The sequence below is a fragment of the Marmota flaviventris genome, chromosome 2 (assembly GCF_047511675.1).
Source record: "Marmota flaviventris isolate mMarFla1 chromosome 2, mMarFla1.hap1, whole genome shotgun sequence".
Classification (NCBI taxonomy): Eukaryota; Metazoa; Chordata; class Mammalia; order Rodentia; family Sciuridae; genus Marmota; species Marmota flaviventris.
In genome coordinates this window covers 50,307,987-50,380,075 of record NC_092499.1, presented here as the reverse complement: position 1 = coordinate 50,380,075, position 72,089 = coordinate 50,307,987, and the positions used below count along the sequence as shown (strand labels likewise).

The following is a 72,089-nucleotide window of genomic DNA, read 5'->3' as shown; positions in this document are numbered from 1 at the left end:
ATTATACTTTAAACATTTCTTCTTAAGATAGGCAACAATTTTAATTACCGAAACACACTAAGAATTATTCTTAAGATAGGCAACAATTTTAATTACCTAAAATACACTAATAATTATTCCTAAGAAAACCAAAAGTCTCTGTGTTTGTTCAAGTATCTTATAGCTAATAATTTAATTCTGAAATAAACCTTTATCTGTATAATAGTTTAAAAGATTGTATTAGCCATTTTCCTAGCAAAAATGAAATAAAATAACAGAGAAATAGCAGAAATAACACATTTCTTAGAACTCTATTTTTTTTCTTCTTCTTCACTCTTTTTCCTTGCTTTTGCTGGGTGGTAGAGAGAATATTAAAACACATAATAACACCAACTGTTATTTACCTGAAAACTTTTAGTATCTTCCTGCTAATCTGTGAATAGGATTCTGAAGTCAATTTTTTTTTATATGTTACTAGAGCTATTAGTAAGGATTTGAGTCCCTGAAGGGACCACTCTGTCTTCTGAAAATCGAAAACATGTTTACAGATTTGCTTTTCAAACTCTAATATCCAGAATTGTGCCTGGTCCACAGTAGTTGCCCATTAATTATTTCATTATTGACTTATGATAAATGAATATATAAAGCAACTCTTAGAACTTAATAATTTAAATATTAAATATATCAGGAGTTGCAAGTCTAGTTTAGGTTTCCTTATGTAGTTTATTAAAGTCTTACAAGAAACTCTATTTTCTATTAATCCCTTTTCATTTATTAGAGAAATAACCTTTTTGAATTATATATAAGAAGTGATCGTGTTTTATTTGCTGACAATGGATATTACAGAAACATATGTTACTAGGAGTTACTTGGATTGTTACATAGTCCTGCCCTGTATACCACCCTATAAAATCCTAGATATTGGCATGGAGTACTTTCCAAAAGTGAAAGTTTTAAAAACTATTAAAAAATGTTGGAAGAACCATCATCTACCTTTGCCAGTTGGTATAGACATTATGACTTTTCATCCCTAAATTTATTAGAAAGCATTTCTTGGTAATAGTGTTATTATTCTACAGAAGTACAATATTATTATCACAGCTAAGACAAATAACAATATGCCAATAATATCATCTAATATGTTCATTATATGAAATTTCTCCAGTGGAAAATGGTCCCCCAAAACATCTTTTGTGGCTCTTTTTCCCCAATCTAATATGCAGTCAAGTTTCATGCCTTCTATGTGGTTATTAAAAAGTTTTAGTATCTTTTAATTCAGCATAATCTTTTAGCCTCTTAGGTTTGTTTGTTTTATATGACATTTATTATTTATACAGAGTCCAGGACAACTGACTTATAGAATGTTCTATTCTGGTTGTGTCTGACGATTCCTTTATGTTTAAATTTGGGTTCAATATTTTTAGCAAGAGAACTTCATGTTCTGAACAGTTTTTTTAATATTTATTTTTTAGTTGGACACAATACCTTTATTTTATTTATTTATTTTTATGTGGTGCTGAGGATTGAACCCAGGGCCTTGCACATGCTAGGAGAGCGCTCCACCACTGAGCCATAATCCCAGCCCTGAACAGTTTTTATACTATGAAGTTTACCTATGTTGAGTTACCCACACCAGTGCTCAAAGTCACAAATTTGAGCACTTGGTCACCAGGCATCTCCACTGTGAAAGAACATTTTTGTTTTCTGTTGGTAAGTAATTTGTTAGAATGACATCCTGAGGCTTGTGGATATGCTGAATTCTAACAAACTTTGGCCCAAAGGACTTGGTACCTACTGTGATCCTTGCCTGTGTTTGTTAGTAACATTTTCAAACTAGTGATTTTTCTCATTGTTATTCATTCTACAATGTGATAAAATTAGCTTTTGGACCTCTTGCTTTTAAACATCTTAACTGCAGAACTGCATTGTGGATAATCATCTACATAATTATAAGCTGGTAGGTGTGAAGGTTTTACTCTTGTCAGACAGATTTCAATTTTAAGCTAGCATTCCTAAAAGACTAAAAGGGATTTTCCTCTGTGTGTGTGTGTGTGTGTGTGTGTGTGTGTGTGTGTGTGATATTAATAAACCTACCTTTAGAGCTACTAAATTTGTCTTTGCGGGTTGGGCTTTGTAATCTCGCTTTATAGATATGTTTTAACCTCCACCCCCAGGTAATTCTGACCATAAACAAAATTTCACAATCATTTCATGCAATTACATATACCTAAAGACAAAAGTCTGATATTCTCTCTGTTCTCTAGATCCGCAGTGTCTGTAGCACAGCATTGCTTACTCAATGTGTAGAAACAGTTCCATTTTAGCAAGTCTAGGAGTGTTGAGCGTCCTTACCATAGCCATGTACTTTAGCAATGTGACTGTAGTCTTTTATTTTTCCACTCCTTTAACACTTTCGTTTAAGCTAATCAAGAGTAGGATGAGGAAGTATGACAATTTTGGGGTTTTCTAATGCCTATTAATCCTATAAAGCTATGTAAACTGGTGGTCAGAGAGGTGATAATGACATGGGACTCAGTAAAAAGCATATTGCACTGGTTAAGCTCTCTCTCTGCTGGGAGAAATTTTGAGATATTAACAGGAGTTTTCTCTTTACTACCCATTTCTCTGGGGACCTCTTTCCTTCACTGAGTCAATTATATTTATATCCCCCAAAGAGTCTATTTATGTAAGAGCAAAGAGTCAAATTGTTGGTCTTGAATTACAAAATATGTTTTTTATATTCATAGTATAAGATAAAATCCTGAAAGCCAAGGCCCATTTTTTTCTGATTTTTTTTCTTTCTCCATAAAATAAAACACAGATACAGAAAGTTGCACAGAACAAATACATAGCTTAGTGAATTATTGTCAAGGAATATCTTTATAATCATCATCTGAGTCAAGAAATGAACCTTTGCCAGCTGCCCCTGAAGCCTTTCCCTGAATCCCATCCTAATCATAGACCCTTCCATCTCTCCAAAAGTAGATTCCATCTTGATATTTGTAAGGGTTATTCTCTTGTATTATTTATAGTTATATATCCCAAGCACACACTGCCTTATACTACAGTTCAATCTTATAAAATTTTTGCTCTTTTTATTTTTAATTTTAAAATTTTGATTTTGAAATCATTTCAAACATATAAAAATGTTTAAGAAAGTAGAAAGATGCCTAAATGCCCAATACCTACAAGCTTCATAAATGTTAACATAGTACCAGATAACCACAGTACTATTATCAAATCAGGAAGTTAACATGTATATAACACTATAACCAAATACATAATATGTAAATTTTCTCAATTTCCCATTAAGGGCAGTTCCACAAGGGTGCCAAGATCATACAATGGGAAAGGGTAGCTTATTCAATTTATGGTGTTTGGATATTCATTTTCACAACCAAAAGAATGAAATTGGAGCCTTTTGTCCCACCATATATAAAGAATAACTCAAAATGGATTTAAAAACTGAAAATAAGATCTGAAGCCATATAATTCCTAGAACAAAACATATGGGAAAGGATTCTTGATCTCAGTCTTGGCAGTGTTCTTGGACATAACACCAAAAACACAATAAATGGCTAAGTGGGACTATATCAAACTAGCAATTTGTACAGAGCAAAGAAAACCATCAGAGTGAAAAGGCAACCTACAGAATAGGAAAAAATTGCAAACCATATATCTGGAAGGCATTAATTTCATATATATATATATATATATATATATATATATATATATATATATATATACACATACACACACACACACACACACACACTCACACACAATGGAACTCTTAAAACTCAACAAATACACAGATTAAAAACTGAACAAAGGATGAGAATAGACATTTCTCTAATGAAGATATATAAATGATCAACAAGGATATGAAAAATAAATATTTACCATCACTATTCAATAAAACAATGCCAAGGAAATCCACAATAAAATATCACCCACATCTGTTATGATGGCTGTTATTGAAAAAAAGGTAAATGTTGGTAAGGTTGTGGAAAAACTGGAACTCTTTGTACACTGTTGATGGGAATGTAAAGTGTTGCAACCATTATGGAAAACAATGTGGGAATTCCTCAAAAAAAAATTTTTTAAAAATGTGAACCTATCTCACTTCTGGGTATACACCCAACAGAATTAAAAACAGGACCTTCAGTTATCTGAACTATCATGTTAATTGCAGCATTATTCACTTGAGTCAAAATATAGAAACAACCCAAATGCTTATATACATGCAATGGAATATTATTGTGCTTTAACAAAGAAGGAAATTCCACAATTTGAGATAATGTGGATGGACTTATAAAACATGATAAGTGAAATAACTTAGAAACAGAAAGACAAATACTGAATGTTTACTCTTAGAAGTGGCATCTGAAAGAATCCAAGGTATAGAAGACAATACAATGGTGGCTTCCAAGGAATAGGGGTGTTGTTCAATAGGTATAGAATTATAGTTATACAAGATGAGTAAGTTTCAGAGATTTGCTGTATGCTTTTATAGTTAACAATAAGATATTATATGCTTCAAAATTTATTAACAGAGTAGATCTCATGCTAATTGTTCTTACCACACACCAAAACAAACAAACAAAAAAGCCCAATAAACAAACAAAAAACCTATAAAGAATCACAAAGAAACTTTAGTGGAGTGATAGATATATGTATTACCTGGATGGTGAGGATTGTAACATGAGTACCTTCATACATACAAGCTCACCAAATTGTATACATTAGTTATATGTGACTTTCATACCAATCATTCCTTATTAAAACTGGTAGGGAAATCTGGGAGCAATGACATATGCCTGTAATCCCAGCAATTTAGGATGCTGAGGTAGGAGGATTGCAAATTCAAGGCCAACCTCAGCAATTTAGCAAGACCTTGTCTCAAAATAAAAAATAAAAGAGGACTAGGAAGGTAGATCAGAGATAAAGCACTCCTGGGTTAATTCCCAGTACCCCAAAGAAAACTAGGGGGAAAGAGAAGAGTTTCTATTTTATATCATTATTTCTATGTTAGTTACTTGGATTTCTATGTAAAAAAAAATCTTTCCTTATATTTCATTTACTCCTTTATTAATTTCTATCACTATGGATTTATAGATTCCTATTTTGTGGGCTCTACCCACAACAAACATATTAACTCATTTTCTGCTGCTGTGTTCAATTATTTGAGGCTTTATAAAGAAGATTATTCAGTTCAGTTTTAGAGGTTAAAATTCTGAAATCATGTGGCCTTATCAGTTCAGCCTCTGATGAAGACCCCCTTGACTGACATATTGAGACAATATGGCAAATGGCATCATGGCAGGTGCATATGTAAGAGGGAGAGATTATGTGCAAGACAGGAATCCAGAGAGTGATTCAGGGACCGGGTTTTCTCCTTTAAAATAACCCACTCTTGTGAGAAACAACTCATGTCACAAAATGAGACCAACATTCATCCCTTTAAAAGGCAGAACCACAGTGATCTGACTCCTTCCAGTAGTCACCTCCTCTTAAAAGTTTCATCACTTCTGGCATTGACACACTGGGAATAAGACTCCAAAGCAGGAGTCTTGAGGGACAGATCACAACCAGAGCATAGCAATGATTATTTATTTTATTGCTCAGAGAGTTTCAGATTTGTCTAATGGAAGTTCTTGTCATCTCCTATTTCCTTCTGAAATATCCACATAATTTTTTGAGCACTCTTTCCTTTTTGGTGCAAGATATCCCAAACTCATATTGCACGTTCCCTGTCCCTATAGAGCATAAGCTGTTCTTCTAAGGATCCCCAGGAATTTTAGTAGGAGAATGATATTTAAAAACCAGTATCTGTGTATTGGATGTGCTCAGTAGCATTAGGATGTCATTACTTCTAGGCATTTTCAGTTGACAGAGATGAAGATATAGACATATATGGTATATTATAACATAATAATATATATTACTCTTAACTTTCTGTGTATTTAGAACTGAGCAAACAAGTAAATCTAGAATATCATTTTATATATGCATGCATTCATAAATACCTTGTTTTTAATTGTTGGAAAAGAGTTGCAAATAAGAAGTGGAGAGGAAGGCTGTAATGAATTCTGACTGCAGGTTTGAGATTGTGAATATTAATATGAACTCATGAAATATGTAGAGATAGATATATATGTACATATGTATATGTTTGTGTGTGTATATATGCCATTTCTGCAGACAAGTTGAAATGTGTGTGTATATACATATATATATGATTATATATAAGTAAGATAGATTGAATAAATAATTATGCACATAATATCATATAATTATCATAATATATGATACATAATATAATTTTAACATGTTACATATTACATGCTAACACACATCCATATCAATCTCTACATATTCCATGAATTCACACTGAGAGTCACAATCTAAATCTTACATTTAGAATTCATTCCAGCCCTTTCCCCTCTTTCCTTATGTGTAACTCCTTCTTCCAACAATAAAAACATGCCATGCACGTATAATGTTATGTGTGTGTGTGTGTGTGTGTGTGTGGTGCATATATATATAATGAATTGTATACTATATATTTACTTATTTGTTAAATTCTAGAATTCATAAAAAGTAGTTTCAGACTTCACATTTGTAGAGTTTGTACAATTCTTTTGAATTTTAGCCATAAATATGGCAACATACCATATCCCGAAGTTACTTCGGTAATTCTTCCCCTCTGCTGCTTCATTATTTTCATTTCATCTGTAGTGAAGTTAGCTTCACTTGATTATATTCCATTTTGGCACCTCCATCCTTATTGGTTTTAATTATCTATTTTTTAGCATATAAAGCATTGACAGTTAATTATACAAAAAAAATATGTAGGAGGAAGTGTCACTTGCTCCTCCTTTCCTCTGCCTCATTCCCATTCCCACATACTTCCAACCTAAACAATTTCATTGATTTCTAGTTTATCAGTCATGTGGAGTATTTTTCCCCCAAATAAGACTCATAAGTATTTTCTTATTCACTCCTTGTTTCTTTTATGAAATGTGGCATACTGTGGATGCTTTCCTGTTCTTTGCTTGTTTACTTAAAGATACATTTGGAAAACTTTTTAGAGCATTAGTTCATAGAGATACTCCTCATTTTTCTCTACAGCTACAGGATATTTCAATAGTCCAGATGTATTGTGTCTTAAGTACACTCAATATATTTTTTAACTTGATGTTAACTTGATGTTATCTCTTAGTCTATAAATACAGCTGCTTTCATATGTTTGGTTTTCTTACAGTTTGTATATTGAAGAACTTGGGGGCATGTTTCATGAAGAGATTTCCACAGTATGTATTTTTCCAATTTCATACTCTTGGTGCAGCTCAATATTTTTCTCCATTTCCTTTATATTTTACAAACTGGCAATTATAGTCAGAAGTATAAACTGGGTTATTTACTATCTCTCTGACAAGTATATAAGTGGTGGTAAGTTTTTCATTGGTAGGCATTAAATTTTTCCTTCCTTCCTTTTTCCCTGACTGTGAGATACAATTGATGTTACATAGTTTAAATATTATATATTAGTTCACTGGGGCCATAAAATTGTCATTTTCTCATACTACTTTGTTTTTATTTGTTAACTGGAAAATTTTATAAAGAGACACTTCTCTTCATCTACTAGTTTGTTATCAAACTGTACATTTCATTTATAGTATATATGCTTGATTATTCTCTTACATTTTTCCTATTTTCATAGTAATGAATTTGTACTCCATCATCCTTATATGGTAATAAATTATCTTCTTAAAACATAAATATGAATTCATAAAATTAAGCATATTTGATCAGTTTCACTCCATTGCCAGTTTTGATCCTGTTGAGTCTCAAACTATCCCACCTTTGGCCAGTGGGACCTTCCTAAGTAGACCCTGTGAGTCTTTTTGATGTGACTTTAGTGTTCTTTGATAATTTCCTTGCATCTGGCATTACGAAATGTTTCAGGCTTGTTACAATTCTTAACTGCCCCAGATCTATAGTTAGCAGCTCTCCAAGTAGCCTTGGTTTATTTTAATAGAAGATGGTATTTCAAGGCTGCAGGGTAGACTCAAAGAATTCTATTACCATAAGAATGGAAATGGTTTCTAGGCCTTTTCCAAGGACACCCTTGAAAAATATAATAATTCCTAAAATAAAATATAATTCTATTAACGAGAGAAAAATGTGTAGAAGTGCAATAGAGGGAAACATTTAGTGTTCCTAAGAGGGCACTTACCCTTGCTTGCCTTCTCCCTGAGCCTGATCCCTTCATAGGGTGGAGAAAATGGTAATAAAACTATTTTCAGATTAGGGGATGATGAACATAAAGGGGATTGACATGTTGCTTCTCCAGGCATGGCTCAGGAAGACTGTAAATTTCTTAGAGCAACTGTAGCATAACATGGCACTGATAGTATAGAGTGGTGGTGTGTGAGGGATGCCTCTAGGTGGATGAAACTGAGGGGAGCTTTACCAATTAGTGTGGAAGCGAGGCTAAAATTTCTTTTGAAGGTGGCTTTGGGATTTAGAAAACCCTTAGCGTTGGACTTATCATGCTACAGAATTACCTGAATGGAGACCCAACATACAGAAATCAAAAGGGAACTCATCTCCTGAAGCCACTGATGTAGATAGTCAAAAGATGCTGGAGATCAGATTTTCTAAGCCAGGTTGGACCACGGATCATGGGACTTGACATCTATCCCCCAGGTAAATAAATTTCCTAGAACTTAATTATCCCTATGGATAATTGAAGAATTGAGAGGAAGAGAATCCCAGAGACCTATCAACTAGGCAGCATTAGGAAAAATCAGAAGGAAATGAGTTTACCTTGATATGGCAAGATTGAATTTTCTGTCATCAGCAGGACATAATCAGAATGCAAGACCTGAGACCTATTGCTGAAAAATAAAGAAATTTCTGTTTGTGCATACTTGGGTTGTATTAGTGGCTCACTGTAATGGTTAATCTGAATTGAAAACATGATTGGATTAAGAGATGCCTTAAATTAAGAGGCTTCTGGGTATGTCAATGAGGGTGTTGCTACGAATAATTGGCATGTGGGACCGTGAATGGAAGCAGAGAATGACCCTAAATATGGACAGAACTGTCCAACAGGTTCAAGGCTTGGGTAGAACAAAAGTTGTAAGAACAAGGAAGTAACAGCAGACATAGGCTCATTTTTTGAGCCCCATTCTTGATTGCTACTGTGATCACCTGAGGACATCAGACTTCAGCAGCTCTTTCACTCTTCTAAAGAAGACTTTGCCCAATAAGAGAGCTGGACTGTGCTTCTGCTTCTTGGACTGAGCAGTTCTTGGTTACTCCACACTCTCCAGCTTCTGGTTGTGTAAGCCAATCTAATAAATTCTCTTTTTATAGTCATGGTTCTTTTCCTCTAGAGAACCTTGAGTGACATACTCACTTAGAAAATACTATGTGTGCTTTTAGTTTCATCTGTAAAATACTAACTCATAAGAATGCTATGAGAAAATGAATATAGAGACTTATTCCAGTATTCTGGAGTAGAAATAACCACTCACCAACAATTTCAGTGGCAAATTGAGGGAGGAAGCTATGGAATGTCTGATTATGGTACCACTCAGACCACACTCGTTTCCAGTTTTAGGAAGTCTTGTTAATGTCATAAACTAATGAACATAATTCACTGTTATGTTGTAAGAAAATAAATCTACTAGCTTACAACTTTGAAGAACAGAGCATTTAAATGAATCCAGGGATAGCAAACGTTTCTAAACTGAACACATTTTTATTTTTACCTCCAAGCCCACTAACCTGTCATGTGATATAAGGTGAGATGGGAGTTGGTAGTGTTATTCATTATTTGAAAAAGCCATCCCTTCCAATTTCCACATTTCTTCCTTTTTCAAATGGCAGGACTAAGTGCATATAGTATAGAGTCAAAGGATACAAGATTGATGGATACTTAAATGTGGCCAGAAAGCCTCTTTCTCAAAATCTGTGATAGGAGCATGTCCTCTAAATGATCTACCTGGATAGGAACAATCTCCCAGAATTACTATGTCCTAGGGGTCAGTGATTGAGGTCTATTCCCTGGACAAGCCCCAGAGCTGTAATTGTGGGTACATCACCAGTGTAAGGAGTGTCACTTTGGCAGATGCCATTATTTCCAGTGCACCTGATTGGTTTAAAGTATCCTCTTTACCACTACTCCCTTCATCAACATATGTAGGGAGTTCTTAGAAATATTAAACCACATGAATCGCTTTAAATTCTTTTTGTAACCTGGCTGAATACAAATTACAAACAACAAAACAACCACAGATTATTCTGACATGTTATAATAACCACATAGCCCTATTTTATAGACCTATAATATTCACATAGCAACTTTTTATAGACAAAATATTTTACATGTATTATCTTGTTTTATTTATCTTCACAAAATCCCTGTGAAATTTGGAGAGGGATAGATTATAGATAGTTACAATACCGATGACAGTTCTTCCCAAGCTGGGGCCTTCAGAATTATTAAGGCTGTAGTCATAGGCATAGGCAGATCAGCAAGGTTTTTCTTCATTTTAACAAGATGTCCTCCTCCTTGAAAAGGTATGAAACTAATAAGTTTTATAAGGATTAAAATTTCCATTTCCTATGGCTGAGCCACATTTGACTGAACTTTTCAAGTTTATGTGAAAGCCACGTCAGAGTAAAAACTATATTCACATTTCTACTATATTAGACCAGTGACTCAGGAGATATGGACCAATGCCAACAAATTGCTATCAGACATTAAAGCCTTCATTTGTACACTATCACACCACCTTTTAAAATTTTAATCAGTGAATTTATTTTTAACTGACAAATAATAAGTGTGTATGTTTATGGTTTAAAATGTTATGTTTTGATATATGAATACATTATAGAATGATTAAATCAAACTAAGTAACATACCCATCATCTCATTTATGCCTTTGTGATGAGAATGTTTAAGTTCTACTTCTTTAGAAATTTTGAAATACAGTTTATATTTCTTCTTTCCCCCTATTTTAGTTCTCAGAGTGGGCAGGGGGGTGTTGGCTAACACGTCCATTTATGGTCTTCCCACTTACTTCAGGCATTTGAGACATCTTATTTTTACCTTCAGTTTTCCTCTCTGCTCTGGTCTTTCCTTTGGATTATACACCCATGAAGTTTTTCCTACCCTAAACCACAAGTACAGAGAGAAATCTCATTACCTCCCTCCTTCCATATATTCTCCACCTCTCTTCCCCAGTCTGGTATCAGGTTAACTTTCCTAATGCACCACTTGAATGTTCAACCTTGCAGCCCAAAAGGTTCCCAGGCCTCCCCAGGATATGAATCCCAGCTTCCTGAGCATGGCTTATGCCTTCTTTCCTGCAAGGTTCTACCAGCTTAGTCCATACTCCTGTCATCTTACTCTGTCTTTTTGCCAACAACTACCCACTATTTGGGTTTATGGGAGTTTCATGGTTTTATCACATATTCCTTATACCTGAAATACCAGTCATAACCAGCTTGCATACTATAATTTGCCCACACTACAAATTCCAACTCAGCCAGGCTTGGTGGCACACACCTGCAATCCCAGCAACTCTGGAGACTGAGGCAGGAGGATCACTGGTTCAAAACCAGCCTCAGCAACAGCAAGGCACTAAGCAACTCAGTGAGACCCTGTCTTTAAATAAAATACAAAATAGGACTGGGAGTGTGGCTCATGGCTGAGTGCTCCTGAGTTTAATCCCTAGTACCCCCTCCCCCCGAAAAATATCTCAGTTTAAAGGCTACTGCTTTCAGGACATTGTTCCTAGTTAACTTAAACCCAAACCAATTCTTCAAAATCCATTTAAACTTTATTTAATTCTCTCTACCACATTTGTGCTGTTGAAGTCAGGGACTATGCCATACACATTTTGTAAAAAATAAATTACTTTCATATCACATGCTATCAACAGATGTTTTCCAACTAAATTATAATTAGAAATGAAAATTAATTTGTTGAAATGCCCATTAATATTTACACTGAAAAAAAAGTTTCAATAGTTTTAAATCTTTAAAATAATGTAGTAACTATATTATATATTATTACTAAAAGTTCTCTTGGATACGCTATGTGGTTTTTCCCTTCATAATATACATATATATGTGTGTGTATATGTATATATATACATATATATATATATATATATATATATATATATATATCAGATATTAAAGCCTTCATTTGTACACCATCACATCACCTTTAAAAATTTTAATCAGTGAATTTATTTTTAATTGACAAATAAGTGTTAATATGTATACATATAATATACGTATATGTATATATATATAGTATGAAAAAGTATGAAACAAAGTTATTTCTCTATATTCCTGAATGTCTAACTTTCTGTGCACCCACACCTACCCTCCCACATGGTTAAAAACTGAGATATCTTTCTCCTCAGATCATCTTTTTTCTTATAAAGACATTTATAAAAAAAGAAATCCAGATGGATTCTTTTTCTCCCAATATCCTTCCCACACCACCCCCTCCACCCGCCCTGCCCCACATCCTCCCCTCTAAAGACCAGTGTCATATATACTCACAACTCAAAGCAGCAAAAATTCTACAATAAAAAAAGGATTTGTTGAGGAGCCATTGTTTGGGAAAGTAAAGGTGGGATAAATACAAAGCTGGTAGTGAATGAGCCCTAAACAGAAGGACACGTGGAAGTAGACTCTGTTTGGGGGATAAAATTGTTCCTAATAGTGCTTATCCCACAGGAAGATCTCAATCCTATAACAATCTTAAGGAGAACAAGGATCCCTGGGCACACTGGCTTCTCTACTTGAGAATCTATGGAACTAGGATTCTGCAACACCAATCCTGTCTCTACCACTGGATTAAGTTTTAATCCAATGAATAGGAAAAAGAAAAAAAATACAAATTGAATAAAAACAATTTACTTATGCATCATCTTTTGCCCTTACCCCAAACTTCCACTATCATTTTCTTCTTGACATCCCACTTGTAGCATCTTTCTGCCATCCTTATTTCCCACATTTCTTAAACCCAAGGACAGACCTACAGACCAACATTGAAAGTAAATGAGAATGCAGGCTGGGTAATTCCAAGTCTCCAAAGCTGAAAATAGTCATCTATTCCCATCCAGTTTGACATTTGAACTAGGTGACAGAACTGGGTGGCAGGTGAAATGGAAATTACTATGAACATTTGTCATTCATGGTCAGGCCATCAGGCTAGTATCTTCCCAAATGAGCTACTGTCAAAGTACAACTGATCTAAAATACTTCTTGTTCTGCAGATCTCTACCTAAACCCTCTTACTTTGGGGAGAACCCAAAGCACATAGTTCTACACATTATACTTCACATAATTTGATAATTACTTTGTATGTATCTACTTTAAAACATGGATCCTGTGAGGGCAGAGACCATGGTCACCCTAGGACTTTTCCTGTGTCTGACACATAAGTGGTACTCAGAAAGTCCTTATTAAATAAATACAGGAATAGCAGGTGATTTGAAACTTAAGGGGCAGAGCTGGTTGAGGAAAAACATGTTTTGCTCTTTTTCTGAATTTATATGCATTTGACTGTGTATAAACACATGTGTACACAAAGATACACACACACATTCATCTTTTACTTCCTTATCGCTAAAGAAGTTGCCTGTGTGCCTCTGCTCTAGGACTCTATGCCTCCCAGCCATGCCATTTTTCCTGGGATGCACTCTTTCTATCACTCTCTATCTCTCAGCCACTGTCTACCCTATTCTTCCTCCAGATGATCTGGTGTCTTCCTCTTCCTTTGTTGGTGGTCCAGGAGCTCTGCCAACAAAGAGCACACAAAAGGTAAAAACCTTTCACAATTGTATTGAGGACTGGTTGTATTTACTTTTGCATTGCTGGAAAACATTAAAGTTGAGCAGAGGTTTGTGGAGGGCTTGCATGTCCATAGAATGTGACTTCCAAGGCTCTATCTTCATATCTGCTTCATATCTTCAGTATCAACTCTCCAGGGCTTAGCTGCCTGCTCAGGCATCCTCCTGCCTGGCAAATAGGACATGTCTCAAACTTGTCACAGGTTCTTCTTGTAAAGCATGCTTATCACTTTATTGGTACAACTCTCATCTCACAATTCCAAGCTGGATTCCACAATTGCTCTTTTCCAACCAAATTTTCCCTTTAATCTTTATACTCTACATCACTAAATTCCTATTGATCCTCTTTTGGAAATGTTCATTAGATTGTCCCTTTTCAACCCAGGTGCACCATTACAACCCCTTCTAGGCTTTCATTGCCATCATATTCACTTAGTAATTTTCTATACTTCAATATTTATACCCCAATCTACTTGAAAAACTGTTTTAATCTCAGTACCACCATTTTTTTTTCAGAGTAGCTTTACACTTCTCCTTTTCAGAAAACGAAGACCTGGAAATCTATGAAAAATTGAATCCCACCCCATATATTTGTTCAAACTTATGTTCCAAGATTCCTTGTAGTACACTATCCCTTCTGTCCAGTTCTCCACCTCATGGTTCTTTAACCTAGAAGTCCTCTGTCTTCTCTTGCCTATTCAGATCTTTTATGAGGACTTCCCTGGTTAATCTGACCATCCTCAGCCAAACAGCAAATATTGTTAAGCATATACTTTGTGCCATGCTCAAAGATCAGTACAGGAGATAAGACAGGGCCAAAGACAAATATGATCCTTGCCCTCATACATTTATAATATATCTTCAGATTTTTCCCTACCCTTATCTGCCAATAGTGCCTTGCCACTTAATATTTAATTATCTGCTGACACATTGCTGACTTCCATATATCCAATCAAGCATTTTTCATCAGCTAGGTAATCTGGGTAGGACATTATGTTAGGCAGATGGAAGCTGCAAGGTGTAGAGGTTGGAAATCATGTCATTGCTGTATACATGCTGTCTAGCACAATGCCTGCAGGTGAGTGGGTAGTCTATAACCCTTTCAAATGAATACACATAATAAATAGTTATAAATATTGAACAATCAGAACTTAGGAGTGAGTTAAGGAGTTTGCAAAAGGCTGTACTTCAAAGGATGAATGGAATGTGCACAGACTGAAAAGTGGATAAGAGCAAGCAAGTGCAACACTGAGCAAGGAAGTGGGGCAGGTTCCCCAGCTGCCGCTATCTGACCTCCTCTGTTTCCATTGTAATGGAATAGAAACAGCCCAGCAAGCCCTTGAATCAGGAGTATCCAGATGATTGTTCTTGGGGCTAAAACATGGGTAGAACTAATGTTTAGAACTTTCACATTTGTTTGCTGTAATAAGGTAGGCTAGCTTATGTTGTGGAATAAACAGAAAAAAAAATGTATTTCTCGCTCACAAAAGTCTCCTGCAAGCCTAGGTGACTTTCTGTGGTAGCTGTCTTCTATGTATTGTTAGATGTAGTTTAGATCTTGTAGCACCTCACTGTCAACCTGTGTTTTGTAGTTACCATGGCAAGGAAAGCAAGAACTGGAAAGTCAAGTCCCAGCAACTAAAACTTCAGCACAGAAGTGAATCAAGGGCCACTGGCTCAAAATTCATCACATAGCCATGCCTAACCATGAGAACGATGAAGCATAACCCTCTGTGTGCTCATCAATGGGAAATAACTGGATATTGGTAAATATCATTATATAAAATGGAATTGCATATCATAGATGCAATCACTACTTTATGAAGGCCAAAATATATGAGCTGCTTTGATCCAACTTTGACTATAAAAATGAGACTGCTCCACCCACTGGGGACAGTAGAAGCATGAGATGAAAGGAGTCTGAGTCCCTGAATGATTTTTGTGGAGCACAGCCAAGGCATGAGCCTGCAACTCCCACCTCCAGGTTATTGGGTGTCAAAGAAACAAACTTTTATTTGGGCCCTGTGCCTAGATGTCTCCTTCAGTAGCTTAGCCTATGCTCCAACAAAGAGAGGAAGAATCAACAGAGACAATGATCTTGACTGGAGTTAGGGCTTAGGTGAGGGAATAGTGCTGTGGCACAAACCAGACTAAATAGATAGATAGATAGATAGATAGATAGATAGATAGATAGATAAAAAGACAGATCGGTTCATCTCCAATACACTGATAGAATTTGAACTAGTAAAAAGTAAGACAGAAACCATTTTTTTTGTAGTTTCTTTAAGATTTAGCATATTCCTACATCTCAAGGGTGTTCTTTGTATATTCTTATTGGCTGGTTGATAATAGAAAAAACAAAAATATAAGAAATCAAATTCTATGTCTGACTCTACCAGAGACTCAAGAACCTCTATAATATAGCACACAGTCTCAAGCCTGAGTTCATACACCACTTCACATACACACACACACACACACACACACACACACACACACACACATTTAGAAGCCCAGTCTCCAAATGGAAGAGGAGATGATACTTCAGTTAAAATGTCCATTGATCCACTGTTCTTCCAAATGTAGGACATCACAGAGAAAAAGAGCATGTCTACAGAAGAGACATTTTTGTTTGCTTGCTCCTTAAGTTTATTTGTATTTTTATTATTATTTTTTTGCTCTTAAGTTGTAACAAGAGCTGTCAAGCTTATTGATAAAGAAATGTGTTTATTACTTTTTCATTATTAAATGATTTTCTCCTCCTGTTTCCAGAGCAACCAGGAAAGGCATTGGTTCCAACGAGCAAGGTCATATTCATACCCGATAATTTTTTTAAATGTTTTACTTAAACATAGAAAAGCCCACTTACTAGTTCATTCCAAATATTATAAGAATTAAGTTGTAGCAATAATATAGCAGAATATAATTCTTACCTATGTCAATAATTAACTGAAATATGTATCAACTAGAAGAAGGTTAATATTCTAATCTCATGTTCAGATAAATATCAAATGAAATAATAGCTTAAAGGGGCTGCATAAGGCAAAGTAATATAAAACAAAAAATATAGAATTGACAAAATAATTTTGGAAAAGCAAAATTAAACATGTTGATGATAAAATATATATTCATAACCTGACTAACTTATGATGAGACATCTACATTTATCTCATTGGTCTGATCATTATACAAGTTTTCCTATTAAATTGACTCTATAAACATTTACCTCATTAGCTTCAAGACATGTTCATGGTGAAATCATTACAAATATGTCTTTAACTAAAATCAGCCTGGGAAAAGCATGGATTGGGGCAGTCTTTTCCTTTGAGGGCTGGGTTGTGGGGTGCCGAGTGTAGTGGAGACTTCATGGGATGCTGAGAAGGGAGCTGTCATGGATCTGCCTGAGGTATGAGTATCACTCACTGGACATCAGAGCTAGAGCTTGGGAAAACGTGCATCCTACTCCCTAACTCTGCCATGGATCAACTGTGGGGCTTTGGTGTTGGGATACAGGAGAACTAACTTCAACAGGTTAAGAACCAATGAACACAGGCAAAGGAATTAGAAAATTATTTCCTTTTAAACTGGTAAAAGCTGAATTTAAGAGCAAAACATGTGTGCAGACATCCTGGCCCAGCATGTACCTGAATCCAGATGTGGAAACCTACCACACTCCCCCAGTTGGACAATCAGACAGCCTAACATGGTAAGGCTTAGGGCAAGAAAGAGCAATGCCAAATGTATATGGGGCCTATGGCAGACCCCACATACAAAGAGTAACTGAGAGCAGAACCCTCATACCTAGCTCATCTCCCTGACTCATTAATCATCTCACTCATTCTAACTCCAAGGGATACATAAAGGAGAAAAGCCCTTGATGGCTCTGAGAACATTCTGTCATCAGGGAACTCAGAGGAGGAGGGAAGAAGCCATCTTTCCAGATATAAGCCACTTAAGCTTCATGAGCCTTGGGATCTCCCATCTGTAAACTTGTATCTCCAGTGTACATGCTAGCCCTAATATTTATTATTTTTAAAGAGCTTTTTTTTGGGGGGGGGGGGCTTCTGAATATCCAGTGCCCAGGACTGGTGAAGAGAGGATGCCACTCTTGAGGGTCACATGACAGTCACTGGAAATAGGGAAAGTGGTCTTCAGTGAAGTGAGGTGTGAACTCAGTGCCATCCATAGGATTCTTTTCTATCTCCACAAATATTTATTCAGTACCACCCCTGTGACAGGGGTCAGAGTGGTCTATGGTATAGATCATATCCCCACCTTTCTTCCTATATCTTGCACTCTACTGAGGAGATATACAATAAACAAGTGCACTAATCTGCTGTTACCAAATGCTTTAGAGCAAGAAAATTGTATAGGGAAGTTGGGTGGAGGAGGGAATAGCCCTTTAGACAAAGGAATAACATGTGCCAATGCCCTGAGGTTGAAATAAACACAGAATATCTGAGACCTTAAAAAAAAACTAGCTGGAATTGAGGATAAGGTTAATATGAGCTGAATATAGAGGAACCAGACAGGGCATTATAGAATGTGCCACAAGTATGAAATTTTTTTTCTTAATTTTGTTTTACATACTGTGGTAATAACTTGTAAACATGAGCTCGATCCTCTTAATTCATTTTAAAGTGCACAATATATTATTGTTGACCGTATGTACAATGTTGTACAGCAGATCCCTAGAACATATTTATCTTTTTAACTGAAACTTTAAGCCCATTAACTTTCTACCCCTGGTCCCTTCACTCTTTGTTTCTATGAATTTGACTTTCTCAGATATATCATATAAGTAGTATCAAGCAGTTATCTATCCTTCTGTGACTAGCTAATTTCACTTGGCATAATGTTTCCAGGTTCACCCGTGTCACATATTGCAGAACTTCTTTTATATGGCTGAATGGTATTCTACTGTATGTATCTGCCACATATTTAAGTGTATTCATCTGACATGGACATTCAGCTTGTTGTCACATCTTAGCTATTATGAACAGTTCTACAATGAACATAGGAATGCTAATATATCTTGGAGATTGTGATTTCAATTCTTTTAAATAAATATGCAAAGTTATTGTCATTGGATCTGATGGTAGTTCTATTTAAAGTTTTTGTTGTATTTTAAGTTAATGAAAATCCAGTAAGGAATTTTAACCTAGGGAATTACATGGTCTAATTTATGATGTTAAAAATTACTCAGCTACACAGAGAATAGGTCTGTGGAATAGAGAATCAATACTCTATGAAGTAAGTTAAGCTATTCAGGTGGAAGAAGGGGGAAGAAGAGTCCTTAAGTCCTGTGGAATGTGATTCCTGAGATATGCCAAAGTGGGTCCAATTACTCATTAAATAATGGGTGGTTGGGTGGGATAATATTAAACTATCATTTTATATATTAATTAATGTTAATACCATTTACTATTTAGTTCAGGGGAATAGAAAATGTAAATTTTAATCAAATTCCCCAAATACAATGATTCCAAACATATACTTGTTTCATCAAAATTGCATTCTTTATGCTCCACTCCCTCCCTGCCTTCAAAAGAATACTTTGAAATCTATACTCTTAAGTCATTTTGGCAGGAAGTTCCACTCCATCTCATTTCTCCCAGAATCTAGAGTGGAATGATGGACTAATAAGTGAACAGATTTGTGCTCCCCCAGGTATTAAGCACAGCAAGGCCTCTTTGGTGAGATTTTATCCCAGGCAGGGACTATTAGTAATTATGACAATATCTACCCCTCCCTAACCTAAAAGTGTTTCATAGGCTTTGGTGTCTGAGACCCCTAAAATATTTTTTTCTTTCTGCATATGTTTATAGAAGAACTCTTAGAGGAAATAGTTATTGGGTAATTTAGATCTAATTTGCAGTGTAAATTGCTTGTTGGTCTCAGTCCCTTAGAGTCAAAGTCCCTCTATCTTGGTAAGGGGAAGTGAACAAGATGGCTTTTGTCCAGATGGCACATTTCACACTTCCAATAACTTCTGTAGGCATCAGTTGAAAGTAACACCTCCTATTACCTCACTAGCTTTTCATAAATTACCACCCAGTCACTAACAAGAAATAGAAAAGCCAAGAAGCAAATGGAGACCAGGACCTGTGCCGATTGCCCCAGCAGCTCCCCTTGAAGGAAACCAGTGATAGGGCAGAGCATTCTTGAGTGACTGCAGGCAACTTGGACATGGGCTTTAGAGAATTGCGGGTGGGAGAGCTACTGCCATCATCCACAGACCTTAGGCTTCTCAGGGGTAACTTCTTGCTCCATTGACTTAACTTTTTCGACCAGTCTTTATCCAGTAACTTCTGTGACCCAGGACTCATCAGCCAGGATATTATTTTCTTGTAAAGGAAAGAAACACAACTCAAACTGACCTTGCGAAAAACATAATTTTTGAGTTCATGCACCTCAGAAATGCACAGTTTTTTTTTAAAAAAAGGTCTCGATACAGGCAAGTGGGGTGGGTGAGAGGGTGGGAGTGGATTCCGGTGACCTTTTGGTGTTTCCATGTCTTGGCTCTGTATTTTTCAATACAGAACATCTCTTCTTGGAGGTGAGAGGTTCCCTGGCAGTTTCAGGTTTACAGTATAGCAACTAAAATTAAAACTGGGCTCTTCCTCCATGGTTTGAACAAAATCCACAAGATTGGCTGTGGTTAAACCAACATGTGCAGATTTGAACCAAGGATTTGGCCAAGGAATTGTGGTGCTTTGACCAGTGGAACCTGAGTCGTACTTAAATCAGATAAAAGGGAGTAGATTTAGTTCCATCCAGAACACATGCGCAGAGATTTGAAACAATGAGCAAAGTAGGGTGATTCCCTGAATAAACCTTTAGGAGAAGGCAGGAAAAGCAAAGCGGAAACTGTAAACTAAATATTTAGATACCAATGGCCACTTCATGAGCTACAAAACTCAGTCTTGTTCCTCCCAGCCTGGTTGCAGGAGGGGGATGCTTCTGAAATGTGATCCAATAAATATTATAATTAGAATGACCATACATCTTGGTTAGCTAGAACTGTCATTGTTTATGTCTGGTGTCTGAGCATAATTATTAACATTGTACCTCTTTAGCCTCAAAAATGCCCTGATTGGAACAGTACATTGTATGGCCATCTGAACAGTAATAAATGTATATTCAAACACACAGAGAAAGAAAGGAGAGATAATGACTAACTGTGGGGGAAAAATAGGGTGGAGTAAAAAAATTTCACAAAGAAGCCAATGCTTTAGATAATCTTGAAGGAGGCCTTGGAAGGTTCCAGGTGACTGAAGAAGGTAAAATTAGAAGCATCAGGAACAGTGTAGAAGTGTGCACAGGAATTGCTCCCACACGGCTAGAATATGGTAGAATCAATGGTATGCTGAGAAAAGGGAAGGGACCCAGGGTGAGAAAGATGGGCTCCAATCAAAAGAAAAACACCACATTGAAAGGTATAACCAAGCTTGTAGAGTCTAAAACTAAGCTGAAGACTTACATGATTTAAAGATTTATTTTAGAAAATAGAAAAGCAAACTTGCCCCCTTTATTTCTGGTCCCATGAAACACACTGCCCTATGTCTGAGCTGAGCAGTGAGTTTAGGAGCTTGTTTTGCTTCACTGAGATTCACAGCACCTGCTGCTAAAGCTGCAACCCAGACTCCCAAGATGAAAAATGCCCTCTGTCAGGTACAGACATATATCACCGGTTTGGATCATATGTCATCTGTGACTCAAGTCATCATGAACGCAAAATGAAAAAACAAACAGTTGTGTTGTATAATATGTTTTCTGCTCATCCTGCTTATGAGATACACTATTAAAAAAGACAGATGGAGACAGATCTATCATGGATGTCAACAGAGCCAACATGTTTGTCAAAAGACTTGGAAGAAGTGTGTCTTATGAGTTGCTCCTATAAATTGTACCCGAGAAATGCTGATTATTTTGCATTACTTTCTTCACTCAGCCAAAGTGAAGATCAGTTCTTTAGAGTTAAATTGTTATGTTTGCAGTTTGAGAAGAAAAACTGTAAGCATGCATTCTCATATATACCATAGTTTCTTTCTAGTCTTATCTTTTCTTGTCATTATGTCACAATTCTGTATCCCCACAATGCATTACTCTAAGATGTCAAAATTTATTTCATGCAAGGCAAATCTTCAAAAGAATAATGGATTTGAATGTATTATAATCTCAAATACTTTATATATAATAGTTAATTGTTCTCCAGAGTAAGGAGAAATATCTCTGAGTAAGGTTAAATATCTTTATGTAATAGAATAAAAATGAGACAAGTGGTAAAATTCAAATGAAATGCTATCCCTTTCTAGCTATGGTAGTCAATGGAATAGATTTTGGGTGTACACTAAATACCATTTATTTGGATGAAAAGATAACCATTTGGTCCTCAGGGTTTGAAAGTGATGCTGGAATCTGTTCTCTTTGTGTATCTGTATCATATCTCCTTAAAATGCTCAGATTTCTTTGAGGTTCATATCAGAATATACTAACTTTTTGTAGCTAGCATCTAATAAGCTACTAGTTCCTTCACTGTTCACAGAAGATTTCAGTATATAAATCTCTATTGTCTTTGCTGCACTATTTCTGTCTTTCTTATGAAGAACTCTTCCAATGCCCTGGTCCCACAGTTCTTTCTTTCTTTGAGACCAATGTGCAAGTTTACTAGTATAAAAGCTCTTATATATGATGTGTGTATAGAGATCATCAACAAATACAAAACACAATGTTAATGAATTTGTTATTTAAAATAACAATAAGAAAATTCAGGATAGTCAGTGCTAAAAGTTGGCATCAGCGACTCCATATTACTCACAAATATTAGACTTTCTCCAACAAAATTAGACTTTCTCTATTATGCATGAGATCTAAAGCATGAAGTCCATATACCACATATCTGAAATATTTAATAGGTATAAATCATATTAGCAAACTCTTAAACGTAATGTTCTTTTTAATTTGTTCTTTTTAGATATATGTGAAATAGTTAAATGTATTTTGACATATTATACAAACATGGAGTAAAACTTATTTTAATGAGGTTTCCATTCTTGTGGTTGTACATGATATGGAGTTTTGCTGGTCGTGTATTCATATATGAGCATAGGAAAGTAATGTTCAATTCATTCTACTGTCTTTCCTATTCCCATTCCCCTTCCTTCCCTTTATTCCCTTTTGTCTAATCCAAAGTATTTCTATTCTTCCCCTCCAAACCCTTCCTTGCCGTGTGTTAGCATCCACGTATCAGAAATATTTGGCCTTTGGTTTTTGGCAATTGGCTTATTTCACTTAGCATGACATTCTTTGGCAAATGCTATAATTTCATTCTTCTTTATAGTTGAGTGATATTCAATTGTGGATTTATATCACATTTTCTTTATCCTTTCATCTATTGAAGGGCACATAGGTTGTTTCCATAGCTTGGCTACTTTAAATTGAGCTGCTATAAACATTGATGTGACTGCATCACTATAATATGCTCATTTGAAGTTCTTTGGGTATAAACAGAGGAGTGGGATAACTGGGTCAAATGGTGGTTCCATTCCACGTTTTCAAAGGAATCTCCATACTGCTTTCCATAGTGGTTGCACCAATTTGCAGTCCCACCAGCAATGTATGAGGTGAGGATATGGGGAAAAATGTTCACACCATAGTTCTTTAGAATCACTTTTCCCATCCTACAACAGCTACCCACTCCCAGGGTGCATCCTTAATCTTGGTATCACTGAGAACCCTACTGTTCTTCCAATTTGGGGGTCTGATTGTTCAGCCTTACTGCCCATCTTTCTGTCTCATTCCCATACCAGCTGTGCTTTTATCTCCTCAAGTACTCAAAATCATCAATCTTTACTCTTGCACATTATTCATGTTCTCCTCAATTTTTCCATATTTAGCTGGAACATTTGCATATTACATCATTACAACTACATACTTCAAAAAGAAAGAAAAAATAGTTAACTCTCTTGCTTTTCTTTCTCTTTACTCTCCCTTTCACCAAAAACTCTGATTTTTCCCATGGTCACTTATTCCACATGGAGAGCTGGATAAGTCTTGGAGAAAAGCAGGAACTTCTCCTCACTGATCCACATTAAACTCAGTCACAAATCCTACCTGAGTATTCAGTACTGCTCAGTCATCATTATACTTTAATATAAACGCTCACTTCCTACTCCTACTCTCCAAAATGAGATTATGTCACAATTTTCATCTCTTCAAACTGCCAACCTTCATCCCAAGATGCAAATAACCCTCTGTGCCCTCATTGTCTCACCCTTTCCACTATACGAAATGATGCATCCCTGCTCCAACCAAAGCCAGCACCTGGACGCATGCTCTGGAACCTATGCCTTTCCTACTTTAGCATGCTCATCCTGGAATATTCCTTCTCATCAGCTAGATACCCCTCTCTACTGAATTATTTCCACCAACATAAACATATTCTCTTATTTCTTCCTTTGGCTCCTGCCTGTTTTCTCAGCTACTTTTTGGAGAAAAACTTCTCAAAAGTGTTGACAATGTTGCTATCTCCATTATCTCCATCTGCTCTTCTCTCAGATCATTTCAGCCCCTCTTTGCTTTTCTGCTCTTCTGAAACTGTGCAGCATTAGGTGAGCATAATCTGCATTCTGACAATTTACTGGTCACTTGAATGCCCTTCGCTTGCCAGATTTCTCATTTGCATTTGACATAGTTTTATATATACACACACACACACACACACACACACACACACACACTTTCCTCTCTTGATTTTCTCCTTCCTTGCTGGCCATTTCTCTTTTCCTGGCTCATTCTCTTCTGCTCAGTCTCAGAACTACACATTGCTCATGTTGGATCCTCACCTGGGAATGTCCTTGCCCTCCCATGTTATCAGGGTGATCTCCTATGTGTCATTCAAGTCTAACAAACATCACCTTCTCAGAAGGGCATTTTCAACTCATCCTTAGTTTCCTGGAAGCACCATTTCACATCATCTTGTTTTATTGTCATTATAGCTGTTAATATATTTGAATTTACTTGTTTATTTTCTGCCTCACCCCACTACAATATAAACTTCATGAAAGTAGGGAATTTGTCTGTCTTGTTCTGGGATGTTGGCAATTCAAACTATTTCTTGTGTGAGATAATTAATATTGATTCATGTATTAACATGTATTATTTGATCACTAACAACTATCTTCATTGTATCTTCATATTTGATATCATGTGCATAAAAATTTCTCCACTTATTCACAAAATCAGATTTTCTTTTAAATTTGAACTCTTGTATCAAGAAATTATCTAAATAAATTTTTAGAAACCATTGGATTTATTTCAACTTCTAATGCAAAACACTAACCTAGGAACTCCAATATTATATGTAAGTATAATGCACTAATAAATAAATAATATTACCAATTATAAAAAATAAAATACTAACTTAGGAACTATAGCACTTACTCTGTATAGGTCAAGATGCATCCTTTAAAAAGATCTTTTCAAAGTCAAGTATGATAGCTTATTTAAAAGGGGAGTTCCCTAATTAAATTTGTCTAAAAAATAGACAAATTTGCCACAAGAATGATTTTTTCTACCTCAGATTTAAACTTAAATGTTAAGATTTAAACTTAAATGTATTAAGACATTTAAATGCAATTCTAAATTACACTTTATGACATTTTAGCACAAGAAAGAATCACCATATTTTCCATAAATTATGCTAGTTATTTCATCTATAATTTTGATTAATCCTTTTCTTTATCTTTGGATAGTGAGGCAGAAAATAAATTCTAGAAGCAGTAACTTAGGAAATTTAGGTAGATTTTTAATTCAGTTGTTTTTTAACCAAAGAGTAAGTCAAGTGAAAAAGAAGTTCTCAATCATTGGTTGTACAATTAAAATTTAAGGAATTTTTATAATAATATGACTACTCCTTTGAACTTATAAAAATCAGATCATGTAAGGAGTTTGCTTAAGACATGTAACATCACCCAGTGATGCCAAATCTAAGCATGTGAAATAAATTAATACTTTTCCACGTTTTCTGGTTTTCATGCCAAAAATTGCTGACTGTGAGGTTATTTATCTATACTATAAAAAAGAACAAATGATATTCCACCCCTGGCCAATATGGATAAAGACTCATGATGGATTCACAAAAGGCAAGTCTCAACGAACAATAAAAACACATTTTTAAGGAAATTTTTCTCATGACGGCTTCTGTTGTGAAAATTTTTCTTGACCAATATTACTCATTTAACTTTAATCCACAAATAGTACATCATTCCAATGATGAAATCAAAGGGTGCAATCCTTTCAAACAAGAATACGAGGAATCCACAATTGCAAATTTGCTATCTAAAATATTTGAAGTTTGTAAAATAAATATAGTGTGTGAGAAGCAATTGAAATAAAGATTCAGAATCAAGATAGTTATAGAGTTATAATTGCTAATCTTTTATCCTTAAGATTATCTTTTAAGTTTTTCATCTGATGCATAAAATACTAAAATATATGGTTCCTGACCTGGAAGTAACTTTCAAATGGTGAGAAACATAATAGTAAATGGTAGTAAAGATGTGCAACTTTTAGAAAAAGAGAAACTGTTCCCAGTACTAAAAATATTTTATGTGTGTTACTAAAACTTATAAGATTTATTAAATGAAATTGGGCTCATAAGAATTGGTTTTCTTTTTGTGTTTGAACACAAAAAGAGTTTTCCTATTCCTGAGGAGTTCTTTGCAAAATGTGTTTTATTTCATATTATTGGTTGATGTTTCTTTTTCTAGTTTTATGCAGCTTATAGGAAAGAAATGAGACACTACATTTATTTGAGCTAGTATTTGCTTTTGAGCTACTCTCCTTTTATGCCTAAGCTAAATATTATCCCGATATATTAGATATAGGCCCTACACTTTCCCTTTATAGTCATATCTGTCATTTGATTTTTTTCCAAGTCATTAGCCCTCCACTTCATTCTTTTTATCATGGCCTTAAATATCCACTGAGACCCTATGGTTTCTCATCTGAACATTAATAAACCACTCCTTTGAAGTTGCTTCAACTGAAGCTGCACAGCTAGGAGGTCATAATAAGGATGATGGAAATAATAATAGTCCTTTCATCACCACCATACTAATCCCACTGGTCATAATCAAATTTCTCAGGCCTCATAACAGTGATAAACTAACATATCCAAGAAATAAAATCCCTTACTGCTCAGGGATATCATTTGTAAATTTGACTTTTAAATTGCATATGATAATCACATGAGAAGACAAGAAAAAGATACAGAGGAAGAGGTTAAGGATAAGCATGTTATATACTCTTTATTTAACTTTAAATAACTGGTGGAGCATGAGCCAAGACCTGAGGGAGTTGTGAGGATGTGAAAAAGGAAAGTCACAGACACTTACCCACTGAAGAAGTCTTTTCCCTTAAAGAGATGTGTCTGCAGGAAGAATATAAAAGAGAAAGCATTTGAGAATGCATATTTTTTTGATCGCCCTTGAAAATGATACCAGTAAAGGAGGGCTTAGAGACAATATTCCTGCCTAGAAGAGCTGTCATAGATGACTATGGCATGGTATAATTTGAAGGGCTGGGGGAGATCTGGTATTGAAAAACAAACAACAACAACAAAAAACAACAAAAACCTTCACAACCAATAGACAAATCACAGCACCTAAGATTCCTTCACTAAAAATGGAGTATTTCCCTTTGGGAAGCCTTTTAAATCAGCCATAGTAGAGGTCCTACAAATGCCAGTGAGTGGAAGTGCCTGTTCAGAATCCTGTGGAAATATCCATGACTGGACTTCATATTCAAGAGTTTCTGAAGTTAGGCATTAGAAATATATGCTTTTAAAACACTCCCCAGGTATTATTGATGTGCCTCCAGGTTAGGGAACTGTTGCTATCTCCTGTTAAAGAGCCCACTCGCCAAGGAATAAAAAAATCCTTTAAGTCATTAATAACTGTAGAAAAATTAGTTTACATATGCATGTGAAATGCTCATGGGGGAAAAACTCCTAGCGAGTCTATAAATTTAATGTAACTATATTTTGCTGAGTACTTAGAACATGCACCATTTGCCAAATATTGTTCCGAGTACTTGACAAATGTTAACTTATTTAATCTTCATAACAACCCTTCCATGAAAGTACTATTATTCCCCCCACCATTTAACAGATGGATAAACTAATGCTAAGATGAAGATTTGAAGCCAGAGTCAGCTAGATATTGAGCAACTGAAATCCACAGATCCCACTCCTCACTACTGCATACTACTCCCTTTCAGTTGTGTTAACTGGGGGCTGGACAGTGAGACAATAGCCCCTGGAGAATTTATACACTACTTGGAAAACAACTGGGAAATCAGGTTTCTGCATCTGTGCTTTGGAGTCAGAACTAGGTTTTGCCCAAGCAAATCCTGCTCAAAATTTCACCCTCCTCATGGCTCCCCATCTTTGTAAGAACCTACTTTGCCTGCTACAACCTTGCCTTTGATCTCTCCTGGGCTTTTGTGAGAAAAAAAAATATGAAAGGATATTTGAGTACATGTTCAATTTGGAGTGGAGTCAGTTCTATTTCATTTTGAAATTGGATGTAACTAAATGTTGGTTGTGATGATTCTAGAGATTCTCACTTTGGAGAAGATGCTATCATAGTGAAAGGATTAAAACTTGCAGAGGAATCAATGCAGTCATCAACTTTATTCTCATAGATCCATCCTTGGTTTGCAAACGAGATGAGCGATGCAGCTGCAGGTGAGACAGCACTCATTTAAGAGAAGAACTTGGCAGACCCCAGCTTTAAAGTGTCCACAGCTGTTTGAAATTGTGTTTTGCATATTTACCTCTTTGTTTTACATTCGCCTCCATCCGCTTGTGGATTCAATGAGAAAATTTACAAGAACATACATTTTTTTTTACAGTTTATAATATAGGTTTTCAATATTTGAGAAGTATTTTTTTTAGTTTCTCCTCTTTCTTTCAGCAGACTCTGTTCACTAAAATAATTCAGTAGATTCTATTTAATTTGCATTCTGATAAATGGTATGACCTCTTTCTTATTTGGGAATAGTGCCAGACAAAAAAAATTAGTTTAATGCTCTTCGATTACTCTATGCTACTATTACAGCAGAACAATTTATTAGTTTAAATAGAGAGGAAGAAATTCAAACTTGTTCCCAATGTCCAAACTCTGTTTACAGTAGTCTATAGGACGAATCAATGTTGCTCATCTAAAATTATATTTTTAGACTCCAAAGTTTTGTCCTTTTGAATGACCATCTAAGTAACAGTATCTGACAATTATTTTAAGTTTCTTAATTATTTAATTCTTAATAATTAGTGCCGCAGTCTGGCTGGGCACAAAATAACCGGGAGGTCACGAGCCACTTATAGGTTCAAACAGGAACTACTTTATTGCCTGAATGGTTGTCAGTCAGGGCTTCACCTTCTTGACATACTCAGCAAAATGTAAGGAAGGTAAGAGGCCCGTGGAGGAGTGCCTCTCACCAAATGATCTCAGACAGTCCAATTAGACAGCCTGGTATGTCTTCTTTCCTCTTAAATTTGGACCTGGAAAGATGTCATGTTGCACTTTCTGCAGCTCTCTTGTAATTGCAAAGGAATATCCAGTCCAAAAGGAGAGCCAACACAGCAAAAGTCAGAGATGAGAAATGAAGACCGAACAAAAGTTTCTAGTGAATTGCAGATCAAGTACACCCTGAAGCCAGATCTTCTCAAGTTTTTTCACTTATTGAATTTTCATTCATTCTCAACTAAAAGAGCTCTGACTTATTTGGCATTTGACATACACTGTCTCATCAGGACAGCCCCATAGAAGAGGCTTTCCTAACCATTATCCTGACATTCTTCATGAGAATCATGTGCATCAGAGAATTGACTTACTCCATATTACACAACAAAAAGAGCAGAACCATGTCTGCTGATAACAAGCTCCATGCTCTTACCATTTAAAGCATTAGTTTTCACTTTAGTGTTAGAATCATCAAAATTCACCCAGAATCACAATCTCTATAACAGAGCATAGAGAATATGCATTTTTATAAGTTCTTGGATGATTTTGATGTAGGACTTATTAATCACTTATGAAACATTTGCCTCAGAAAGTGTGATTTCAAGGAGACTGCTGTCAAAAGTTCTGATACAATGTCCTTATTTAAAAATCTTGCTTCTGGAAGAATACTACTTGAAGCCTTGTCAGTTATGTAAACTGTAAAATCAAAGAAAATTCTCTTCTGAGAAGACCTTTATAAGAGAGGTGGGAAAAGCTAGAAAACACAAATTCCTGAGCTGGGGAAAGAAAAAGTAGAAATGAAACCTTAAAAGGTAAAGGGGGAGAAAAGAACAATCTTGAAGTACTAGTTTACCAATCAGCATCCAAGAAGTTTTTCTTAATTAAATACTGTGTGTGTGTGTGTGTGTGTGTGTGTTTTAATTTTAGGTACCAGCGTTCATATGTATAAAGAGATTTGAGAATCTTTTGAAAAAAAAAATACAGACATCTGCTTGGTTTGCTAATTACAGCAGCTCACTGGACGTAAAGGAGAATGTTTAATTTAATTATTGACTTTGACGTTGCCACTGATAATAAAACTAGCTAGATTAATTAATTGTTCAATGGTTATAGAGACAAAGAGAACACAGTGAGACCTACTTTCCATCAATATTTGGACATCCTTTTTTGCAGAATAGTCATGTACGTTACATGTACTATTTTATAATATTAGCTTGCTTGCCTATCATGTCTTCAATTCCTCTTTTTTTAAATTTAAGTGGAATATAACTTGTCCTTTGAAATACATACTATTCTTGCAAAATTCATAACTATTTATGTACATAATAGTCTGCATAAGATGGTGTCCTTCAAGTGGAACCTAATACATATTGAGTCTTCCTTAAATTATTAAAAGCTGCATTACTTGAGTCTTTATCTGTAATAGTTCCAATCACATAATCACTGTGTATGGGCTAGAGTTAAATTTCCTGAAGAGGTAATGTTAATTTAAGTTTAAAATTACTCCAGAGAGTTTGTCTGTGGTCCCAAATGGCTGTAATGTTTCTAGCTTTGGACTAACATTGAGCTTAATGTATGATTCGATAATAATTCAGTTTATTATGAAAGTGAACATTTTACTAATGGACTATTCTTTAAAAAATCCCATCTCCTCTCTCCACAACAGTTTGACAAGTAGACATTTGCTACTTTTGTTTGAACTGGTTTCTTGGGTATACCACCTCCTCGACCTTTTCATTCTTGCAGAAACATCTTGCTTTTCTTTGTAGTTGAACTCAGAAGCTGGGTTCTTTCGAATCTGTAAGAACTCAACACTGTAACAGTGAACAATGAACACCTCTCAGCCATCTCTGCTGAGTACCTAACATCTCTGATTGGTGCCTTGGGATAGAAAAAGGATTGAGCCAGATGTGCAAAACATAACCCCACAGCCAAGAGTTTTTCAGAAGACTGATATGGTATTTCCATTATTTGTTCCAAATAGGTTGGAAATATATTACAATTTTAAAGTTTTTATCCAAGAGAACCCCTTGCTTTTTCTTCTCAGGTAAAAACTACACAATGAACATTTTGTATAATGGCAGGGTTAAAATGGATGAGACATTAAAGGTTTTTTTTTTTAAACATAATCCTTTTCTATGGATATTGTGTGAAAAGATGGCCTGGGAAATACTATCTGGAACACAGAGGTCACTTGTAAGCAAACTTATAATAGTTCATAGACACTAAACAGATACACTTTATCTTTCAAGTGTTACAGGGCATTTGAAGGCCTCTGAACCCTGCCCCCAACTCTGGTCCTGGAATTACTGCAAATTTTGTCTTGGAAAATACATTTTTCTGCTTATCTTGCTGGAAAAATAAAGTCTAGTAAAACAAAACATACATTCTTCCAGGATGGAAATGTCCACTATTGAACAAAGCATATGTTTTCTCTTACGCTGAAATCTGATTTTTGTATTTCTTTTACACATTGCCCTCTGCAAAAGTTTTAAGAGATACCACCTCCCATCTTTTCTTGGGATGTAAATCAACAATTACTCAGTTCCCACAATAAATGTTAAGGTCATAAACGAGAGCAGACAGTACTTTGATCTATGAAAGATTGAGGTATTGTCTATTTTGTTGGCAACAGTGCAAACCAGGGTAGCATTGCTCCCTATTCATACTTACATGACTGTTTCCTCTTCCTCTTTCTCCTCCTCCTCCTTCTTTCTTCCCCTTATCTCTCCCCCCACCCTCTCTCCCCCTTTCTGTACTAACGAGATTTTCTTTTTAGAAAAATAATTAAAAGTATAATTACTATCTTGGTAAAATTTTCAAAGATGATTTGAAAATCTAAGTGAAGCATAAGGTAACTAAGACTGTGCTTATGTAAAAAAAAAAAAAAAAAATCCACTGAAACAGTAAAATTCAGAGGGCAGCCAGACTATTTGCAACAGCATAATACATTTGTTTATTTAGTTAAATATTACAACAATAACAGGTTAAGAGCACTAGATTTGTATCCCGTTAATAGGATTATGATCAAAATTTTGATTTGTAAATTTAACTCTTCTTAGCCATTAAAAATCCATTTTCCAAAAGAGTGATAATATATGTTATTATTAAGGGACAAATTTAAACTCTGATTTATGATCAAAAGCATATTTGTTCATTAGTTTAAACAAAACAGAGACATTTTAACTCTTGGTTACTGCTTTCAGAAAAGCACAATGTTCTTGAAGCAAATATACATGACATATCTTTTTCAGTAGTGAGTTCAACCATTGTGTATTATGTCAATGACAGAACCTGAGAATCCCAGATTTATTATCTCCGGATCATTGCATCACACTCTGGTTTACTTAAACAATCAAGAAAAAAAACAACAACATGTATTTAGTGCCTACTATGTACAAGCCCGAATAATAAAGCAGTACAAGAAATACAAAGAAGTAAAACTACTGGTCCTTGCCCTGCTCTTTCCAATGCAGTTGGTAAGATTAAACATAGACTCAAATTATTCCACTTCCAATGTCCTCAAAAGTAGTGATTATTTTAACTGAACTGTATCTCAGTATCTCCTCTGAGGGAACCTAGGGGAAGCAGAGACATCCCCAGCAGTGATGAAAGTCTTTGAATTCGCTTTCTCAGCTTCAGGCTTGAGGGCTTCTTGAACTCCTGAAACTGAAAGTGTTCCAGCCAGTCTCACACCTGTCACTGTTCGGTGGCTGTACTTGAAATTGTTTCTTGGACTCCGACAGAGGAGCAAGATGAACAAATATACACATATATTATGTGTATACACATACATACACACCTACATACACTGGAATCACATACAGGGTGATGTTTCCCTTATGTATATATATTTCCCGGAAAGCTGGGAGTTCAGGACATTTGAATCTGAATGGAGAAGAGACTAACTCACATTGTCACTTTTTGAAAAATTATTATAATAAAACAAGATACCACAATAAGAAAAATATGAAAAAATCTCCAAACTCCACTGGACGCAGGCAAAAGTAGAAAGGCTACCAGAAAAGAAAAGAGCGCCCACCAGAGAGGAGATGTTGAGAGGGCCCTGGAGAAGGGAGGGAGCTCTCCTCCACTCCCGCTCCACTTCAAATCTTAGGGTCCTCCAGAAGAGCCTCCCGATAGGGAAGAAAAGGAAAGCAGAAACACATTTTCCAACACCGAGACTAAATAAATAAATAAATAAATAATTCCGTTAAACAGGAAAACAACTTATTAGGCACCGCCTGAAAAGCAGCAGCCCTGAGGGGGGCGGCGGGGGTGGGGGTGGGGGGTTACTCTGCAGAGAGCCTGCACGCAACTGCAGAGTGGCCAGCTTTGTGAACCAGGCTCTTAAGTTGCCACCCTAGGTCTTGGCCCCGGTGCCGGATCTTCTACGTAAACTAGAGTAGAAAACCGAATCTGATATTATTTTAGGTAGGCTACTCCAGAAACTTGAGCAAGGAAGAAAGGAAAGTGAAGTTTGCTGCTGCGCTTTCAAGCAGTCCCTTAGCAAGTGCGCTGGCTCTGCTCAGCCTAACGCAGATGCAGGTAGCCCAGGGGCGCCCAGTGTTAGCTCTCAGAAACCGGTTCTGAGTCTGGCGTGAGGGTGGCTTCTGTGACACCCCCACCCTATCCCTAGGTTAGGAAGCTTGACAAATTCCTCTCTTCCTTTTCTTCCCAGCTCCGTTTTGCTCCAGAGGGGTTTGGATGTGGATGCGTGAACGCTGGGTTTCAAGCACAGGATCTATTTTACTAAGCACCGGGCTCTGCTCTGGATGAAGTGGGAGTGGTGGAGGGGCCAAAGCAAGTATGAGCCTTCACCGAAAAGTAGGCGGAAAGACTATCAATTTAGTTCATTCCCAAGTCCTACGTCCCTTAAAGTAAGGTTGCGCAAAGGAAGAGCGGTTGTAATTTCGGACATTTTGCTAGCTGCACCCGGCAGATTGCCCAGCTGACCCGCGCGGCAGGAAAGGGCTGAAAGCGAACTGGGAACTCACCCCTAGAGAAATCCGTGGTAGTAACCGTGGCTCCTTAAACAAATAATGGCTAGAGGGGCTGAGGAATAGACTGAATTGGCGACGTTAATGAGTTCGTGATCTGCATGAGCCAGACGGAGAGGAAGGATTTAAGTTATAGGGTATGGAGAACAGAAGGACACGGAGCAGCAAATACAGTGGAGCAAAGGACCAAAAGTGGGAGAAGAGCATCTGAAAGCTTTCTCAGTTTCTAAGCTAAACTCTCAATGCAACCTTATTTGCACAGCTTTCCTGGTTCCTTCCACTACCCCAAGTTACTCCCAGCGCACCTTGGCGCCCTAGATGACATCCCCTCATCCCCAGTCTCCCCTACTCTTCCTTCCCCACCCTGCTTTGGCGAGGGCCCCTGAGTGGTCCCAGCTCAAAGAGTCGTGATCCGGGAAGTGCAGGTGCCATTACGAAAGACACCACCGGACTCCAGGTTCTCAGGCTGAAAGTCCTCGACGCTGTAGGCTCTGCTTTTGAGGGCAGTGGCATAGTAGTCGACTGGCTCCTCGGCTGCGTTGTCCATCCAGCTGAGGCACAAGATGCGCTGGAAAGAGCGCTTGAAGTTGTCCGAGAGGAAACCATAAAGTATGGGATTGGCGCAGCTGTTGGCGTAGCCAAGGATGACCGACAACTGGCTCACGGTGGCGTCGTCCTGCTCAGCGAACACGTTGACCAGCTGCACCACGTAGAAAGGCATCCAGCATATGACAAACACCATCACGACCATCATCACCATTAAAGTGATCTTGCGCTCCGAGCGTTTGCGCTGCTGCCAGCCGGCCTTGAGGGCCACCATGCGCATCTTGGCGATAATGAGCACATAGCACAGGCAGATGGCCCCGACGGGCAGCAGGAAGCCCATAAGAAATGTATACAACACGAAGCCCACCAACCAGCGCTGGGCAGGCTCAGGCATGAGCATGTTGCAGGCCACCGTGCCATCGCTGTTGGCCGCGGTGCGTGAGAAGACCACAATGGGCAAGATGACAAGCAGAGATAGTACCCACACGCCCAGGTTCACCACTTTGGCCACTGTGGGGCGGCGGTAGCGGGCTGCTTTGATGGGGTGCACCACGGCCACATAGCGGTCCACACTGAGTACAGTCAGACAGTAGATGCTGGTGAACATGTTGACCGCATCCACGCTGAGCACGAGGCGGCAGAGCAGCGCGCCGAAAGGCCAGTGGCGCAACAACGTGGAGGTGACCAAAAAGGGCACGCTGAGCATGAGCAGCTCATCAGCAATGGCCAGGTTTAGGATGTAGATGTTGGTGGCCGTCTTCATTTTGGCGTAGCGCAGGATCACGTAGATGACCATGGAGTTCCCACACAGCCCCACCAGGCACACCACGGAGTAGATGAAAGAGATGAGAATTGCGCTCCCCTGGCCCTCGCTTAAGGTCCCGTTCTGGGACGCGTTTCGCCCAGGCTCCTCCATGCCGTCTGCAGAGCCAGCCCCGGGGCCCCTGCCGCAGCCGCCTGCGCTGCAGCTGCCCGGGCTGGGGCTAGGAGAGGAGGAAGAAGAGGAGGCGGTGCCATTGGGGAACATGCCAGCTGAGGGGGGCCGCTGGGGCTGCCGGCGCTGGGGCGCTCTCCTGGAGTCCCCGCCGCCTGCGCCCTCCCTCGGTACCCGGTAGCTTTCCAGCAGCCTACTGTCACCGGGAACCTCAGGGTAGAGCGCAGCAGCTGCGGGGAGCGCGGCTCCTACCAGCGCCTGCTCCGCGCATCGCCTAGCGGTTGCCTGCCTGAGCGCTGCCTCTTGCTGCGTCTGGGCGCCTGGGCACACCAGAGTGTGGAGAACAGAGGCCAAGAGGCTTCACAGCCATTAACTGGCGCGGCTCTGGGCTGGTGAATGATTAATAGGCACCACCAGCGCGTCAGCAGCTACGAAAAGGGAGGAGGGAGGGAGGAGGGCAGTTAGGTGGTTTGTTCCCCCTCCCCCAATTTTTTCCCTTCCCAGTGTTTCTCAGGTTCAACTCGAGCTGTTGCTTCGGGGTTCCCTCGCAACACCTTTACCCATCGCTCAGAACGACCTGGGAAGTGCCTCCACCTTCCTAGAGGGCAAGTGGGAGCCAAAGGTATAGTGTTGGTCCCATCCCACCCGACTCCTACTCAAAGCAAAGACTAAAGCGAACCCCAAACATGGATGTCTGGATTTCATCTCAGTTTCCTTCAGTTGCTGACATCTCCTGGAGGAACACCAACTCCCTTAATGTCGCGGGGCCCGGGACCCTAAGCCCTCACCTCCCTCCACCGCTTGCCCTGCCCTTCAGACCTGCAGCTTAAGCTCCCGGTCTCCGTCCCAGAGCGCTCTATCTCCGGACCGAAGCGAAGACGCCCGGTGCAAAGTGCACGTGTGGTCTGGTAGCGCGCAGACGTTCTTTGCGCAGTCCAACTCCCTTTGGGCCCAACCCCGCACAAGAGCCCACGCAAATACTCTTAGAGTGGTAGAAACTGACTCTGAGCCGCGAGCATAAGAGCAGGAAGAATCACAACTGGTGTGTTAGGGGATTCTGATTTATAACACAGCAAGCAATTCCTCGCGGGCAGGAGTGTAAGGGGTCCGAGTGAAACACGGCGAATCGTTTAGTAAATGTTATAGTGCCCAGAGCTCCCTTCGTTTCCCATAGGAATATCGACTGCAGAAACTGGGACGCGCCGGTGGGAGCTCAGGAGGACCCTGAGGCTCCCTCCGGAACGTGCCAGGCACGGTATTGGAAATCCATCTAGGTATTCACTGGAGAAAGATAAGCCTGTGCTGCTCAGAGCCGCTCTGCCCGCGTCCCGGTTGTACTTTGTACCCTGGAGAGTTGGCGGGCGGGGCTGAGAGAAAGAGAGCGCAAAGGCCTGGATCTGAGGGAACCCAGCTCCATTAAATCCAAGAGGGGCCGTCTGGGCAGCTGACCAGACTGTCTTCGTCCCAAGATCCGCGGGAGGGCAGCCGGGTTTTCCCAGGAAGTATTAGGAAATACAAGTGTATTTCATGTGGCTAAACCTTTAAGACCCGGGCATTGATAAAGGCACGCCTGAAGCTCACTGACTTCATTTAGCAATTGAAAGATTTCCGTGTAAGAAAGAATGGGTGTTCAATTACCATGATTTTTAAATGACCCGTGGGACTTCCCACCATTCTGAGACTAGGCTTTCTTTGGCTTTTCAGTGGAAGCATCACAGTCCATTCAATTCCCCCATTCCTTTTCATAAATCCTTCCCTGCAAGATCCCTGCAAGTCTCTGAAAGGTGCCAGCTCTCAGGAAGAGGGACCTATGGCTGTCCAGTGCTCAATCTCCTTGGAGCTTTGCAGTCTCCAGTTTCTCCTTATGCTCAACTAAAAGGCACCCACTGTGCAATGAGTCTCAGTTTTTTCTCCCCTCAGTACATTTACACCAACGTGAGGCAAACTCACTGGGTAATCATTCACATATATATATATTTGTTAGTTCTCAAAAACAAAACAAAACAAACAAACAAACAAAAAAAAACCTCAGTGCTCTTGAGAGGGAAAGAATAGCTTGTGATATATTGGTGATAGCAATCAGAGATTAATTAAGTGACGACAGACTCATGTGTGCGATGGACACTGCCTTATTAATGAGAAAAGTGCTATGGTGGAATTTGAAATTTCATAGGGCTGATGCTGTTTAACCCATTGCTTTACTTAAACAACTTGCCTTATATCAAGTGGAATGGGAAATTAGTGTTCAGTTATGTTTCTTTCTCTCTTAAAAATACAACACTTGGAAGAGAGAAAAAATGAGTGTTTATCATGTTTAAAAAAAAATAAAAGGAATAGGTTTTGTCCCAGAAGAGCAGTTTACTACCCAAACCTCATAATGTTTTAGATGGCTCTGCCCATTACTCACTTGGCTGTATTTCTGGGAACTGGCATTCAACAGACATCTTTTAGAGGCATTGACTTTGATCATGGTGGCTCCAGGGGGAGTGGGTGATGGGAGTTGATAAAAGACAGCTTTATTGTTAGAATTTCATTAAGTTCACTTTGCAATTCATCTTAGAAAAAAACTTCTCTCAATTAAATTGTGGCCTCACATAAAAAGAAGAAAACTTAAGACCTGACATAAGCATGCTTTCTTCACTTGTGAAATGATTTCAATGATGGACCATTTATCAATAAAAAACAATTGACAATGAGATACCACTTTACACCCACTAGATGGCTATAATATATTTTTAAAAATGTTGGCAAGAATGTGGAGAAATTGGAACACTCATATGTTGCTGGTTGGAATTTTAAAAAGGATGTAGAAACTTAAAAAAATAGCTTGGTGATTCCTCAAAAGGTCGAAAATAGACCTACCAAATGACTCAGCAATTCTGTTTTTTACCCCTAAAAATTTGAAAATTGAAACAGGTTCTGGAATAAAAACTTGGACATACATGGATGTTCTAATAGCAGCAGCAACAATAACAAGTAGCAAATCAAATATCCATCAGTCAATGAATAAATAAACAAAATATGGTATAACCACAGAATTGAATATTATTCACCCCTAAAAAGGAATAAAGTACTGATACATGTTACCATATAGATGAACCTTGAAAACATTATGCAAAGTGAAAGAAAACAAACACAAAAGGTCACATATTGCATGAATCCATTTATGTGACCTGACAAGGATAGACAAGCACATAGTGACAGAAAGCAGATTAGTGGTTGCCAGGGGCTGGGGAAGAAGGAAATGGAGAAAAAAATACTTGATGGGCATGAGGATTCCTTTTTTGGATGAAGAAAATATCCTGGAATTAGTGGTAATGATTGTAGGACTTGTGAATATACTAAGAATCACTACATTGTACACTTCAAAATAACTAAAAAATATGAATGTATGTGAATTTTATTTCAATAAAAAAAGAGAGCAACTGAGATTAATGTAAGTTAAGCAATGTTACCAAATATCTTCAGTTATTTGTTTTTTATTATTGTATTTGAGAATCAACCTAGGAGCGAACAAAAACAAATTTTTTAAAAGGTGGCATTCCTGAGCTAAGCAACATATTAGGGATTAGGGTTACAGTTGTTTTAAAATCAGATTAAAAGCAGGAATCTGTCTTTCACTCATACCTCAATGTAAAGTAAATATTTCCTACAGAAACAGAAAATTGCTATAGGTATGGTATTGCTATGATGTTCTAAGATCACAGCCTGTGAAAAGTCAGGACTCAACAACCTTCTTGTTTTGTTAAAAAGCTTTTTATTTTTTTTTAAACTCATAAGTCTAAATCCTTAGAAAGAGCTTGTGCTCTCTACATAAGTTACCAGTCCTCCACCTCTCCCTTCTTTGGTGACTGTTTATCCTGTGCATCCATGATATGTATTTCTATAAAGGAAAAGAGAAAGGGTGTTTTCCAGGAAGGGAAGAGTGAAAAGTCCTAATTTAGGAGGCTGCAGATACTTGAACAGACTTATCTTCTTCCCATATTGTGATTTTCTCCAATAAGCTGCACTCCCCTGTGCCACCCTGAACCATAGACACACATTATTGTATTTTTCACCCTGTGCTGTATGCGTGTGTGTGTGTGTGTCTGAATGCACGTGTGCATTTTGTCCTCTCTTGGAAATCTATAAGCTTTTGGGGAATAGCATCTATATTTTATTTATCTTTCTATCTCCAGAACCCAGCACAATAGCTAGAAAATCACCCCAAATCTCCTTGCTTTTTTTTCAAGGTTACTTTTTTCTAGCTCATAAATTGTAGATGAAAAGACATAAACTGCAGGCCTCTTACAAGAACTTTAATATGTGGGTAACATCATCATCTGTAATAATTCCTCATACATTTATATTATTCTGAATAATTTCAATTTGCACATCCTATATCAACAATTATTATGCTGATGATTCATTCATTGATCATTCTTGGTCTTAAATTTCTTGGCAGAGAAAGGGCTCTGGAAAATGGGTAGTACATGCTTTAGTAGCTAATGATGGTTATTTAATAGTAGCATGCAGTGAGAAAGCCATTATACATGGAAGATGGTTTCTTTTTAATTGCAGTCCTGAGTCTCAGTTGGTTTGGTGAAACAGTAATTATCAGGAGCTCTAAGTCGGCTTCTGTCAAGATCATTACTAATGTGGTTTTTCCAGTTGGAACCTATGGTGAATCTTGAATGAGCTCTTATAATCCATGCATGTGGTAAAGGGTTGGCTGGGACCAGGGATTAAAGGAAAAACTTCCTGGAACATACTCTGCACTGGCATTGTCATAGTTGTGTTTACAAACACCTGTCCAGGCAGATGGGACCAAGCTGAGAATAAGGAGCAAGTACCACTCAGCAATATGGCCCAAAGTAGAGGATGCGTCATTTAAGAGCCATCTGCCACCAGGCAGCTAACATGATGGCGATCTAATAAGAAGGTTACTAGGGTTCAAAGTGACCATAGGACTTAGGAGCAATCCTGAACTTCATTTCCCAGGGATGCCTAATCACTTCACAGCAGCTTTGGTAGCCTGTGGTTCAGTTCATCACCAATCTCAGCAAAACTGGCCCTGGCCTGCTGATTTCCCTCTAACCTCTTCTGTGAAAGAGCATAATGGTTTTTTTGTGCTTTCAGAAAAGAGACACGTATGGTACAACAACTTACTTTCTTTCCCATAGATTCTCTATGACAAATAATATTTCTAAAAAAAAGAATTGGGCACATGCAGGAAAGTATTTATTATTACTAACAGATAAGTGAAAACAGAACAAAAGTCACCACATGTTACCTATATTATGTTGAATGGTCCTTACCAGCAATGCAATTTTTTTCTGTAATAACGTCTCTGTTAGTTAAAGTTTTTAAAGTGGATTGCATTAGTTTCAAATAATTCTGTCAAAATATTTTTTCTTAATCTTTGTCATTTCTGAGCAGAAGTATCTAAAAATGCTTTCTTTCACAGTCATGAAACCATACTTTTTTTTCAATGACTCAATCGATGATTGTTTTTGAGCAGAACTATTGAACACTTACTACAGCAAATCACCTATTCCTTAATAAACAGCTGTTCTTTTGGGTAGACTAGGTCCATCAGCAGCTTCTCAAGGTAAGGAGCTTTAATGAAACCCAGCAAAGGGCTGAGGGTTGAGGGTGGGTGGGTGAAGGAAAACCAGTATTGTAGATGAAAACTTTGTAGACATCTTAACAGTCACCATTAAGGTGCTGTAGCTTTTTTTCTCATTTTAAATATGCAGAGGCAGGTTCCATCAGCCAAATCATGGTTTTGTTTTTGTGGCATGAATCAATTTCAATGATTTTCTTCTTTTCCAAGTTAAGTTGGAGCTGGTCTGGTGGGGGTTGTATACTGAGAACATCTTCATCTTCTTTTCTTTTACAGTTGGGTGTAGGAAGAATGGGGCAGTGTCTGAGCCATCAGAAGGCGGGCTCAGAACCACTCAAGTGGTTGTGGAAGAGAAGGCCTGGGACACTGGCTTACTCCCTCCTCCTGAGGCTGGGCTGTCTCAGGCTGACCAGGGCCAGGTCCTGCTTTACTTTCTCCACACAGCATGGAATGACACTATTCCTTGGCCTTAAGGAAGCAGCCTGCGGGATAGCCTGACTTTCCTGTCAGAAGAGAGAGGTCAGAAGGTAGCACAATCTAGGTGGTGACACTTGGCTTAGATTCGAAAGTCACTAAATTTCATTGACTGCCTGAGTCAGCCAAGAGTTCACTGCTTATGTCATTGGCCAATGACTTGATTCCTGACATTATTTTATTTTATTAATATTTACAGAAAAAATTTCAGACTATATTACAACAGACTGAGTTCCTTAAATTATACTATACATGGTCACCCTTTTGCCTCTGTTTTCTTTGTTAGAAAGGATTGTAAATTAATATTTGAATCCTACTATGTATGAATAATATGTATTTTTGGTTATAACTTAATAGTTTATTCATTAATTTAACAAATACTTATTGAATGCCCCCCAGTGACAGGCACTGTTTGAGGAAGCGATGTTGGTGGCAAGAAGAGTAACCAGTTTCTTACAGCATTGTAGTGAGGCAGAAAGAGAGCAAACAGGTAGATACTCAAGTAGTGTTGATTGTATTTAGTGGTATATCTAAGATGAGTAGCAGGGATGTGCCACCACAGAGTACTGGAGAGGTGGGCACATTTGTCAGGGGTTAGATAGAGTTGGGGGGACAGGAGGTGATATCTGAGTGACCCCAGTGATGTGAAGGTGAAAGAACACACATCTGGTGAGGATTGCTCCAAATAGAAGCAAGAGCAAGTGTAAAGTCTCCATGGTTCGGCAGATACAGATGTCAGGAACACTAAAGTTACATCACATCTCTGTCTCCCTTCCCTCCCCAACCCCCATTTTTTTTTTTTGCTCTGCTCTATTTAATGAGGCATTTGGATTTGCTGATTTATTTCCTTCATAATTATTTATATGGTATTGTTAAAGTCACAATTTAGAGAAAGCCACTAGACATTAATAATTAATGATTATTCTTGATCAGCACCTCCTCTAGATGGTACACAAAAGTCTTAATCTCTCTGTTCTGTACCAACTTTTTTCCCTACAAGACAAGTAGTTCTTGGAACTAATGGAAGTGTCCGTTAGCTGTCCCCCATCTAGACTATGTGATCTACTCTAGATCACATTCTTATAGACCTGGAACTCCCTGCCTGGAGGCCCAAGCCTGCATTTCAAGGCCAGTGGTACCAATACCTGTAGGCCTGCCAGGAGGCCAAGAGGTAACCGTCTAAGGGAGGATGAGGCATTTGAGGCATGAACTTGACCAGGGGAACTGGAGAATCCTAATGTACATGAGGATATTCACTGTGGAGCCAAAGCCAGGGGAACAAATTGAAGTGAGATGGGCTTCTGGGGGCAGGGGAGATGCAGATTGTAGGGCAGAGCTCCTGAGGAGTGCTAGAAATTTAAACTGGACTTTGTCTTCCCAGGCCATAATGAAAACAGGATGATAGGACACATTTTATTTAGCAGATTATGAACTTGATATATAACTTGCAAGGTAAGCAACCCAAAGAAAACAGTAGGGTCTTTGGGAGAACTTCAAACACCAGTACTTAAGCCAGGCCTGTGAGAAGATGGAGGGAAGATCCCATACCAGACACTGCATCATTTTCTGACATGTGTGTAGCCCTTCTCATTACGAAACAAAATTTTGCTCTTCTTCCAGTAAAAAGCAAAATATTATATAAATAACAATTGATACAAACATACACACATATACCAAATGAACATATGTTTGCATATACCTGAAAGATGGATCGCTAAGACATTATTAACCTATCAGGTAGTGGGGTCTTGGATGCTTTCTTCTCCTTTCTGCAGAAAATTTAAAATTTTTTTTAAGCCATGAGTATGAATTTCTTTTTAAATAAGGTAAAGGCAATAAAAGCTTTTAGAATTTTTAAGGAAATGACTCAAGGCCATAAGTGTCTGCTCTATTTAATGAGGCATTTGCATTTCTTGATTTATTTCCTTCATAATTATTTGTACTGTCAGAAAAACACTAATAAATTTATTCTGAAAATTAACAGTATGATTCAAATACATAGCAAAAAAATGTGCCCAAAAGAAGACAGTAAAATAATTGAAATAGGTGGTAGAGTAATCTGTTACCTTCTAGGCAACCCCTAGATCCCCATGACCAAGAGATTCTTAGGGTATGCTTGTGTCTGTGATGCCCTCCTCTTGGGATTGCTATAGTTATATAAATCACATAATGCTGTTTGCAAAAGCATAGAGTTACAATCAAGTACCAAACTTCTGGATTTAAATCTCATATTTTCCATGTACTTAACTTTATAAAGTGTTTGATCTCTCTGTGCCTCAGTTTTCTCAATCATAAAAATGACAAAAATTGTAACATCTATGCTATAAGGGTTTTAAAAAAGAATAAATGTATTAAAAGCATTTAGGATGCTGGCACATAGTAAACTCTATATTAGTATTAAACAGTTATAAAATTACTTATAAAGTATAGATGACAATGTGACATTATTTTGAGTTAGCCAGAGAAATTTAAGGAATCTGTTTTTTTCCCTCTTGCTCAAGAGTTTAATACAATAGATCTGGCATTCAACTATTCACTCTAAGAAGTATTTACTGAGAAGTTGTTATGTGTGTGTTACTTATCCTTAATTTTTGTTACTTATCTTTTAGTTTTTTTTGTTGTTGTTGTTGCTGTGACCAAAAGATCTGGCAAGAACAATTTTAGGAGGAAAAGTTTATTTGGGGGCTTACGGTTTCAGAGGTCTCAGTTCATAGACAGCCAGCTATCTTCCTCAGGGCCCGAGGTGAGTTAGAACATCACAGCAGAAGAGTGTAGTGGAGGAAAACAGAAGGGTGCATGGTGTCAGAAAGCAGAGAGCAAGACTCCCCTCACCATGGACAAAATATACACCCCAAAGGCATGCCCTCAATGACCCACCTCCTCTAGCCACACCCTACCTGCCTTCTTTTGGGGGACACCTCATGTTCAAACCATAATAATTTTCTTCCTGCCTATATGGTTGAGTCTGTGATTTAGCATGGTAAACAATATTCCATTCACAGATGTTTGGTACATGTCACATCTCTAGCTAAAGTAACTTTATGGTGTTAATCACTTCTATTGAAATCATTCCAAAGTCGTCTATTTTATCCACATCATAAGGATTCTGGCTGATACTGTACTGGTTGTCTCAAACCAGACTGTCTGAGAAAGCTCTTCCCTTTCCTCTGCAGGAGCCAAAGACTGAGAAAAAATAAAGAGAGAAGTAAACAAATAATGTAAAGAAAGAATAAAGTTGCTTGTAGTCCCAGATACTCTGGAGGTTGAGGTGGAAGAATCCCTTGGGCCCAGGGGTTTGAGAACAGTCTGGTATCAAGAATCTTTCTCAAAAACAAAACAAGAAAAATAAATAAAAAGAACCACATCCCTTTTCTTTACTATACAGGGACAAATGGCTTTAAGTTGAATGAGAAATTAGTTTCAATTTTAAAAGTGTTTTTTACAATGTCTGAAAATGAGACTCTTGCGATTAGAAAGTTAACAAAAAACCTATGCCCTGTGTGTCCTAAGTACTTTCACTTATAGCTTTAGCATTTTTAACCCTCTCAACTACACAGTGAGGAAGCTTTAATTGACTACTCCCATTTTTTATATGAAGAAACGAAGGCACAGAGAGGTTAAGTAACACTCAAATCACACAGCTAAAATAATTAGAGCTCAGATTTGACTCTAGCAATCAACCCTAAGACTTGTGCTCTTAATCATCATGCCATGTCTTATCTCTCCTCGAACTCACTCAATTAAAGGATGGTTTTGACTACAGGAAATTACATAAAGAGTAAATCTAAGTCATTTTTGTGTTTCTCGTGTTCCTCAATGAATCCAACAATTGCCTCAATTTTCTCCTTTACTCAAGTTGCCTATTCATTTGAAAGTAACAAATTATCTCTTAATTCAGAATTTAGATTAAAGCATTTGGAAAAATTAACCATAATAAAATATTATTATGAGAAATGTGAGACTGATAGGCCATGAGGCTGGGAATGTAGCTTAGTGGTACAGCGCTGGCCTAGCATGGGAAAGGTTCCAGATTCGATTCCCAGCACCTCAAAAGCAAAAACAAATACACGTAAAACAAAACTGATCTGTGCAAAAGAAAACACATTTTCCACTAATCACTGTCCACCATTCCTAAGTATTAAATATGTAATATGACCACTGGACAACCTTGTAAGCAGCTGTGGATTATCTTTAGTGTGAGTATTTCTGTGTAGTGTTTTTTACTTAACTCTTGTATCTTTGCCATCATTCACCTTCTACTCTACCTTAGACAAATGTATATCCAAATAGTGGGACAGCAGAGCCACCAGAGAGAGGGTAAATGAGCAAAAGCTGCTTTGAAATGATTTGTACTGACTCCACAAAACCACAGCCAAAATGTATTCCCAGGAAAGGCAAAGGGATTGCAGCTCAAACAAAATCAATTAAAAAAATAAATTCCCCTTCCCTAGAGCAAGCATGTGCACATTTCAAGTGGCCTAGGGGCTTTGCACTTGGACTTTCATTGATTTGACTGACAGCTGCATCAGAGTGACAGTACACAGATGCCAGATTCATTGGAGGGGGGTACATTCTTCCCTAATTGAAACATTATGCCTCTATGCACTAAACAATTAAGTGAAATTATCATGTTTAGTCAATAAAAATGCCCTAACTCACCAGAGGGTAGTAAGACAGGAAGGAAGATGGTATTCACACTATTCACACTAGAATAAACCAAAAGTATTCTGCTTCAGGCTTAGAACTTTTTTTTTTTTGGTGGTAAGCTTTTAAATAATTGTTGTTTCCCCCTCTGAACTTAGAAATTAACAAATATGATTTTCACATCTGCAAAATTTTAGTGTCTATGTATTTTCTTGTAAAATCGTGTCCAAATCTATGAAAACATATACTCTTAAAATCCACCAGGGGGAGATTTTGATAGTGAGAACTTCAACAGGGAAAGTTTTGGATTTTATACAGTTGTATTTCAGTTGACAGTTGAAACAACTTAAATTTTAAACTAAGCCTTTCTGATAAGGTTTACATCTTGATAAAGCTACCCAAGCTATTCCAGCTATATTAAACCTGGACTCCATGGATAAGGAAAGTTGGTAAAATATTGCTTAGTGTTTTCAGAGAATGCATGGTGATTGTGTGTCAGGGGGAAAAGGGAATTTAGGTGTGGAAGAGATGAGACCTTGTGTCTCCAGAGGGAGAATCAAATGAAAGAGTAATTTCAGGTCATTGTGTCTATGTACACTGTTAGTAATTCCTGGTTTTGACTGATGCATAAAGCTTGATTTGGTTCCTTGGGGAGGCTTTAAGACTTAGAATTCTACTGAAATTCGCTATAAGAGTGATGAAAGAAGAAATGAAAAAAAAAATCTATATAAAGGATATTATTGATCCATCCTGCTTTATTTGATAAGGTACATTATTACAAAAATCTTTGGATAACCAACACCACTGTATTCCATCAAATTATCTGTTTGCATCAGGCAATAAGAACCAGATACCAGCAAAATTTTAAAATGAGGTAATCTGTAGAAGGGTCTTGTAATCAAATTCGAAATGCAATGTCTTGTCCAGGGTTTGATTAGCCCCTATTAACATACAGAAGTTTTTCTAATACCAGGCAAAACACTTGCAGTTTCATGGATATTCCCCCTAGAACTGAGAAACAGGGTAAAAATCATTGGTGCCAATTCTAACACAATTACTTTCCTTTCTGCCAAGCAAAGAGTTGATTCTTGTGCATAAATGACTCAGTCTTTTCTGCCAATATAGGAAATTTTTTCATCCTCTTTCTGTCCTTGCTCCTATACAGTACAGGGTATGAGCTAAGCAGACCCTTTAAGATACCATGTAGGAATATTTTCTTTTGGATGAAAGCTGGTGTTTTCTTCCTTTATTTCTCCCCTTTTTCCTCCCCAGCTTGTGTATTCAACTGATTGATTCCTTACTTCGGTGAGGTGTGTGACTAACTTTTTGGCTTTTGTTCTTTAGGGCTTCAGTCCAGTGAGAGAATATGGTTGGAAAATAGCCAACCCAGAATGAAAGAGATGCCTAGAGATAGGATGAGGTTGGGATAAAGGAGAAATGTGTGGGTCCCAGGACTAGAGGGTATCTGTGCATTGCTTCCTGCCAGAACTCTAAGAGTATAACAGAATATTGAAATTAATGGCCAGAGAGGATTCATTTTAGACCAAAGATACCGGGAGAGTTTTGTATCTGAAACAGGCTGTGGATCTAACAGAGTGGTGGACATGAAAGCTTACACATGGATGTTTTAGCTTAGACCAAAGTAGACAAATGATCAGTATTCAAAAGGGTCTCCAGATACTTTGGCATTGGGTAAGAAGTGCCCTTGAAGCTTGATAGGAAAGGGATCATGAGAAACGGCAGGAGGAATTTCTAACTTTAGAAAATCTATGCCTTAAACACAAGCATCTGTTCTCCAAATAGCACATTACTTTATTCTACCACATATGCTCTTCAGGCTTCAGAGAAGCCAAACATCAGCCCCTTCGTGTCTTCATGGTTTCCTCTTCTGACTATACCGAGGACTCATGGCTTCAAATGCACTTTTGCTAGTGCCTGAAGCTTCTTCATTTCCCTGTTGATTTTCTATAGTCGTTCAGAAAATCCTGTCCACTGACCAACCCAGCATCCACTTCTCCATCTCTGAATCCAAGCCGCTGAGTGGCAGCTAGTGAAATTCTACAACAGCATGAGAGTGTTACTGCTATAAATCAGCATTTCTCATCTCAGATTGGGACCATTACCTTGCCTCACAAGCTTTTGACCTGTCCCCATACAATTCCCTTGCCCAGTCCCCAAAAGGCTTTTACAAATCAGTGCTACTCTTTTCAAGTACCCTACTTCATTCTCTTTCCTTAACTATGGTTGAACCTCCTATCTTATTTTGGAGAAAGAAATGGAGATCGTCTATGAGGCAGGAACTCCTTCACTCTGACTTCCTCCACTCCCCAAACTTATTACTATCCAAACTCTTTCTCTTTTTCTCTCTCATTTTGATGGAATATACATCCCCTCACACTTTGCTCTGGATTTCTTGACCTTCAACTTTCTCAGGGGCTTTCCTTCACCAGTTAGCCCTTTTCCCTCTTCTACAGTTGCATTGTCTTTCTGTGTCCTCAGGATTCCAATCTCACTGTTCACTCTATAGGTGCACTCTCTTGCAGTATCACAGCTGCAACTCTACCTTTAGGCTGGTGATCCACACATCTGTCCTCCCTGGTTTCTCCTAACTGCTACTTACAAGACAGCCACACTTCAGATGGTCTAAATGGACCCCAAGTTGACATTTTCAAAGCTGCATCAGTCCTTCTTAAAATTGCTTTCCTTATTAATTTATTTATTCAATATATACTATATATTACTATTCCAGGTCACAGCAATGAATGAAATCGATTTAAAAAAAAAAAAATGCCCTATGGCATTTACATTTTAGTGGGAAATATGTTATCTTTTATGTTATCTGTATATTTTATCTACACATGTTATCTGTATCCGTAAGGATTTAATCAGGGAAATATAAACCTTTGTAAGTATCATGGACTAAGGAGCTTATGAAAGGAATCAAATCTTACACAATGGTGAAAGAAGTTGGGAAAACAGAATTCTGAAAGAGGAAGCTGGAAGACCACAGAAAAATTAATAATAAGACTCCTCAAGCAACCTGTGAAACTTCCAGTGTTGAATCAGGAGGAGAACTGATGGGGATGAGAAGGGCCATCAGTTTTCTCATCCTTCTCTGCATCTAGCTCCCCAGCCCCTCAGAAACTAATAATTACTGCTTCACTTTTGCTCACTTTAACCTGAGAATTTGTGCAATGGTCCCAGCTCAGCTAGTTGACACAGTGCCAAACCACCACAGTCATATAAATACATTTATCTGATTTTGTCTTTGGTGTCTTAAATCTACACCAGATATGTCACTTAACAGATGAGCAAGCAGAGAGGATGAAATATCCAGAATACACATCTGAAAAAAAGGAGGTTTTCACTATAGATGCAGTAATGAAGATTTCAGCATGATGGTGGTGGTGGAGAGCAGGATATATCAAGAGAGAGATTTACAATCTTTATCAGCATGGAGTCTTGTTTTAGTTATGTCAAGAGGAAGGGGTTGAATGGGGTCCCACAAAATCCATGTCCACCTGGAATCTTAAAATATGACCTTATTTGGAAATAGGGTCTTGGTTGATCTAATTAACCAAAAATTTCAAGATGAAATCCTCCAAGAGTTAGGTGGGCCCTAAATCCTATAGCTGGTATCATTCTAACATGAGAAAAGGACACAAAGAAACACAGACCAAAAGGCCAAGTGAAGTCAGAGGCAGTAATTGTAAAAGGAACACGAGGACCTGCTGCAGGCTGAATGAGGCAAGGAAGAATTCTCCTCTACAGCCTTCAGAAGGAGTGGGGCTCAGAAGCACCTTGAGTTTGAACTTCTACCTTCCAGACTGTGAGAGAATAAATTTTTGTTGTCTTAAGCCACTGTGTTTGTGTTAATTTGTTACAGCAGTCACAGGAAACTAATAAGGTAAGAATATTCTGCAAACATATTGCACCTCTGAAGAAAGGGTGAAACTTTTTTTAAACTGTTCTTGTATTTTCTATTGTATATAAAAATCTGCTTATACTATTTTAAAGAAATCCATTGTCTCTTTAGACTAGCAAGAGAGGATTCTGTTGTCAGCACTCGGAACTGGTAATGCAGAAGAGGTGCCAAGTGAATAGAAAAGGGCAGCAAGGGACAGTCTGTAAGAAATTGTTTAATTCTTTAAATCCCTGCCATGCTAATTAAATAATGTCTGACTATGAACTTAAAACCTACCTACTCTATGTTACTTATGCTGACATTTTCTTTCACTGTACTAAAATAACTCTACATCTTAAATTCACTGATTGCACATGCTCTGTGTATATAAGGGAAGAAATGCTACAGAGGAAAGACAAATAAGAAAGGCCATGCACACCAAGTACATACCTCAGGAAGGGCAATATTTCCCACCTCATTTATTTCTTGCATTTTGCAGGAAGAGAGAGAGAGAGCCAGGGGAGGCATAGAAGTATATAGAGCCTCAGAAAGAGAAGGTGATTTAAAAACCATGTCCCCCAGTCACCAAATAATCTTTGGTGCTCTGTGTATCGCCCTTGGAAAGACATGTTCAAGCTCTCCCTCCCAAATTCTCTCCAATGGCAGAGGAATCATTATTTCTTGAAACAGCTGATGCATTTTAGGACACTCTAAAGAATGTAGCTTTTGATAATTTTTGAATTTTGCAGCCTGGAGCCACTAAGAACCACATCCATCTTCCTGAGTGATGGCACTTCTCATGCTCGAATCTGGGTATCATGTCTGCTGCATGTTATCTCCTATTTCACGTTTAAGTCTCTGTTTTCTTTGATTGACTGATTTCATTTCATGTCCCAGATCTTTTGCATTTGCCTCCTCTGGCTGTGCTCCAATTGGTGGGACAAAGTGTTCTCTTTAAGTGTTACCTTACCCTTTTCCTTCCTTGATTTCCCATGGTGACTTCCTGCAAGATTATATCTGCCCCACCACCCAAAGGCTCTGCTTCCATTTAGCATATCTCATATTGTGCCACAGAATACAGTCATCCCTCAGTATTTACTAAGTATTTGTGCTAGTATCTCCTGCAACATCTGAGATTGCCAGAGTCCCCTGTGGAGAATGGCATAGTATCTGTATATAGTATATACATATCTTCCATAAACTTTAAGTCATCTCTAGATTACTCATGATACCTAACACAATGTAAATGCTATGTAAATGATTGTTGTCCTATGTTGTTTAGGGAATAATGACAATAAAAATATCTGTGCATGTTCAGTATAGACTCTTTTTTTTGAGAATTTTTTTCCAGATATTTTCAATTTGTGGTTGTCTCAATCCTCAGATATGGAACCTGCCGATGTAGAGGGCTGACTATGTATTAAGTTTCTGCTTTATTTCCAATTGAAAACAGTGATCATATTGAAGTCGAGGTGATGTGTTTTATATTTAAATCCCAAGAAAAAAGCTCTGGGCACAGAGCAAGTTTTAATGACAAGTTTTTATATCTGAAATAGAATCAAGAAAATGAATGGATCATAAAATTTTTCCATGAAAGGTCTTTGACCCCAATGTATCCCCCCAAATGACTAAAGAGCCAAAAAGAATGCAAGGTTATATAAAAACAAAACTTTCATGACTTGTGTGGTCAAATGACCTCAAAAGATTCAATAAAAGTTTTTCAAGAGAAAGCAGGCTTTAGGCCCCACCACCAAAAGACTGTTCCAACAGGAAAAAAAAAAAAATGGAGACCAGAAGAAAATGGAATGATGAGGCATCAGGGGATTCTGGATTGCACAGGAGTCTAGATTGGTGCAGATTAGGATTTGGATTTTTGTTCAGAATGGTGCTTTTCTAACAAAAGTCATATTTACAGGGCAGGTAAAGTAATTAATTTTGGAGTCAGGTGTTAACTCTGAGAGGGATGGTGATTTAGAGCTTGGGGAGGTAGATGATTATAATAATTACAAGTGAAGGGTACTGAGTTTGATCCCCAGCAAGCTTGCATAAATAAATGGTTGCAGGTTTTCTTGAAACTACTAGTAAAATGGTCTAGAATGACAAGAAAGAGAATGAAAAGCAACAATTTGCTTCCAGGTATAGAGGCCTAAGGTATGTGGAAGAGAAATATCCACCATTTAAAAGTACTCTCAAGAAAGATGCATTCTTAAGAGAAATCCAGGATAAATCTGACCAAGTGAAGATCTTAGAAGGCACTGAAGACATAGAAGATGGACCGTTAGAGGCAGCACAGGCTACGGGACTATCTTCACTTCTGAAATCAATTCCAAGTTCAGGGAGTTCCCCAACCACCCTCAGTTTGATAATTTACTAAAAGTACTCATAAATATCATTGAAAGATATCATAATCACGTTGTGGTTTGTTATAGGGAAAGAATACAGTGAACAGTCAGGGGAAGAAGCACTTAATGCAAAGAACTAAACTGAAAGAACTAAACTTGGACCTGCTAGTTGACTTCAGTCATGGGCAGTGTTACAGCATTGATGTCTGATGATATACGCAGAGTACTGCCTACCAGAGAGCTCACTGGAGTCTCGGTGTCCAGAGTTTTTATTGGGGCTCCATCATGTAAGCATGGTAGAATGTCCCCATATCTGATCTCAGTCTCCAGCTCCTCAAGAGATCTGACACTGTGTGACTCCCTAAATCACACTGCTTTTTATCTGGCTTACCTAAGACCAGCAGGGAAACAAGACACTCTTATCAGGCATGGTATGCAAGGGTTTTGAGATTGCATCCGGAAGCCAAGAACAAAGGCCAGCTCTCTCTCTCAGGCAGTTAAATTCTCTATATTGGGAATTTATACTGATGATTTATTCTTCATGTTGGATTTTAGGTATCTGTCCACGTGTGTGTATGTCCTACAACAGAGGTTAAGTCCTACAACAGAGAATGTTAAGTCCCATTGTGCAACCAGAATGTTATGATAATTCAGAGTTCATAAGAAAAGTGACTCCTGCATGCCAGTGGACAAAAAAATAATTGAATCCCTCTGTATTTGATGTAGTTTTGCACAATATAGTAGACACAGATAACTTGGTCCTGGAAATGTGGTTTTATTTTTTCTTTTGGATGAGCGTGAATGTGTCTCTGAACTTCATTTGTTCCTACAATGAACAAAAACTTTCATATCATCTGCAGGGAAGTCCCTAGAAGAATATTACTCTGAAGAATTCCTATTCTCTGACTTGGGCGACAAATGCATTCAAGGATTTATTGGATTTTAGGAGGACATAGTTCTCCAAAGTGAGGGCTTATTGCCTAAAACAATGCATATTCTACTAGTGGAGAAAATAAATGAATTTTCAAGCATTTCATGGCTTGACAGGCTTCTTATTAACCTCAGCACAAAGGAATACTGTGCTGCCCGCCTAGGCAGACATCATCTTGTTTGACTAACAGACTTCTTTTAACTATTCATCTTTGTCATTATCCCTGGAAAAATTAAAGAAGAGCTAAAAATGAAAACATAAAAGAATGCGAATAAAAGGCCAGAGCTAAATAGATGTATCAGAACTTCTTTTGATGTTATAAGTACCCATGCTTGATTATGTCAACAAACACAGCACTTCACAAGGTGAACCTTGCTGCTGTTACCAATAGCTAGAGAATGTTAAGTCCCATTGTGCAACCAGAATGTTATGATATTTCAAGGCATTAAAAAAAATACTTTAGAAAGACAAAGGACTGTCATTCCACTAATTCCTCTAACAACAGTGTTAAGTCCATGGGGTCACCTACAACATAGCATTCAGTCTTTATTCACTCTGTATCTGGAGTTATTCTTTAGTCTTCTTCCTTAAGAACGAAGCATAGGGATTACATAATTTGTCAATATTTTCTTCCTCCAAAGAAAAAGTCCTGCAGCTCTCATTGTAAGTTGTTTTGGATATAGTACCCACTCTATGGAAGCAAGAAGAAGAGCACTTAATAGAAATAATTAAGAACAGCACAACTACTTTTTTCATGGGAGTTGGCCAGGAGCCATGTCAACTATTTCAAGTTCTACTGTAATGGCACCTGTGTCACCCTGACATGTTGTTGAGGCTGATTAACTTGACCTGCCAGAGTATATCCTTAAGAGCACCTTGAGGTCACTTTGTTAGGTCTGGAATCTGACCCTTAATGATGCTCCTGTTATTATTGAGTTTAAGTCATTTCACTGGAGATTATGCCTTCTTAATTTATTAAGGTTCTGTTAGAACTCTCATTGTCCCACTTCATATAATACATGAGAATCTTACCAGGGGACAATTCCATTAACTGCACACCTCTTAATGCAATTGCTGTCATATATGTTACTACTTCATATATTAGGAAACTGACCAAATAAACAGTTTTATTTTTGTTAATCTTTTAAAGGCATTAAGAGGAGGAAGAGAGAGAATGTATGTATCTACATTTTTACCATTTTGGGTACTCTTCATTCTGTCTTGTTGATTTATGGTTCCATATGGCATAGTTTTCAATTAGCCTTAGCATTTATTGTAGTGCAATTGTGCTACAGATGAATTTTCAGTTTTTACTCATTTGAAAATATCTTCATTTTACTGTCATTGTGAAGGATATTTTGCTCTGTGCAGAAAAGTTTGATTAATGTTTTTTCTTTTATTTTTAAAGATATTTCATTTTGGGGGGTTTGAATTTTTATGAGAACTTGGCCATCATTTTTATCTTCTTATGTAATTTTTTTTCTGTATCAACTTTCTATATATTTTTCCTTTGTCTTTTGTTACCCAGCAGTTTGATTCTGATGTGCCTGGATATGGTTAGTCTTGTTTATGCTGCTTGAGAATTCCTAAGTTTCTCAGATATATGGATAACTAACTTCACCAGATTTAGAAAATGTTTGGTCATTATTCATTTTTTTATGCTCCATTAACTTTCTCCAGTTACACATTTGTCAGAGTGTTTGCTCATGTTCCCACAAGTCCCTAGGACTCCTTTATGAAGCCAGATTTAAAGTTAGTCAGTGTAGTTAGATAAATCGGTCTAATACCGAGTGAAATCTAAAATGGAGGTCATGCGGAGAATGACTCAGGGAAAACACAGGACAACTCATGGAATGTTAATGAAGTCCCAAAAAGGCCCTAGGCCAAAGTCCACCTCAAAGAAATGTTAATGTACAGCCCCCAGCAAAAAGGTGCTGACTCAAGTCCTTCCTGACCAGATTACTTCTTTGGCCCACCTGTGTCCCACCCCTCGGGCCTTCCCACCTACATTCCATCACTGAAAGAACTATAAAAAGGGGAGACAACATCCCTTCCACGGATTCCACCTCTTGGGTCCCCTTCTTCCTCCGGGAGAAGTCTTTTCTGCTGTCCTTTAATAAACTTCTAATTTCTACTCTGACCTTGCCTCGGCGTGCTTCTTTGGTGTTATTCTTCAACATTGGGGAAGCAAGAACTCGTCACCGGTCAACAGCGGTAACATTTACTCCTTTACTTTTATTATAAGTCTTTTGTCTCCATATTTTTCACAGTGGATAATTTCTATTGGTCTATCTTTATGTTCACTGACCTATTCTTTACTATCCTCAATCTGCTATTAAGCCAATTCAGTAAATTACTCATTGAAGATATATGTTTACAAACTCTGGAAGTTGATTCTTCAGAATTTCTATTTCTTTGTTGACATTTCTCATCTTTTTTTATATTCTTTTTTTTTTCTGTGTGTTTGAATACTTTTATGTTCTTTTAAAGTTTTTACCTGCTAATTTTAATCTCTGGGTTATTTGGAGATCTGTTTCTATTGATTGACACTTTCATGATTTTGGTAAACATTTAGTCTGCTACTTCATAAATCTAGTAATTTTTAAATTTTATTCTGGAAATTGAAAACGTTATTTTGTCTTTATCATGTTGTCTCTTTCTGAGAGGGATTGAATTTTGTTCTTTCAGGGAGTTTAATTACTGGGAAATCATTTTGTTTCAGGATTGGTTTTATTTTTTTGATTAGTCTTAAACATGTCCCTTACTTTAAAGTGGTTCTTACTTGCCGAAGTCCAGCTACAGCAAAATAACTGGGGGGTGACGAGCAACTTGTGTACATTGATACAGCAGGAGTGGGAGCCCTTTATTGTAGAACCTGAGGGGTATATATACATTCCACACAGCTTATCTTATTTAACATAAACTAGATACAGCAGTCAACCAATAAGGAATCTCCACACTTAATGGCTCCCTGGCATTACTTCACAAACCACTCCCTCTGCAAAATGCCAGGCGCCATCTTGATTTGTTTACAGACTCTAACATTTCCCCCTTTTAATGCCACAGTCTGGCTGGGCACAAAATCACGAGCCACTCAAGCAGGAACAAACTTTATTTCCAAAAGTCCCGTGAATGCCATGCACGCAGCCTTCTCCCGGGACACACTACTCCAACAGGAACTCCCTCCTCTGGAAATCCCTCCTACCACACTTCCCCAACCAATGGGAACCTCTGGGGAGCTCCAAAGTAGCAGGCCGAGGCAGACAGCAGGGATCTAATCTCCAATTGAATGCATCTTAACATAATCATTATCATCTCAATAGCTTGCTGGGGTCACCTTCCAACCAAAAATGCCATGCGTCATTCCTACTTGGCTATGGCTCTCAGCACTTACTCCTTGGACATGATCTTCTGGGTTCCCAACTAAATGACTAGGAAGCTGAAGTAGTATTTAAAGAACTCCCAGCATTGTAAAACTTTTTGCATTTCCATGGTGGGACAACTCTGAGTCCCATAACAACCACTCTCTCTTAGGCTTTGACTTATCTCTCCTGACACATGTGCCAAGGTCCCTTAAGAGCTCATGTGTGGATTTATGGGGCTCCATTTCCACTAGCTCCTTCCTCTCCAGCACACTATCACAGAAATTCCAGCTGTGTTTGTAGTTTCAAACTTACTTGGCTTAGTAAGACTGCTAGCTTTTGTTGGGTTCTAAACACTCTCTGAAATGTGGCTGGAAAATGTACCCAAAGAGGAAGCCATTCAGCTTTGGTGATCATCTTACGTTGTTCTCTCAGTGTCTGCAGTCCTAATCTGTGGGTGTTCAATGTCTGAAGACAGTGGTTTCATGTGTTTGGTTCAGCTTTAGAGTTTCTGTTGGCAGGAGGACAGGTATGGCATGATTTATTTCATTATGGTTTGAGGTAGAATTCTGGTTTTCTTTTATTCGTGCAGATATAGGTCAAAAAAGACTAAGTTCTAAAACATTGGAGATTCTGTCATATATTTCCTGGAACATATCAGCACATAATCATTGCTCAGTGAATACAAACAAAATGTATTTTATTAAATTGAACTGAAATTATGTGATAGGACCAAATTTTCTATTGCTAAGACCTCTGAAGTCTCTTCTTCCTTACTAGAATAGATCCAGTATGGTATCATGGCTAAAATGCATTGATCTCAGGAGAAGAAATATTACATATGATTCAATTAAAAGTGAAAATTCATTATTATCTGAAGAGTTCTTAGGCTGAATTTTCTATCATCAATATTTATGGATAAAACACAAAAATTTAATCATTCAAGTAAATCTCAGTCTACCCAATGCCCTAAGTACCCAATATTTCACTTTTATATAAGGGCTTTTTGAAAATCGCTAAAGTTGCAATACTTCCTTGGACAGATCATTCGTTAAAAGAAAAATTTTGTTCTTACAGGAGGATACCTGGGGGAGAATCTTCCACTAATATAGACATATTAGTTGTCAAACTGGGACGAAGTGAAGTCATCATGCTTTTATGTAATTTAGGATATTGAGGCCTTGATAACATTTCTATTGATCTAGTTTGAAACATTTTAATGCATATTTGAGTTTTGTTGAAATTTTACTTTTATAAGCCTTGTAATGGATGCTTTGTGAGTAGTTATTTATAGTTTTATGTATGCATCAAAGAAAGGGAAGATTTCTCCTATTGAATACTAGGGTAAGACTGTGGTGAAGGAGGATGAAGTTACCCCCAAACCCTGCTATTTGTGATTGGACTTGGATTCTTTGCTTTAAAAAGAAAATTTAAAACTCAGAGTTTGCAAGTAGAGTTATGTTTGGAAATTTGTTGGCATATAAGTCATTGTATATCTTAGTTACTCATCGTATTTCTCCTGTGTTAGGGAAGTAATACAAATTAACTCTTTCACTGATTATTCATTAACCTTTACTCAGTTTGCTAACATTTATTGCACACCTATAATATGAGCCAGGTGTGGTTCACTCTGTTCTCTATGTCAGTCATAAAGAGTGGTAAAGAGGCAATGATCTGCTCTTTGCGAGTAGCACTGGCCTTGTAATTAACTCCATTTGCTTAAACTTTCCCACTGAAGGGCAAAATTATATATTGAGTACTGTTTACTTCTCCAACCAAAATGAACTTTCTGTTGGTTAAGACAAGTTCTCTACCACAAGTTTTCCCTTTTCATTCTTATATTTTAAGTGTTTAGATAATCTCTCAGTTTTCCTTTCTTTATTGTTGCTGTTGACTGCCATTTTTTCCTTTAATTTTTCATACAATGAATATTTATTAAGCACCTACAATAAGCCAGTCACTATCCAAGTTCCTTAAAACACACATGCCCTCATGGAACTTACATTTTAGTGGGGGGGAAGAGACAAAAACAAAGTGAGTGAGAAAATTATGTGCTATCTTAGAAGATAATAAATAATATAAAGGAAAGAGGAGAAGGAAATATGGAAACTGCAAATCATATAAGGGACCCAGGTCAGAACTCAATGAGAAGTTTACCTGGAAGACACAAAGGAGTAAACCATGTAGAGCTATATGGAGAAGAGTATTCTTAGAAGTAGAAACTCTACATGAAAAGATTCTGAGACGGAAGTTGCTGTGTTCCAGGAAGAACACAGAGGTCTTTGTGGCTGGAGGGAAGAGAACATGAAAGAATGTAATATATTAGGTCCATCAGAGGAAATAATATGGACAGGTGGTGTAGAGTCCTGGGGGGTAGCATACAGGTTTTGGCTTTTACTCAGATGTATGAAACCACTGGAAGTCTTTTGAACAAACAATTGATGTGACATTTATGTTGATCAGCTTTTTGTTGCTGTGACAAAGTACCTGAGAAAAACAACTGAAAGGAGGAAAGATTTATTTTGGCTCATGATTTCAGAGGTTTCAGTCTATGGTCAGCTGGCTCCATTATTTTGAGCCTGGAATGAAGCAGTAGAAAGATATGATGGAGGGAAGATATTCAGCTTACCAAAGTCAGGAAGGTAAAAGATAGATGATGAGGATGATATGTAGGTAGGTAGGTAGGTAGATAGATATAGATAGATACATAGGAAGGAAGGGACCAGGGACAAGTTACACCCCTCAAGGACATACCACCTGTGACCTACTTCCTTTAATTAGGCCCTATCTCCTATAGTTCCCACCATATCCCAATAACCAATTATGATCCAATTATTTCCCCAAAGCTCCACCTATAAACATTGTTGCTTTGGTCACCGAGCCTTAAACTCATGAGCCTTTTGGGGACACTCCAAATTTAAGTCATAGCACAATTTTAAAAGGATCACTTTATATGCTGTACTGTCTGAAAATTGTCTGACAAGGGGCAAGAACAGAAGCAGACAGGGAGCTACTTCAGTAATCTGAGTAATCCATTATGGCAGCTTGGACCCAAGTGGTTAGAGGGGACCTGTCAATAAGTGGTTGCATTGCAAATATTTTTTGAAGGTATAGCTGACAGGATCTGCTGACAAATTTGAAACACAGTATGAGAAAAAGAGAAGAGTTGGAATGATTTCAACATCCTGTACTTGAGAAATTTGAAAAAAGTATCTCTATTAATTGAGACGGTGAAGGCCATTGTTTGAACACCTTTGGTTGGAGGAAGATCAGAAATTCTATTTTAGATGTGTTATTTTTATGACATTCACTGGACAATTTGAGACATCAGTAGGAATTGTATATAGGAGTTTGTTGTTCAGAGGAGAGAGGCGGGGTTGAGTTATGAATTTGGGTCTCATCAGCATATAAATGTTTAAAGCCAGGAGACCCGATGAGATCACTGAGGAAATGAGTAATGTTAAACATCAGAGATGAGGCCAGGAAAGCAGACCCAAAGGGAACAACCTGAGTTAGAGGAGGAAAACTAAGAATTGGTTCAGTCTTTGAAGTTAAGAGAAAAATGGTTTCAAGGAAAATGCTGTTGATAGATCAAATAAAATGGGGACTAAGAACTCACTGGATTTATCATTTCTCCTGTGATCTTGAAAAGGTTATTTTCATTGGAGAGGTAGAAGCAAAATCTGTTTGGTGTGGTTTAAAAGAGTAGAGGAGGAATTAAATTAGAGACATCAAGTCACTAATACTTCAAGATTTTTTTTTTTTTTTTTTTTTTTTTTGTATAATGGAGCAGAGAAATAGGCTGGTGGTTAAAGAGAAGAGTAGAAGAGAGAAATGTCTTTCTTTAAAGATGGAAACAATAACAGCTTATTTGTATGCTGAAAAAAATGATCCTTGAGAGAGAAAAGAGAATGGAAGATTGATAAAACAATTGTCTTGAATAAATGATAAAGGAAGGCTCCTTGCTTTAGCAAGGGGGATGAACAGTGCATCCATAGTAATAGGAGGAAGAATACATAATGGATGTTGGAGGAGAATAGATGGGTGACAGTTTGTGGAAATTCTCTTCCCAGTGCTTCAGTTTCCTAAGAAAATTGATAATTTAGCCTTCAGTTGAGGGTCAAAATGTGGTAGAAGTGTTTGGAGTTTTAGGAGAGAGAAGATGTGAAATAGTTACCTCGGAAGGAAGGAAAAGTGAATGCAGTGAGGAACTAAAGTATGAATGCTCAGTAATTTGAGAGGACCCTACTGAATGTAGGGATGATGAATCAAAAGACAAATAACGACACACACCTGTAATCCCAGCTACTCAGGAGGCCTAGACAATAGGATCACAAATTCAAGGCAGCCTGGGTAACTTAGCAAAATTCTGTCTCATAATTAAAATATAAAATATAAAGTACTGCAGATACTGCAGTGGTAGAGCATTCCTGGGTTCAATCCTGACTACTGGAAAAATTAATTTGTCTAATTATGTATTTTGTTCCAACCATATTTAAACATGTAGGTGGTGGCATGGAGTCGGCAGGGAGATGGATTCAACCAGGTTTGTGGTTTATTCAATCAAGTAAAACCAAGTGAGGCAATGAAATTGAGGGAGTTTGAAAGGATGTGACCATAACTATTGATAATGGTATTCAAGCACAAAAAGTAGGTACAAAGTCCATGATGAGAAGGAAGAAGAGAGAAAAGGGGGTAGCATTCATCAGTTGCAGGTTCTGGTAGGGGTGGAGGATGGTGTACATCTCTGGCATTTCAATGGATGTTTCAGTCATACATGTCCAAGCGTGCACATGCTCACGTTAACATCTATGGCTATATGAAGGAAAGGGCCCATGTAAAAGGACAAGCATTCTAAAAATCTGCTTAACTTCAAATGACACTTGTAAAAAGGCATGGGGAGTCAGACCCTTGGAGTAAGTACAGAGGATGTATAGATGAAAAGATACAGTTATGAAGAGAGAGAGAGAGAGAAATGTGTCAGAGTAGATTGGGTAGAGAGAGGTGATGGGAGGAGAGGGGAGGGGAGGGGGGATAGGGAGGGCAGCAGAATACAACAGACACTAGTATTGCTGTATGTATGTATGTGGCTGTATAACCAATGTGATCCTGTAATCTGTACACGTGGAAAAATGAGAATTCATACCCCATTTGAATCAAATGTATGATATGTCAAGATCCTTGTATTGTCTCAAGCAACTAATAAAAAAATAAAAATTAACAAAAGATACAGTTATGACCTTACCACAAGGAGCATATAATCTAGAGGAAATATAGGTATGTAAACAGGTAATTGGATGTAGCCTGCATTGATTTTGGGGCCCCACAGATAGAGTTTACCACAGAAGTTCTAAACCATAGTGTCAATATTTTCTGTAGTTGTTCAAACTTAAGGAGTTCACACATTATGCTAGTAAGTCATATTCACAGAAGTCCTCTTTAGGTATTGGTCCCTTCTTCCAAAGTGTCTCACTACTCTGGCCCACTCAGTTTCTCTGTGTTGTGCTCTTCCTCACTTCCCCTTGCTCAGACTTTTCTGTCCAACTGGAAGTGACTGCCCAATTCCTGCTTTTAAGCTAGAAGAAATTTACTCTTAATCTTAATAGAAGATTACAATAAGTTATGTAAGAGCCAAGTAATACTGTATCACTATAGAATTGGGAGTAGGCACTATACTACATGTAAATATCAATGTCAATGAAGCAACCCTTATCTTCAAAGAGTTTACAATCTAGAAGTTATTATGATAAGCATTTACTGCTACTACTAATATGTAATCATTTAGAGTAAACCAATAAACTTTTGCATTACCAATAAAATGATAAAAAATTTTTTATAAAAAAGATTGTGGTCTTGTGATAAATAAAAATCTAAGGTTATCATGATTATTTTAGGCCCTAATAATTTAGACTTCAATTTATTTCAAATGGATAGCAGTGGAGAGGAAAGTAACCAAGAAGAGAATATTTGTAAAGTGAATATTATAGACTAAAAATTCCTGAAAGTGCATAATACTTTTCAAGATATGAATCATGTGCTATTAACTGTAGGGTTTAGGAGGACCCTTTGATCCAGGATGGAGTAACACAGGCCATGGATGAATTCTTTCCCTCAAACCTCTTCTCCAAGTCTTAGTCTTTGTTCTGAGATCTTGAAAGTGCTAATTTTGTATTAAGGGAATGAATCAGTGCAGCTAAAATGCAAAAGAGTAATTCTCAAGAAATAAGAATAGTACCTCAAAACATCAATGCAGCAAAGAAAACATAAATGGTTTCTTATGAAAAAAAAATCACATTTTGGAACAACATCTAAAATATTAATGATTTTATCATAATTACAAGAGAGCATAAGAAAGGGAATAAGAAAAGTCCCTACAATATAGGATAGATATTATTCATGCCCAGCTCCGTGGATAGTTGGGTTGAATTTTCTTAATATCTTTGCTAAGCTCATCCCAATTCAGGTCAATTGAAACTACATGCTACTTTAATGTTTCATAGCAGAGTATATCCTTTTAGCACCATGTCCTCAAACTATTTCAGTGCCAAACTGTTTAGTAGTAACAGCAAAACAATGAATGCATTTCTCTTCTGATACACTGGGGTGAAGTAGCTAATTTCGTTTTGTTTTAAACCTTGAGTGTAAGAGAATAGGAATTAATTGACTCCTGATTTCCCTCGTTAGCTCCTAAACGTTGTTTGGAGATGAGGTGTGCTGCCATGGAAATTGCAACAGAGCCCAAGATCCTTGTGTCTTGGTTCCATGGTATTATGGAAAACATATATGATCAGAGGGAAGAAGCTTTGGGATGGGATGTCATGACATATCACTGGGAGAATGAGAGTAAGCCAACACCTGTGGGCTTCACTCTTTATCTCTACAACTCTTCCTTGCTAAGTTCTGAGGTTTTTGGTTTGTTCAATACACAAATAAAGAATTTTCAAATGACTACATGAATTTTGGTTAATTTATTACAGAGCAATATTGTGATGGCCGACCTTCAGTTCCAGAAGCAGATTTATTTAATTTATACACACTCATGTTTGTTTGCTTGTTTTGATTTTATTTATTTATTTGGTAGTGGAACTTCAACTCAAGGGAAGTTCTACCACTGAGTTACGTTCCTACTCCTTTTTATTTTTTTATGTTGAGACAGAACATCACTAAGTTGCTGAGGCTGATTCAAAACTTGTGGTCCTCCTATTTTGGTCTTCCCAATTGCTGGGATTACAAGCCTGTCCTGTCACACCTGGCTCATTTTATCTCTTATAAGAAAATACTTCTTGGGCTGGAGATGTAGTGCAGTGGTAGGGTACTAGCCTAGAATGCATGAGGCTCTGTATTTTTCCCCAGCACCACAACAAACAAACAAATATGTTGTTCTATGTACACATAAACTAACATGTAAAAAATATTATAACAGAGGTCTTAGTAAAATGATGTAAGGCATGGAGAAAATATTGCAACTGAGATCAGGAAAACCTTTGTGGCAGTGATGACCCTGGAGGTGATGTAGAAGGATGAGTAGACATTGGCAATTGGAGACACGAGGTAGGTGTTCCAGGTAGAGAACGGGGTAAACAAAGTCAAGGAGGACTGAAGCATAGGCACATGTGTGACAGCATGACTGGACAAAGGATCAAGCATGGAGATTGATGGGTATTATGGTGGGGAGCCTTGGTCAGAAGTTATAGTTCAATAGGAGGAATAAGTTCTGGGGTTCCAGTGCATAGCAGGATGACAACGATTAATAACATTGAATTTGATATTTCAAAATAGCTAGAAGAGAGAATTTTGAATGTTCTCATCACAAAGAAAGGATAGTATAACATGATGGGGACTTAAATACCTTGATTTGATTATTATACAATGTATACATGCAATGAAGCATTGCATTGTACCACACAGACATGTACAATTATGTCTCAATTAAAAACAAAAATGGTGGGGCTGTGGTTCAGTGGTAGAGCACCTGCCTTGCATGTGTGAGGTACTGGGTTCCATCCTCAACACCACATAAAAATAAATAAATAAAGATATTTTGCCAGCTACAACTTTAAATAAATAAATAAATAACGAAAGAAAATAAAGCAAAAAAAAAATTTCCCTTTAATCATCTTGAGTCTTAGAAAGATTTAGAGCAGAGGGAATCTCCCTTCAAAAGAGTAATCTGGTGATAGCAGAGGCTTTTTGAAGCAAAGAGAGACTGAAATTGTTAGAAACTGCAGAGAAGTCTTCCTGGTAACCAGGATGGAACAAAAGAGGATAAATGTGTGTGAACAGAGGCTTTAGGTGCCAAAATTGTGCTGCCCATGTTCTTATTCCCCCACACAACACAGGTTTTATAAAGCAATCCACAAATGCTGCTCACAAGACTGGGCCCAAGTGCCCTGTTTGAGCATCCTTTTCCTCTGGCTGATCTGTAATTTCATTATCGCACATATTTTACATTTGCTGATTGAAGGTGACGAAAGTACCAGTTATTTTTAGCTTGTTACATAAAGGACTTGTTAATGAAGAGTCACACAGATTTAAATTTGCTTAATATTCATCTTCACTTTTTTCCCCTGGACTTCACATGGTATTTCACTTTCTTTCATATTTTTAAGTCTTAGAAAAACATATTTCTCCGAACTTAAAGACCTACTTCCAGAGACCTGAAAATTTTATTATGTGAAATAAAAAGGAAACACAAGAATTATATACAAGAACAAAAAAGGAATGTTTGTTTAATGGATCTGAAACAAAACTGAGGTAAACAGAGAACACGGAAAATAAATCAACATTTTCACAGTGTGTATAATATCGCACATATTTCTGTCACTTTGAGAAATGGCTTTTAAATTTTGCTAATAGTGTTTCCAAATTGTTAAATTGATTATAATTTAGTGGGCAAGTCATAATTTTTTTTTCTGATTTTGCAATGCTTTCTTGATGCAAGAAAGGAAAGCAAAAGCTATGCAGATCAGGCCTGCCGACATACAGGGAATGACCCGGAAAAAAATATGTGTCTACTCCTTAATAGCCTGACCTGAAAAGAATTGGTTTACAATACCTTTAAATAAAAATTTAAAAACATGTGTTGTTAGTCATAAAATGCTAAGTCAAACACTTAGATATGAAGTTATGACATGTGTATAATTCATAGAGAAGAAAATATACTATGTGATTAAATTAAAATGGGACTGTACCCTGCCATATTTTCTCAATTCTAGCTTAGAAATTTTCCACATCTCTGAAGTCAAGATTTAATGCCCAAAACTGTCTGAACAGATCATATACAGAGTTAATTTCTTGCTCATCTGTGGTATTAAGAGACTAAGATTGGACAAAGGCATAAAACAGGCAAATGATGTAGACCCTTCATTTCAGTCAAGATGTTCAGCTCTTTCCTGTGAAATAGATCACCGCAACTAGTCAGTGATAGCAAATTGATGAGATGTCAGTTTTATTCTCTGTATTTGTACTTCTTCTCTAGTGAAAGTGCCAATGTTCCTGAAGTTCCTCCTTCCTGGAATTCTTTGTCTCTGCTCTCTTGATCTGCCCAAGGATCAGCAGAGACAAGACTTCAGGACCAATGGGAGGGCATACATAAGCACTCATCTGTGACCATTAGAGACGTGAGCACTTGGCTGTCTTTGGCTTTGCCTTCCTCACCGTCACTTCATGACCACATAGATGAACCACATAAATCCTTGCCAATGGTTTTTGCTTTTAGTCAATTCCAGTCACCAAAACCCATGTTGCCAAAGTTACCCTTTCCAGGTGTCTTCCATGTCTGACATCTTTAACACCCACATCCTTTTCTGTCAATCACCTCATATCCTTCCATTTCCTTTATGTTCTTAACTCACACTATACCTATTCTTTGTCACCAATGGGGCCTCTTCTGTGTTATGGTTTAGATGGGGTGTCCCCCAAAAGCTCACATGTGAGACAAAGCCAGGAGTTTGGAGAAAAAAAATGATTGGGTTATAGCCTTGACATAATCAGTAAATTGATCCCTGATGGGAATAACTGAGTGGTAACTGGAGGCAGGTGGGGTGTGGCTGGAGGAAGTGGTTCACTGGGAACATGTGTTTGGGATATATGTTTTGTATCTAGCAGGTGGATTCTCTCTGCTTCATGATCATCATGTGAGCTGCTTCCATCTGCCATACTCTTCCACTATGGTATTCAGCCTCACCTGGAGCCCCTGGGGAATGGAACCGGCTGTCTATGGACTGAGACCTCTGAAACTGTGAGCTCTTAAGTAAACTTTTCCTCCTCTACAACTGTTCTGGTTGGTCCTTTTAGTCACAGGAGCAAAAAACGTTGACTAAAACATGCTGATTATAAAATCATGATGGCCAATATAAAATTCAAGTTCGATTTGTCCCCATGTATCCCAAAAGTCTTACATATATTTAGTGCTTAATAAATTTGGTAAATGAAACAATGAATGCATGATAGAAAATGCTCATTCTAGCAGGTCTTATATATTTTCCCTTTATCATCATCTACTTCTTTATTGTCTTCTAATTTATCATCTGTAAACACAGTTCTGTTTTTCTCTAGCTCCAGTAACTTCTTTCAGTTGTTTTTAAAGAAAACATCAGTGATTTAAATAGAGACTTGAGAATCAGGGCTTTAAGAGTAAAAATGGTGCAAAAGTGTGTGTGTGTGTGTGTGTGTGTGTGTGCATGCGTACACGTGTGCTCATGGGAAGATGTTCCAGAGCTATCAACAGAGACTGGGATTTCAACATCTTGGAACCACTGCTCTAAGAGACTTCAAGTTTTGAGTGCAAGCCACATGTGCCTTTTCAGAGATGCAAATACTCCCTGAACTTTGCCCCTACATACACACCTTAGATACAGGCTGGAAATGAATATTTTCCATACAGGAAATTACATGAAAATCATGATAGGAAACTTCTCTGTGATATAGATGATAATGAAAATAATTTTAAATGGTCACATAGTGATAACTCTAAGCTGCTGACAACACTAATATTTATTATTTTCATTTTTCAGGGAAATTGCCTTATTTAATGTGTAAGCCAGTGTTCTCCAGAGAAACAGAACCAATAAACAGACAGACATATAAAGAGATTTATGATAAGAAATTGGCTCACAGGATTATGGAGGCTGAGAAGTTCCAAGATCTAAAATTGACAAGCCAGAAACCAGAAGAGCCAATGGTTCAGTTTCCATCTGAGTTAAAAGAGCCAAGAATCAAGAGAGCCAGTGGTCCAAGTTCGCATTCAAAAGCCAGTACAGTAAAGACACAAGAGGAGCCATGTTTCAGCTGGAGTCCAAAGACAATAAAAGACTGATCTTCCTGCTCAGATAGTTACAATTATGAGAATTCTTTTGTCTTTTTGTTCTAATAAGGATTTTCATTGATTGGGTGAGAACCACCCACAATAGGAAGAGAAATCCACTTAATCTACTGATTCAAATGTCAATCTCATTCGGAAGCACCCCATAGACACTGGCAGAAAAATGTTTGACCAAAGTTCTGGCTGCTTCATGGCCCAGCCAAGAGGATACATAAAATAAACCATCACACTTAAGAAGAAAACCTGAATGTCTTTTTAGTATGAAAGTGTTACTTAAGATTAGATGGAAAATTGCATTTTTGCTAATTGACTTGTTTTAAATCCACTTACATTTTTAAGTTTTATGTTTAAGTTTTATTTAACTTTTATATTTAAAATATTGTAAAATATCCTTTAATATAAAATCTTTTTTTTTTTTTTTACATCAGGACCATTTACTGATAGAAAGGATATGAACATTGAAGCCTAATGGTTCTAGGTTCACAATCTTGACTCTGCCCCATCTTAATAAGTATGTGGCATTGGGCATTTTACTTAATGTATATGGGATCAATTTTCTTTGTAAACTTGAGGAAATAACAAACTCTCCATAGGCTTATGGATAAAATTAAATGAGAGTGCATTTACGTTCCTTGTACATAGGAGATAAACAATGATTCAAAAGTCCTTACCCTCTGTCCTCTGCTGGTAATTATAAAGCACACTTCTTGAAGTTTGGAACAATTTTAAATGCCACATACATCAAAATTCCTTAGCTTAGATTTTGAGTAGAAGCAGGAAACAGAATGCTATTGCATTAAAGTAAGTCACTCATAAATTTTGAATTATATGATTTTTTTTCTTATAAGTTTCTTGACTTCAAATTAACTTTGTTTAATTGTACAACACCAGGCAATGAAGTCTTAGTCCACTTTTTTATAACAAAATAGCTGAGACTGGACAATTTATAAAAAAAAAAGCAGAGATTTATGTTTTACAGTTCTACAGGCTGACAAGTCCGAGATCAAGGGACCTTCATGATCACAATTGAGAGAGGACAGCAGGTGGGCAGTGAGGGTAGAGAAGGGAATGGAAAGGATCTAAATTATTCCTTTTATTAGGAAGCACGCCTGTGATAACTAACTCTCCCTCCATGATAACCACATTAATCAATTCATGAAAACAGAGCCCTCAAAAACCTAATCACCCCCAAAAGTTTCATCTTTCAACATCACTGAATAGGTGGAGTGATTTAGATATGAGATGTCCCTCAAAAGCTCATATGTGAGACAGTGCAAGAATGTTCAAAGGGAAATGATTATATTATGAGAGGTAAAAACTAATCTATCAATTAACCCACTGATGGATTAACTGGGCAGTAATGGAAGGTAGGTAGGATATGGCTGGACGTGGTAGGTCACTGGGAGTGTGACTTTGGGGTTTACATTTTGACCCTGGGGAGCAGTTATCTCCCCACCCCTCTCTCTTTCCTTCCTGATTGCCTTGTCCTCAGTTGCTTTCCTCTGTCATACCTTTTAGCCATGGTGTTTCTGCCTCACCTTGAGCCCAGAGCTATGGAGTCAATGGACCATGGACTGAATCTCTGAAATGGTGAGCCAAAATAAATATCCTCCTCTATGCTGTTCTTGTCAGGAAAAAAATCTAAATAAAACAATTGGGGATTAAGTTTCCAATACATGATCTCTGAGGAACATATTCAAATCATAGCAAGGTCTGAATCAAACAAAATCATTAATGAATTCAAATTCTCTTGCAAATTCATGGGTATTTTGGCTAATGTACCCATTGATGGCTTTTGTCTTGTAGATAAGAGTTTCTTATTGATAGTGGACAGACAGATGGAACTGATGGAACTGTGAGGTTAAAGGAATAACTCTATAAGGTGGGCCTACTGTGTTGACCCCCATATGCTTCTATTTCCAGGAAGCAATTTATCTGCAATCCTGGTGGCTTAAGTGGACACCTTCCTCAGCAAACTAACTGTTATTGACAGGAGAAATGCAGGCTCAAAATAATATCAATAACAAGAACCCAAGTTACTCTGAACAGGGAGGCTTTTGTGACCATTTTCACAGACCAGGTCCTGAAACTCAGGAGATAAGGATAATTTCTCCTAATCATAAAATCTGTAAGGATTTATGGTTGAGAATCCAATTAGAACCAGTCAGCACTGGCAAAAGTGACCTACAGTTGTCACAGTAGTGGGGAACTGAAAGTCAGATGTCATCCTGCTATCAGTAAAGTGTCAAGAGGTGGACTTGGTGGGACTCTCTGGAAACTTCTCTGGTATCCTCAATAAAACTGGAGTGCAGGGGAGGCATACTGTCCTTTCCTCTCTTAGAAGACCCACTCTCTCCCTTTCCTATCCCTTGAATAAACTCATGCCTGCTACTCTGAGCAACATGTCTGAAATATTTCTGACTTGATAGCAAGAATCAGGGTTTCAGGGGGTCTTCATGCTGCCTCAGTTTCCCAGAAGACCTCAGTCCTGTAATGCTATTGCCAAATCACTTTAATACTACTTTATCTAAAGTGTATTCCTATCAGATATTCAGTACCTCATATTCACTGAGTAACAACCATTAGTGAATAATAACTTTTAGTACTCAGGATCTACTCTGAAGCAAATTCAACATTATAGAATTTTTATTATTCAAACAGAAAACTGGCAAAGTTACCAAACTGACAATTACCAGGCGTGTATGAGATGATAAGCACCAATCAAGGCATTCAGATCTTATTTCAAGCTCCATGCTTCCCAGCATCACATTCCCTCAGAGAACATCCTAGAGGCTCTCTGATCTGACTGGTGGGAGGCTAAAACTGTGGAGTTGGAGTTTCCAAGTAGAATATTTGGAATCTTATAGAGGGGAATAGAGAAACCTTAGAGGCAGAAACATGAGTTTTCCCTCGGGTTCCATCGGAGACCTAACGAAGAGAGAAAGGAATTTGTTAAAATAGGTTCTATGAAGGCTAAGTTCCAAAAGATACTCCTTCGGAAAATGAACTCTGTCATATATAAATTAAAAAAGAAAATGAGCTCTGTAGTCACAGTGGAAAGAGACCATACCATTTCCCTTCCTGGATTCAAATAATTTATTGAATGCAAATTAGCAAACGACAGTCTTTGAATAGCACTGGAGGGTGGGGAACCCTGTAAACCTTAGATTCAATATTCCCTAAACTGCTTGCTTTTGAAAACCTTTTTGTAAGTAACTGATATCTTCTGCAGATAAAATAGACCATTCTGCAGTAAAATGTCTCACAAAAAGAAAGTTTGATGCATTTTATGCTTGAAATTCACATGTAGAAAAATATTCACAGTATTTACCTCTTAACTATATAAAGCCTGATTAATTGAAGCTATTAAAACATTCCAATAACTTAAAGTGTTTCTGCTAGATGTCCATCACTAAAAATAAACAGCTAAATAAATTAGTCTCCAACCTCACAAATTCTTTGGTTATTAACCTACTGGAAGAAAAACCTTGAAGAGACTTTTTTTTTCAACGTGTCAGAGTAAGAGCTATATTCAGGTCACTAAAGTAATGGTAAAAGCTATGATTTTGCAGGAAAACTTGGACCGAGGCAAACTATCCTAGCACAAATCATGGTAGCACCTT

At 37.6% G+C, this 72,089-nt stretch overlaps 1 protein-coding gene across 1 annotated transcript; it reads right to left on the bottom strand.

Moving 5' to 3' along the window:
- Positions 1 to 34,798: 34,798 nt before the first annotated feature.
- On the bottom strand, positions 34,799 to 35,974 carry Sstr1 (somatostatin receptor 1). Its single transcript, XM_027929377.2, has one exon. It carries the CDS (start codon positions 35,972 to 35,974, stop codon positions 34,799 to 34,801), a length of 1,176 nt encoding a protein of 391 aa, XP_027785178.1.
- Between the last annotated feature and the right edge of the window lie 36,115 nt (positions 35,975 to 72,089).

Excerpts from the sequence above, each read along its gene's own strand:
- Sstr1 (XM_027929377.2), bottom strand. The coding sequence starts at position 35,974 with ATGTTCCCCAATGGCACCGCCTCCTCTTCTTCCTCCTCTCCTAGCCCC.